The following is a 72,089-nucleotide window of genomic DNA, read 5'->3' on the forward strand; positions in this document are numbered from 1 at the left end:
CACAATGGCCATAGTTGGGCCAATCCGAAGCCAGGAGCCAGGAGCTTCTTCCATGTCTCCCACACGAGTACGGAGGGGGGGCACACATTTGGGCCATCTTCCACTGCTTTCCTAGGCCATAGCAGAGAGCTGGATCAGAAGTGGAGCAGCTGGGATTCAAACCGACGCCCATATGGGATGCCAGCACTGCAGGCGGTGGTTTTAGCAGCTATGCCGCAGCGCCGGCCCCTGTGCAGTAAATCTCATGTCCAGTCTTCTTTAGGGATAATTTCTCGCAGTTTCTTTTGCTCCTTTAAATGGCCTGTACTTTCCTGTTTCTTTGTTTGCAATTTGTTGCTGTTGCTGAAAACTACATATTTGAATATCATGAAGTGTTAAGGCTATAAATTAAGCTATCCTTCTTTGAGTTTGTTGTTTATTTAATTTTTTTACAGGCTGAGTAATACATTTGTTTAGTGACGTTCCCAAAACTAGTTTTACGAAGACTGCATTCCTTGTGTGTAGTCACTGAAGTCTATGTTCTTCGGTTTGTGCTCAGTTAGTATTTTGATAGAGATTTCCTTGAATGTCAAGAGCTAAAACAAACAAAAATGCCCACCTCCTCGTCTTTGCTGAATTCCTCTGTTTTCTAGTCCTTCTTCAATACTTAGCCAGGCTTGCACTGAACCTTGGAATCAGCTCATGGTTAAAGCTTAGGGTCTTCTCAGGTCTTTTCCGAGCATGTGTATTGCATGAGGCATGCACATGGTTTTCTAAGTTATCCCATATACACAGCTGCTTTTGAACATCCTAATTTCTTAAAGAAATTCTGCCCAGCTTTATTCTCAGGCCTTAGGTGGTCTATTTGATGTTTTGACTGTAATATTTTACCCTAGACATCTGCATATTGCTAGTTTTTCTTTCGTTGATTCTGAGTAATGCTTGTCATTTTTCCAGTCTCAGTTCTGAGTGAAATGAAACAGAAATGAATGCCTGCGTCAGCCTTTCAGCTCCCAGGAAAGTTTGAACACACATACATGATAATTTGCACACAAGGTTTGATCTGTTCCCTTTAGAACCAGGGACCAGGGTCCCACATGAAAATGTGGGTTACCCTATTCGCGACCACCACTCCACTCATGACGGGGTGGGGCAAAAGAAGGAAAAAAATGCCATAGAGAATTCCTACCACTTCGCATTCTTTTTCTTTGTTCAGCATTTACTTGGTTACTGTAAACCATTGAACATTTCTCAGAGTTTTGGTGAGGTTGGTTCTGCCAGTTTCTGCTTGGTTCTCAATGGAAATAAGAGCTTGGAACTCTGTTCCACCATTGTGCTGATGCCCTGCCTCTGTCCCGTTTTATTGCCTTTTTGTTTACTTTACAATTAATTGTACTTATCATGACTCTGAGATTATATTCTAGATTTATTGGTTGACTTGTTAATCGTCTGTTTCCCTCACGAGAATGTTGGTAAGAGTACAGGGACTATATCTGTCTTGTTTACACTTGTGTCCCCCTAGAAATGTTAGGCTGTGTGTATATTTGTGTGTGTGTGTATGTCTGTGTGTAAGTCAATAGATACTACTGAATTAGTGAATGTTATTCCAGTAGTTCCCAATAGTGGTCTGCAGTCTTGTACAAGTGCCTAACAAACTTTTTGCCAATAGGAATATAAAAGGATGCTGTAGTGGGTGCAGGGGCCCAAGCTCTTGGGCTATCTTCTACTGCTTTCCCAGGCCACAGCAGAGAGCTGGATTTGAAGAGGAGCAGCCGAGACTAGAACCGGCGCCCATATGGGATGCTGGTGCCACAGGTGGAGGATTAACCTACTGTGCCATGGAGCCAGCCCCGACTCCTGTTGTTGATTTAACAAATTGACACTCGTTTATGGCGTCAGTAATCACCCAAAGCTCTTGTCATGAGCTGCCAAGGCTGTGGAAGCCTCTTGAGTTCACAAACTCCAATCTTTTTTAGACAAGGCCATAATCAAAGTGGACGTTCTCTCCTCCCTTCAGAAAAAGGCACCTCCTTCTTTATGGCCCCTTCTTTTCACCGGGATCTCACTCACAGAGATCTTTCATTTAGGTCTGGTGTTTGTTTTTTTTTTTTTTTTTTTTTTTGCCACAGTGTCTTGGCTTTCCATGCCTGCGAAACTTTCATGAACTTTTTAGCCAGATCTGAATGTCTTAAGGGCTGATTCTGAGGCCAAAGTGCTATTTAGGGCACTTGTCATTCTATGAGTCTGCTTTGTTTCCTGCTTCCCATGTGGGACTGTTCTCTCCTTTTTAATTCTATCAATTATTATTAGCAGATACTGGTCTTATTTATGTGATCCTTTTGACACTTAATCCTATCTTTATGATCTTGTCATGAGCTACTTTAGTCATTAAGTTATGAACTTAAACTGATCACTTTAACTAGTAATATGGCATTGGTACCTGCCAACTTAATGGGATTTGGAGTCCCATGGCAGGTTTTTTGCTTTACCCTTAGGGGTAAGTCCAAGGGCCGACTGCACCATTTCCAATCTAGCTCCCTGCTAATGTGCCTGGGGAAGCAGTGCTTGGGCCCCTGCACCCACGGGGGAGACCTAGAAGAAGCTTCTGGTTCCTGGCTTCAGTCTGGCCCAGCCCAGGCCATTATGGCCATTTGGGGAGAGAACCAGAGGATGAAAGACCTCTGTTTCTGTTTCTCCCTCTCTCATTCTGTAACTCTGCCTCTCAAATAAATGAATAAATCTTAAAAAAAAAAGAAAAAGAAAAAAATCTAGGATTTGCTTCAAAGTAATATGGAATGAGACAGATGTTGGGAATATAAATGTAATACTGGCCATGAGTCAATAATTGTTAAGTTGGGTGATGGGTACTTGGGGATTCACTAGTTCTTCCTTCTACTTTCATATGTGTTAGCAATTTTTCATAATAAAAGTTAAAAAAAAGTTGCATTATTTTTTCACTGAGACCATGTGTAATTCTTTTTTTTTTTTTTCGGGGGTGGGGAGATTGATGGTGATAGGAGGCAATAATTTGTGCTTATTGAATTTTCATTTAGGAACATTTTTAAAAAAATTATTGAAAGAGAGAAGGTATGGGAACATGTAAAATTACTCCTATCTGCTGGTTCATTCCCCAAATGCCCACAGTGTCTGGGGATGAGCCAGACCAGAGCCAAACCAAAGCCAGGAGCCAGGAAGTCAATCCAGATATCTCTCATGAGTGGCAGGAATTCAACTACTTTAGTCATTCACTACCTGCTGCTCCCAGGGTCTGTATTAGGAGGAAGCCTGAAATCAGGAGCCAGAGGGGGGAGAAAAAGAGCTAGGACTCTGAGGAAGGTACTTGGATATGGGATATGGGATTGGGGCATCTTTACCAGTGTCTTAACTGCTAGGCCAAACAATTGCCCTGGGAGTTGTTTGTGTCTTTCCTTAGCAGAATTTTAGTGTCTTTCCTTAGCAGAATTTCATCCTTCCCTAGCAAGGTTTTGAAATGTTGTTTAGTCTATGAAGCCTTGAAGTCTAGGAATGGAGTTTTGCCACTCACTCGTTTTGACTGAGATGGTCTTTTTCCCCTATTAGAGAAATTCCAACTTAGCACTTCCTCCTGGAAGCCTTCCCAATCTCCTCCTCTGAGCTCCTAAAGTTTTTCTTTGCCTGTTTTTTTTCTCCTCCACTAGACTGGGATGGGGTCTGATCCTATGAGGCCACAAAGATTTCCTGACAACATCCTGGGTTTCAGACACTGTTCTGAACTGTAAATATGAGGTGAATTAGATATGGGAATACTCCTGAGCATTGCTGTAGAAACTGAGATAATGAATTTAAAGTCCCAAGCACAGTGCCTGACATAGTGGAATGGCTCCATGTTGTTAGCTACCACTACTATCATCATTTACATGTCAGTTTATAAAGACTGATAAACCATATAATTGTCAATCACCTTCTATTCCTCAGTGACACTTTCAATTTCTCTTTATTGCAAATAAATTAGTAAGGTTTATACTTGTTCATATAGGCCCCTTGAGGGTTTTTTTTTCCCCACCTGTAGATCGAAGGTTCAGACCTACTGAATCAGAATCTCTGATGGTGGGTGGGCAGCTTCCAGTAATCTGTTTTAACATGTCTTATAGGTGATTCTGACACACACACACACACACACACACACACACCCCAACACTCCAGGCTTCAAAAAATTCATGGAGAACTCAAGATTCTGTTTTATTTCCATTTTTGCCTGGAACCTTTTAAAGCTTTCTTGTGTAAGAGGGAACTTGAAAAAGTTTGTGGAAAATGGAAAAAAATACTAATTTGACAAATATATGAGATTTTAGTAGGGGAAGCTGGGTGTGGGATTTATGGAAACTCTTTGTACTACTTTGCAATTTTTGTCTTGCAAATTTAAGACTTTTCTGAAAGAAAAAAGCTTATTTAAAAACAAACACATATATATGCACATATACACATATACAAATAAACACATATACACACAAAAATAGAGATTTTGGTGTAAAAATTTTTGAAATCCATGTAGGCGATGGGTTTTCAAAAGGTTCATGGAAATGAGTCTAATTAATTATGCATGCATATTAATTTTTTTGCATCAGAATAAATTTTTTTTTTTTTTTTTTTTTTGACAGGCAGAGTGGACAGTGAGAGAGAGAGAGACAGAGAGAAAGGTCTTCCTTTTGCCGTTGGTTCACCCTCCAATGGCCGCCGCTGCAGCCGGCGCACCGCGCTGATCCTGGCAGGAGCCAGGAGCCAGGTGCTTTTCCTGGTCTCCCATGGGGTGCAGGGCCCAAGCACCTGGGCCATCCTCCACTGCACTCCCTGGCCATAGCAGAGAGCTGGCCTGGAAGAGGGGCAACCGGGACAGAATCCGGCGCCCCAACCGGGACTAGAACCCGGTGTGCCGGCGCCGCAAGGTGGAGGATTAGCCTATTGAGCCACGGCGCCGGATTTTTTTTTAACTTCATTGTTCTATGAACTTTTGAAGTACCCTGCTTCATAGAAATGAGATTGCTGAACCAATAGGGTATGTGTGTTCTAACATTTTCACACACGACGAACAACCCTTCAAAGAAAGGCACAAAGCATTTAGACACTAAAGTCCCACTCTGACTATGGTTACTAAGGCTGCTGTTAATAGCCATCTCCGCACCCCAACCCCCAGCAGCCCCTTTTAGCAGACGCTGCCCATCTGCCCGTCTTGATTGCATCAGCCTCCTGTAGCTCCGCCCCGGTGTGTGCGGAGACGCCAGCGCAGCTGGGTCTGTCAGGAGGAGTGAGACGCACAGTGGACAGGGCTTCAATTTGCAGGCTTGAAGGAGGGAGGCTGAAAGAGTGAAAAAGGCTTTATCGATGTCGGAAGTGGGTGGGACAATGGCCGACAAGGGCGTAGCGAGCTTTGGGGCTTGCAGTTTTTCTTGGTTCTGTTTCTTAGAACCACGAGTTTGCGTGCACCTCTTAAGAGTAAGGCATCCAGCAGGCCACTTTAAAAGCATCGGAAAGAGGAGAGGGAAAGCCCCACAGCCGGCCCCGCTGGGTCAGGGGCGCGCCAATTGGCCAGCGGCGAGGGCGCATGCGAACCAGTGACTATGACGTAACCTTGCAGAGTCCTTCTGGAAGGAGGCTATGGGGAGGGGAGGAGCTGGGGGTGAGAGAAACGGGGTGGAATGAGTGGGGGCCTGACCGCGGCTGGAACGCTTGCTCGGGGATGGAGGGCCCCAGAAGGAAAAGGGGGGAGGAGTCTTAGACGCTTGGAGAACCAGACTGGAGCTGGGCCGGGGAGAGTGAAAGACGCTGTTTAGGCAGCGGTTAAAGCCACCCAAGGGCAGGTAGTCGGGCCGCCGCCAGGGGGTGACTGTGCCTGTACTCGGCCACACAGACTGCCCCATATACTTTTGAAGCTGTTTATTTTTGTATCTGCTTCCTGTTCTGCTGTAACGTCCCAAAACTTTGAATCACCAAGCACCTAGTGGAGGACCTGGTACCAAAAGGCACATAATTAAGATAGTTGACTGACTGAAGGAAAAGACATATATATCTCAGAGAGGGAGTTGCAACTGACAAAGAAAATTTGAAACTTTGATTTCATAGGGAAGAAATTTTAAATGTCCACCCGCAGATCCTGCACCCATGCAGTTTTTACGTTGTTGCGATCGGAGTGTACACATAACCCTGTATCCTTAGTTACAGCATAATAATTTTTCCCTGTTGCTATAGAATCTCCACAGCCGTCATCCCTCGGTAATGGTTGTAGAATGTTCTATCAGACAGCTGTGCCACGATTCACTTAACCCTTCCTCTCTTGATGGACATTAAGACTACCTCCCAGTGTCTGACCATCAAAAACCACCCTGCAGAGGCTAATGTTGTGCTTAGAGCTTTTACTGTTTGCAAGTGGGGGCGGATGCATATTGATTTAGAAGCTGCATTACGCGGAAAAATGGCATGAACATCTTGGAGGCTCCTGTTGACCCGCTTTCCTGAAAGGGGATCATAACCATTGACACGAGAGGCGAAATCCGAAATCAACCCTAGTGTACTCCGGGTCTTGCCTGTCTCCAGGCTGGTTTTAATTTCCCTGTCCTTCAGCAGTGCTCAAGTTTATTATTAGTTCTGACCTTTGGGGCAAGGCAAACACACACCAAAGGTTCAGGGACAACTTTAGCAACTGCAACAGCTGACATTGTGAGCTGCTGCAGCTCAGGTTTCAAGCTTGAGCAACTGGGTTGGATGAACTTGCCTCACTGAGACAGGGAATCTGAGAAGAGGAACAGGTTTGGGAGGGAGCAGATGAGATCAGTTTTAAATATGTTTAGTTCGAAGTGCCTTTGGGACATCTAAGGGGAGGTATCCAGGAGACAGGCATACATATGGATAAACAACAGTCTTTGGCCTTTTCTGAACTCCCAGAGCTCCCTATCTCTGGATCTCTCATGGCTCAGGTTGCTTTTTACCTTGCACTACCCTGAGAGCTCCTTGAGGCCAGGATAAGGGGCTGATTCATTTCTGTAGCTCTTCTCCCACTGCCCAGTACAGTGCTTTACCCCTAGAAAGCCTTAAAAGTCTGCCCTATCTGAAGCAATTTCATTGCATTCTTAATTTGGATGATTCCTGCAACAGGGGTTCTGATCTGGGAGAAGAAGTTGAGAGTTCTGGGAAGGCTTCCTGTAAGAAGTGGCATAATGTTACCGTTAATAAACACGACTGTTTCTTGAATACTTACCACGCGCCAGTCACCCCGCTTCACACATGCATCAGAGATTCCACCTCTTGCCTGCCATCCTTACGTTCTCTACTGGGAGAATTGGCTGTACTATGGCTCCTGCCAAATGGTCAAGCAAAATGAGTAAGTATGTATTACTTCCCCCCCAGCACTTGATCCAAGGCCCGCCCCACAACCTGTGAGTTGTGTGGCCCAGCCTAAGACGATGAAGTGGGCCAATCAGATTGCTCTCTTGGGAATGTGAAATAAGGGATCCAGAGGGGGAGTTGCCAGTTAGTTGTGGGGAGCTGAGCTGACAGGTCCAGTACACCAGGATGCTGGTTGATGGGGGGCATTATGGACCAAGTGCCTGTTGAAATTCTAGGGGAGCAGTCAAAGGTGATTGGCTGAGTGAGGAGCATGGGGCAGATAGACATGTAGTATAGATGAGTTATAGTAATGGCAAAGCTCTAGGGCAGAAGTCCATGCCTCATCCAGAAACTTCCTGCAGCTCCAGGCATAATGAGCTCTGTCTGTTACTTCACTTCCTGTCCTTGGATTTCTGATTCGTGATCTAGCTTCACTGGGTTTCTGTGCGTTGCATCCAAAAGAGCCCTAACCAAAACAGCCCTTTACATAGATTTAATTTAATTTGCACTTCAGCCCTCTGAGGTGAGTGTACTTTTCCTCATTTTACAAGTGAAGAAGCTGAGGCTTAGTGACATTAACTTGACTTAGGTAACATAGCCAGTGATGGAGTTGATCTGTCTGATTTTCTTGATCTCTTTTGAAAGCATTAATATATTGTTATTTCAAAAATTACCACAAGCTTGTTATTTAGAAGATATAAAAGAAAATCAATGCAGATTCTGCCTTTCATTTACCAATCTCCAGCTACACTGGCCTCTTGTTTCCAGAACCTACCAAGGTTGTTCTTACTTTGCGTCCTCTGCACTGAGTGTTCCTTCTCTTTGGAATGTTTTCTCCCTTTATTTTCCGGACTGATTCCTTCTTATCGTTTATGTCTCACCGCAATTGTTAACCTCCTCAGGCCTCTGCCCAACCATGCAATGCGAGCTAGCCCCTCAATTCTTTACCCCACTGCTCACTCATGTCACCCTGTGTGCTTTCTGTCATGGACTTTATCACTGTCTGAAATTGTGTTGTGTATTTATGTAATTGTGTGCTGTCTGGCTCCCCTTCACGAATAAGAGTAGAAATCTCATGTCTATCCTCAGGACCTAAAACCATGCTGGTGTGTAATAGCACTTCAGTCAGTATTCATTGAATGAATGTATAAACGAAAAAACAAATCCTTACCCAGTCCTTTTCTCTCCCAGTACCAATCCCCAGAGACAATAACTGTTAATCGTTTCTAGTACATCTTCACAGACATTTTCTATGCTTATCTAAACGAGCATATTTCTCTCTATGTAAAGGTAAGTATAAATATACTTTTTTACGCTAATGGGGCTTCTTCAATTTGCCTTTTTCACATAACACATAGCAGTTCGTCATTCACATCTTTCTGTATCATTAGATTTGCTTCATTGAAAACAAAACAAAACAAATTCATGATACTGCATTGCATGGGTCTGCCAGAATTTACTTGGTCAAGCACATCTTAGTGGCTATTATTTTCCTCAAGTTTTGTTATAAGAAGTAATGTTGAAAAAATGTTAATATTTCCACAAATGGTGCCCACACCCATTTGTTGTCATTTGACTTTGCCTGTGGTCTATACAAAGAGAAATGTTGTTTGAACTGATGTGGGCAGGATTATCAATAATTTCCTTTATGGCTTCTAGGTTTCATTTGATGCTTTACAAAAAGACCTTCTCCATTCCAAAATTCTATATTAAAAATGCTTCACTTGTGTTCTCTGCTCGTACATTCACAGTTTCGGTTTTACAGTAACAGCTTTGATCTGCATTTATTTTGGGGTTTATTTGGGGGATGGTCTGGGGCAGGGGCCTGGTCTAGAACCATCTATTAGATACATTCTTGACCTGTTGATCTGAAATTTCACCTTTATTGCAGATGCAGTTCTCATGTTGTGCTTGTTTTTATTTCTGTATTTTCTGTTCTGTCCATTGATCTGCATGTCTATGCTTGCAGCAGTGCCACCCCATTTCAATCAATGTGATTTCATAGTATATTTTCATATCTGATGGGACAAATCATCTTGTGTCTTCTTTTCCAGAAAACTTCTGCTTATTCTCACATATTTAATCTTTCAGGTGAACACTAGCAGTATTTTGTTATGGTAAAGAGGATATAAAATAGCATATTGGTATTTTGATAGCAATTATATTGAAATTTGTAAGCTAGAGAAAATTGTCATTTTTTTTTTTGACAGGCAGAGTGGACAGTGAGAGAGAGAGACAGAGAGAAAGATCTTCCTTTGCCGTTGGTTCACCCTCCAATGGCCGCCGCAGCCGGCGCACCACGCTGATCCGATGGCAGGAGCCAGGTACTTCTCCTGGTCTCCCATGGGGTGCAGGGCCCAAGCACTTGGGCCATCCTCCACTGCACTCCTGGGCCACAGCAGAGAGCTGGCCTGGAAGAGGGGCAACCGGGACAGAATCCGGCGCCCCGACCGGGACTAGAACCTGGTGTGCCGGCGCCGCAAGGCGGAGGATTAGCCTAGTGAGTCTTCCTGTTGCAGAGTAAAATATAGATTTCTATTTATCCAAATCTTTTATGTTACCAAGTAGAATTATTTTGTTTTCTTTCTATATGTTCGGTTTTTTTTTTTTTTTTTTTTTGACAGGCGTAGTTTAGACAGTGAGAGAGAAAGAGACAGAGAAAGGTCTTCCTTCCGTTGGTTCACCCCCCCAAATGGCCACCATAGCCAGTGCGCTGCACCAATCCGAAGCCAGGAGCCAGGCGCCTCCTCCTGGTCTCCCATGCGGGTGCAGGGCCCAAGCACTTGGGCCATCCTCCACTGTACTCCCTGGCCACAGCAGAGAGCTGGACTGGAAGAGGGGCAACCGGGACAGAATCTGGCACTTCGACCAGGACCAGAACCCGGTGTGCCGGCGCCGCAGGCAGAGGACTAGCCTGGTGAGCTGCGGCACCGGCCTCTTTCTATATGTTCTATATTCCCTGTTATCATTATTCCTATTTTTGGTTGCTATTGTGAAGGAGATTATTTTCCCCTTATCTTTTTGAGCTGGTTGTGGGAAAGCAATTACCAGTACTTCACTGAATCCTATTATGGTTTCTGATAGGTTTTCCTATAGATTTCCTCAGTTTTTCAATTTATGCAGCTATGTCATCAACAAATAGAAATTATTTTGCTGCTAGCTATCCAAAGTTTATGCCTCACTTCATTCTCTTGTCTAATTGTATTATATAATGCCTTCAGAATGGTAATAGTGGTGATAATGGGGATTTTCACCTTTTCCCTGACTTTAATAGAAATTCTCACATTTCATTATGTAGCATGATAATGGCTTTTGCTTATAGGCACCTAGTGTAAAATTATGTCAAGGAAGTATCCATTCCTAGATGACTAAATCAGGAATGTGTGTAAATTTTTGTTAAATTCACCTTCTGGGCATCTATTTAGATGATCATGTGGGTTTTCTCACTGGACCTATTAATATAGTAAATTATGTATATTTCCTAATATTGGATAATTATTGCACTCTTAGGATGGACCCCATGGTTTTTACTCTTTCAATTTACTGCTAGATTTTGTTTGTTAGTATTTTATTTGACATCAGTATTTAAAAGTGAGATTGGTCTGTGGTTTCCTTATATGTGAGCTTTGCTGGGAGTCCATGAATTCCCAAAATTATTTTATGGAGTCCCTGACCATTCAAGGACTAAACATGTGCTAAAATGTGGGGACTTCAAAAAATTCATGGAAATGGAATAAAAAGATGATTTGTGTGCCAAACAGTTTTGAAATCCATATAGATGAGGAGTTATCAAAAAAGTCATTAATGCAAGCTATGAAAAACTGCATGAGTTTTACAATTTTCTTACACAAAAGGAAATTTATCTTTTAATTCCAGTTTCCACGAACTTTTTGAAAGTATCCTCATATTAGGGAGGATGCCAGTGAATGTCAGCCATCCAGCCCTCACTCCTTCCATGTTTATTTACATTTACTGTGTTTGATGAAATTTGAGAGATTTGATATACTTTATGTACTTCTTGAGTGTCTGCAGGAATAAATACCATTAATTATAAATGTGGAGAGGTTAGCACAGGGTATTTAATATAAACTGACCATTTAAACAAAGTGCAAGGAAATTTACTAGGAAACAAAAACTATGTCCATTCCATGATTTTATATTTGTTCTTTAATAGTCAATTTTATGGGACTGTTGTGGCATAGTGGGTTAAGCTGCTGCCTGTGACACTGGCATCCCATATGGGTACAGGTTCATGTTCCAGCTGCTCTACTTTTGGTCCAGATCCTTGTTAATGGCCTAGAAAAGTGGCAGAAGATGGCCCAAGTACGTTGGAGACCCAGATGAAGCTCCCAGCTCCTGGCTTCAGCCTGGCCCAGCTTGGCTGTTGAGACCATTTGGGTAGTGAACCAGCTGATTGAAGATCTCTGTCTCTCTTTAACTCTTACTTTTAAATAAATCAATAAATCTTTAAAAAATCAACTATGGCCGGTGCCGCAGCTCACTAGGCTAATCCTCCGCCTGCGGTGCTGGCACACTGGGTTCTAGTCCCGGTCGGGGCACTGGATTCTGTCCCAGTTGCCCCTCTTCCAGGCCAGCTCTCTGCTGTGGCCCGGGAGTGCAGTGGAGGATGGCCCAAGTCCTTGGGAGACCAGGAGAAGCACCTGGCTCCTGCCTTCGGATCAGTGCGGTGCGCCAGTCGCAGCGCATCTGCTGCAGTGGCCATTGGAGGGTGAACCAACGGCAAAGGAAGACCTTTCTGTCTCTCTCTCTCTCACTGTCCACTCTGCCTGTCAAAAAAAAAAAAACTTTAAAAAAAATCAACTATGAGGAGACCTATACCCTAGTGCTGAAGACCCTAGTTAATATGCCTGTGTCCCATATTGGAGTGCTTGGGTTGTATACCCAACTCCAGTTCCTGATTCTGGCTTTCTGCTAATGCAGACCCTGGGAAGCAGCAGTGATGGCTCAAATAATTGGTTTCCTGCCACCCATGTGAGAGAACTAGACTGAGTTTCCAGTTCTTGGTTGCAGCTCAACCTGGCTCAGTCCTGGCAGTTTCAAGCATTTGGGGACTGAACCAGCAACTGAGAGCTCGTTTTCTGTCTAGCTCGCTCGCTCTCACTCTCTCTCTCTCTACCTTTCAAACAAGTTTACAAAATAATGAAAATAAATTATATTTATAAAGGTAGCTGTTACTTTTTTTAAGATTTATTTATTTATTTGAAAGTCAGAGTTACACAGAGAGAGAAGGAGAGGCAGAGAGAGAGAGAGGTCTTCCATCCGCTGGTTCACTCCCCAGATGGCCACAACAGCTGGAGTTGCGCCGATCTGAAGCCAGGAGCCAGGAGCTTCTTCCAGGTCTCCCATGCCAGTGCAGGGACCCAAGGACTTGGGCCATCTTCTTTTTTTTTTTTTAACAGGTGGTGTTAATTTTAATGACATCCCTTACTTAACACGGTATGTAGCCAAGGTAATTTATCAAAGGTAATTCAACGTGGAAAGTGTTCCTTGGGGACGGGCACCAGTGCCATGGGTGAAGCCACCATTTGGATGTCCCCGCCTCTCTGCTTCTAGCCCAGCTCCCTGCTAAGGCCTGAGAAGGCGTCGACGACGAGGGCCCAAGTGCTTGGGGTCCCTGTCGCTCACACGGGAGCTCCTGCCTCCTGACTTTGGCCCAGCGCCAGCTCTGTGCAGGCATCTGAGGACAGAGCCAGCATATGGAAGATTCTTTCTGTCATTTTTCCTTGCAAAGAAATAAAAGTTTTAAAAAATAAAAATCACTCAGGAGATGGCTTCTGCCCCCATCTCCGGTACTACATCTTGGGGGTCTGTTTGGTATTGTGCACCTACAGCAGGTGTCTGTGCGGACCGACAGTGTGAGGGGCTGGCCGCCCCCACCAACCCCCACCCGGGGCTCTGGCCGCCCCCACCACTGCCGCCTGGGGCTCTGGCTGCCCATCTGGAAGGCATAGCTTGGGGAAGCCAATCTCGGGCTGGGAGTACAACGCTACTTCAATGGAGGGAGATTTCCTGGGGAAGGCAGAGGGTTTCCAACTCCAGCTGAACGGTGCCAGGTTGAGAACCCCCTCCAAGTGCACCTAGGAACTTGAATTTGTGTGCATTTTAAATACTGCCCAGTAAAGGGGCCGGAGCCATGGGGGGTAGGCTGTCTCTGTCTGTGGCACCAGCCTCTCGTGTGGGCGCCAGTTCCTTTATTCGAGTCCTGGCTGCTCCTCTTCCGATCCAGCTCTCTGCTGTGGCCTGGGAAAGCAGTGGATGGGCCATCTTCTATTGCTATCCCAGGCCATAGCAGAGAGATGGGTCAGATGAGAAGTAGCCAGGATTTGAACCGGCACCCATATGGGATGCCGGCACTGCAGGCGGTGGCTTTACCTGCTATGCCACAGCGCTGGCCCCAGTAGCTATTACTTTGTATTAAGCAATTAATACAGTATTAAAGGCTCATAATAAAAATATCCTTCATCGTACCATTCTATGTGTATTATCCCTTCCTCCAATGTCAACAACTACAGTGCCCTTTATATTATGTGTGAGGTATACTGATTAAAATATGAGCCAATCCTGAAACATAATTAGCTTTATTAGTTTGTATGTTTATTTGTTTTGCCACTTATCTAGACTATTTTAGTGAAATCTATTTTCCTCCCAGTGGGATGCCTCTGTTGTCACTCCTCAGAGGCTTGGTCGTGCACACAGTCATCTTGGAATGACTGAGGTTTTTAACAGGGTTCTCCTTGACTGTCTCTTTCACTGATTTCTGTTAAACTGCCTACCTCTGTTGGTATGACCATGGTTATTCTTCACTAATTGCAGAATCATTGCTCTGTTGTTTGCAAATATGCCCTGTGGAATACATTTCTTGACAGTCTGATTCAATTAAATTCAGGCAGAATAGTTTTTGAGGCCAGAGTTTGAAGTTTGTTCTGACACCAGGAGGGGTCTTCTTATCTCTTTTCCTGTTAAAGTAGGTGGCCTGTCATTTAGCTTGTTGTTTGCATAGACCTACCAGCTGTCTCCTGACTGCCTACCAAGAAAATCTCTATTGTTTATGAGAATGCCTTTAGGCTTTCCAATAAAGTCACTTCCTTTGCAGAGAGCTAGAAATTGCCTTTTCCCATGGGCAAAATCTCTGAGCCACTGTTCCAGGCACTGAGCTGGGATGGTAGCCTTTGTTCTTTGCAGATTGCTTCTTCTGGTTTGGAGCCTGCATCGTATGAGCATGCTGCAATGAGGCAGTGGGATCCCAGTATTTTTGTGTGCTGTGCCTGGGGTTAGAGCTGGGGTCCTATGAGTTGGGGTCGGTAGAAGAAGGGACCCATCTGGAATTTAGCTCCTGCAACTCAGTGTTAAAGGGGTTGAGGGCCAGCGCCGTGGCTCACTAGGCTAATCTTCCGCCTTGCGGCGCTGGCACACCGGGTTCTAGTCCCGGTCAGGGCGCCGGATTCTGTCCCGGTTGCCCCTCTTCCAGGCCAGCTCTCTGCTGTGCCCAGGGAGTGCAGTGAAGGATGGCCCGAGTACTTGGGCCCTGCACCCCATGGGAGACCAGGAGAAGTACCTGGCTCCTGCCATCGGATCAGCGCGGTGCGGCGGCCATTGGAGGGTGAACCAACGGCAAAGGAAGACCTTTCTCTCTGTCTCTCTCTCTCACTGTCCACTCTGCCTGTCAAAAAAATAAATAAAAAATAAAAAGGGGTTGAGAAATGCTGGTGTCCTTTCCCTCCTGTAAGAGAATATATGCCTTGATTGGGAGCTAAGAGCAGAGGGAGAACTGTTTGGCCACATGCAACTAGAGTGGAGACTTTTGCTAAACTGAATTGCAAGGATGAGAGAAGGAACAGGTTATGGTTCAAATGCCACAGATTCTGCTTGAGACTTGGTAGCTTTTCTTGAATAAACATTTTTAAAAATTTGATGTATGCTCTTGGAATATTTCTATAGTCTTTACATGGTTGTCTTATTAAATATTTTTCAACAATTTGGGTTAGTTGACTGGAGAATGGGTTCGTGGAGCGCTTCATATTGCCACCCCAGAACTTGTAGTATGGCAGTCATTTTCAAAATCATGTAGGAAAATAAAGGAGCACAAACTAAATATATATTTATATTGCCTCATATATATGAGGTTTCTTCAAAAAGTTCATAGAAAAGTGGAATTAAAGGGTAGGTGTTTGACTTAGCGGTTCAGTCACCGGTTAGGATGCCCCGTCAATGTCTGAATGATTCCAGCTTCCTCCTAATTCAGACCTTGGGTGGCAGCAGTGAGGGCTCAAGTCTGTCACCTGCCTGGGAGACCAGGACAGAGTTCCCAGCTCCTGGCTTCAGCCCTCCTGCCCATTGCAGGCATTTGGGGAGTGAACCAGCAGATGGGAGTTGTTTCTTTGTCTTGCAGTATTCATTTCTCTGTCTCTTAAATAAATTTGTAGTTTTAAAAAGATTTATTCATTTACTTATTTATTTGAAGGAGAGAGCGAGAGAGAGAGGAATTTTCTTTTTGGTGTTTCACTCCCCAAATGCATGCCACAGCTGGGGCTGGATCATTCAGAAGCCAGGAGCCTGGAACTCTGTCCGGGCCTGCCATGTGGGTGGCAGGGGCTCAAGCACTGGACATTCGTCTGATGCCTTCTAAGATGCATTAGCAGGAAGCTGGATTAGAAATGCAACACTGGGACCCAATTGGCACTTCAGTACGGAATGTTGCTATTGAAATGACACCACTGGGGCTGGCGCTGTGGTGCAGAGGGTTAAAGTAGAAGATGGCCCATGTCCTTGGGCCCCTGCACCCATGTGGGAGATCCCGAAGAAGCTCCTGGCTTCGGATCAGCTCAGCTCTGGCCGTTGCGGTCACTTGGGGAGTGAACCAACGGAGTGAACCCCTCTCTCTCTCTCTCTCTCTCTCTCTCTGGCTCTACCCCCTCAGTAACTCTGCCTTTTTTTTTTTTTTAAAGATTTATTTATTTATTTGAAAGTCAGAGTTACACAGTGAAAGGAGAGGCGGGGCGGGGGAGAAAGAGAGAGAGAAAGTCTTCCATCCACTGGTTCACTCCTCAATTGGCCGCAACGGCCGGAGCTGCACTGATCCAAAGCCAGGAGCCAAGAGTTTCTTCTGGGTTTCCCATGTGGGTACAGGAGCCCAAGAACTTGGGCCATCTTTTACTGCTTTTCTAGTCCATAGCAGAGAGCTGGATTGGAAGTGAGTGGAGCAGTTGGGTCTTGAACCGGTGCCCATATGGGATGCCGGCACTTCAGGCCAGGGCATTAACCTGCTGCACCACAGTGCCGGCCCCAACTCTGTCTTTCAAATAAATAAAATAAATCTTTTTTTTTTTTAAAGAAATGACACCATAACTCTGGCCCTTCTGAAATAAGTTTTTAAAAATTGAATTAAAAGGCCGGCGCCGCGGCTCACTAGCCTAATCCTCCGCCTAGCGGCGCCGACACACCGGGTTCTAGTCCCGGTCGGGGCGCTGGATTCTGTCCCGGTTGCCCCTCTTCCAGGCCAGCCCTCTGCTGTGGCCAGGGAGTGCAGTGGAGGATGGCCCAGGTGCTTGGGCCCTGCACCCCATGGGAGACCAGGAAAAGCACCTGGCTCCTGGCTCCTGCCATCGGATCAGCGCGGTGCGCCGGCCGCAGCGCGCCAGCCGCGGCGGCCATTGGAGGGTGAACCAACGGCAAAGGAAGACCTTTCTCTCTGTCTCTCTCTCTCACTGTCCACTCTGCCTGTCAAAAAAAAAAAAAAAAAATTGAATTAAAAGATAAGTTTATTTTGCTGCAAAAATGTTGAAATCCATGCATTGTCTTTTCATAATATACATTTTCCATGAACATGTTGTGTGGTATCTACATCTATGTATTTTACACATAGCAGATATTATAAAGCAGGGTTAAATATTTCATAAAAATGTAAATTGTTTCTGCAGTTGTATATTTATCTGTTTACTTACCATTACCAGTGGTATTTGAGTTGCCATCTAGTGTCCTTTCATTTCATTCTGAGAAGGTTCCTATAGTATTTCTTGTGGTGCATCCATGGTACCAACAAAGTCAGTTTTTGTTATTTTGTAATGTCTTAATTTCTCCTTCATATTTGGAAGATTTCTCCTGCACTCTTGGTTGATATACAAATGTTGATTAGCAGTTTTTAAAATATTTTTAAAAGATTTATTTATTTATTTGAAAGGCAGAATTACAGAGAGACAGAAGGAGAGACAGAGAGGTCTTCCACTTGCTGGTTCACTCCTCAGATGGCCACAACAGCCAAGATTGAGCCAGGCCGAAGCCAGGAGCAAGGAGTTTCATCTGGGTCTTCTGCATGAATTCAGGAGCCCAAGCACTTGGGCCATCCTCGGCTGCTTTCCCAGGCCATAGCAGAGAGCTGGATCAGAAGTGGAGCAGTTGGGACTCGAACCTTGCCCAGATGTGATGCTGGTGCTGCAGGCCACAGCTTTAACCTGCTGAGCCACAGCACTGGCCGCAGCAGTTTTTGCTTTTAGCAGTTTGAATATATCATGTTATTTCCTCTGACTTCCATAGTTTATGATGTGAAATCTGCTGTTAGGATTCCTTGTTGATGATGAGTTTCTTCACTCCTGATTACGATGTGAATTTGGTTAAGTTCCTTGGATGTATAAATTAATGTTTTTCATCAAATCTTGGAAAAATTTCAGCCATTATTTCTTCAAATATCCTTTCTGCTCCGTTCCCCTTCTCTTACGTAAATCTCATATATTGCTGGTAAGAATGCAAAATGCTGGCATACTTGATGGTGTCCCACATTTTTCTGAGATCTGTTCATTTTGATTTATCCTTTTTTTCCTGCTCCTTAGATTAGATCATCTCAATTGAACTATCTTCTAGTTAACTTTCTTTTTTATGCCAGCTGAATTCTGCTGTTGAGCCTGTTTATTGAATTAAAACATTTGGTTCTTGTACTTTCAACTCCAGAATTTCTATTTTTTATTTCAATTTCTTTATTGCTATTATTTATCTGATAAGACAATTTTCTCTTTATTTTAATTCTTTAGATAAATTTTCCTTAAGTTCTTTTTTTTTTTAAATTATTCTTCATTTTATTTAAAAGGCAGAGAGACAGAGACGTTGTCCATCTACTGGTGCACACTGCAAATGCTTGCAAGAAGCTAGAGCTGGACCAGGACGAAATTAGGATCCGTGAACTCCATCTGAATCTCCTACAAGGTTGACAGGAACCAAAGAACTTGTGTCATCTTCTGCTACTTTTCCAGGGTACACATTAGCTGGAAGGCGGATTGGAAGTGGAGCCGGGACTCAAACCAGGCACTCCAGTATGGGACGGGGGCCTCCCAAGTGGCGTGTTAACAACTGTGCCCAATCCATCCCTCCTTTTTGTCTTTGAACATACTTAAGCTGACTTAAAGTCTCTGTCAAGTAAGTTTAAATCTAAGCATCCTCGGGGACACTTTATGTTGACCTAATTTTTTCCTTTGAGGAAACAATACTTTCCTGTTGCTTTAGATGTCACATAATTTTTCACATGTGGACATTTTAGATAATACAATGTGAGAGTTCAAGAAATCAGATTCTCACCCTACCACCAGGAGTATCATTATTATTATTGCTTGTTGTTGCTGCTGATGATATTGTTGTCTGTTTAATTACTACTGAACAAATTTTGTAAAGTGGTTTCTTGTTACGTATGGCCAGTGACATCTCTGCTCAGCTGGCTTAGTTCAACTAATGATTGGGCAGAGATTTTTCTTAAATGCCTTGCATGAATGAACCTCTGAGACTTGGCTTAGGGCTTTTCGTGTTAGGCACATCTTTGACACTGCAACAAGCACTTCACAAGAGTGCCTTAACTTTCACTTCCCGCTTGGATAGGACTTCGAGGTAGATCAGAGGTGACAGATTAGAGCATTCTCAGGTCTTTCTTGGACATTCACACACAGACTTGCACATGCACATGGGCTCCTAGGTTCCCAGGCTCTTATTGAACAGCTTTTCAAAGCTGCCTGTAGACATCTCATTTCCCACATTTTTCTTGTAAGTTTTTGCTTGTAAGCTTGTTTACACCAACTTGGATGCCCACCTCAGGGAGCTGTGATGTTTAATAATTTCCACTGATTGTTTTCTACAAACATCCCGAGGAAAAGCCTGCACACGCAAGAAAGGTCCGAATAAAGTGAAATACAGACAAATCTCGTGATTGGATTTACCAGGGAACTTTCAGGCAGGCCAAGTAGTGACAATCCTCTTGGCCTGGGGATTTGGGGAATATGCAAATCTAATCTGCCCCATACCTCGGCTACTAAGTTGCTGGCTTTCATGGCTACTATGATTGTATTGATTTTCAAAGCTACTGTAGAGCTGGATAGAAGGTAATGGGAATAGCACACGTTAAAATGTCACAGAGCTCAATATTCTTACCAAAATGCTACTATTTTATGGAATAAATTCTCCTCACATTGTTGCCATGCCTTTAAAATTTCTCAGAGTTATGAAAAAGTTGATTTTGACAACTTTTGCCAATGTTTTTGTTGCTTTCATGGCAAACAGATTTTTGGAGACACTTATGTATCATTCCATTGTTCATTTCTTGCTTTCTTTTCATTCATATCTGTATGATATATTTTGCTTATTATTAATTTCTTTTTAAAAAGATTTATTTATTTGAAATGCAGAGTGGCAGAGAGAGGGAGAGATAAAGAGATTTTCCATATGCTGGTTCACTTACCTCCTACCCCCATATGGCTGCAACAGCTGGAGCCGGACCAGGCTGAATCCAGGAGCCAGAACTACATTCAGGTTCCCTGTGTGGGTGGCAGGAACCCAAGCACATGGACCATCCTCTGATGCTTTCCCAGGCACAGCATCAGGGAGCTGGATCAGAAGGAGAGCAGCCGGGATTCGAATGGGCACTCTTATGTGGGATGCGGTCGTCCCAAGCAGCAGCTTAACCCCAATGCACCACAACCCCTGCTTACTTTCACACTTCACATCTATCATTATATTTGTACTCAGTTTCTTATAATCAATAGTTTTGTGGGCATTACTTTTACCCATTATATCAATTTCTGTAATTTGTATATTTATACCATTTTTGGTTGGTTTTTGAAGTAGACTTTATTTTTTAATGGACTTTATTTTTTAGAGCAGTTTTAGGTTCATAGCAAATCTGAGTAGAAGATAGAGAGATTTCCCATAAGCTTCTGGTTTCAACACATACAAAGCCTTCCACCTTATCAACATCACTCTTCAAAGTGGTATCTTTTTTTTTTTTTTTTATTTTTGACAGGCAGAGTGGACAGTGAGAGAGAGAGACAGAGAGAAAGGTCTTCCTTTTCCGTTGGTTCACCCTCCAATGGCCGCCGTGGCCGGCGCGCTGCGGCCGGCGCACCGCGCTGATCCGATGGCAGGAGCCAGGAGCTTCTCCTGGCCTCCCATGGGGTGCAGGGCCCAAACACCTGGGCCATCCTCCACTGCACTCCCTGGCCACAGCAGAGAGCTGGCCTGGAAGAGGGGCAACCGGGACAGAATCCGGCGCCCCAACCGGGACTAGAACCCGGTGTGTCGGCGCCGCTAGGCGGAGGATTAGCCTAGTGAGCCGCGGTATCTTTGTTACAATTAATGAATCAACATCAGCGTTTCATTATCATCCAAAGTCCATAGCTTGTGTTAGGGTTCATTGGTGTACATTTTAAGGATCTTGACAAATGTATAGTGACCTGTATCCACTATTATAGTGTTACACAGAATAGCTTCACTGCTCGGAAAATGCTCTGTGCTCTGCCTATTTATTCCTTCCTTACTGAAAATCCTGGCAACTATGATCGTTGTACTGCATTTGTACTTCTGCCTTTTTTTTATAATGTCATATAGTCAGAATAGTAGGTATATAAACTTTTCAGATTGGCTTCTTTCACTTAGTGACATATATTTCATGGCTTGGAAGCTTATTTCTTTTTAGTGTTGTGTAGTACTCCATTCTCCGGATTCACTGTAGTTTATCTACCCACCGAGGGCATCTTGCTTCCAACTTTTGCAAATTATGAATAAAGCTGCTATCTGTAGGTTGTTGTATGGATATAAGATTTCAGCTCATTTGGATAAGTACTAAGGATTGAAACTTTTAGACCATATGGTAGAAATGTGTTTAGTTTTATAAGAAACTGCCAAACTGCTTTCCAAAGTGGCTGTAGCATTTTGCATCCTATCCAGCAATGGATTAGAGTTCTGTTGCTCCACATCCTCAAGAGTACGTTGTCAGCATTCTGGATTTTGACTATTTGAATACGTGTGTAGTTGTATGCCACTGTTTTTTAATTTGTAATTCCCTAATGCTACATGATGTTGAGCATCTTTTCATATGTGTATTTGTCACTTATATATTTTTTCAAAGATTTATTTATTTGTTTGAAAGAGTTACAGAGAGGCAGAGGCAGAGAGAAAGAGATCTTCCATCCACTGTTTCTCTCTTCAAATGGCCGCAACAGCTGGAGCTGGGCTGACCTGAAGCCAAGAATCAGGAGCTTCTTCTCAGGCTCCTACATGGATACAAAGGCCAGAGGACTTGGACCATCTTCCACTGCTTTCCCAGGTGTAGTAGCAGGGAGCTGGATTGGAAGTGGAGCAGCTGGGACTCTAACCGGTGTCCTTAGGGGATGCTAGCACTTCAGGCAGTGACTTCACTGCTGTGCCACAGCACTGGCCCCATCCTATATATTTTTGGTAAGGCATCTCTTCAGATGTTTTGTTCATTTAAAAAATTGCTTTATTTTCTTGTAGTTGATATTTAAGAGTTCTTTATTCTGGGAAGCAGTCCTTTATCAGATAAAATTTTCGCAAATATTTTCTCCTAGTCTGTGGATTATCTTTTAATTCTTTGGACAGAGTCTTTCACAGAGCAGAATTTTTAAATTTTAATAAGGTTCAGCTTATCAATTATTACTTTCATGTATCATGCCTTTAATGTTGTATTAAAAAGTCATTGCCATAACCAAGGTCACTGGGTTTTCTCCTGTGTTGTCTTATAGGAGTTTTATAGTTTTGCATTTTACATTTAGGTTTATGATTCTTTTCAAAAAGATTATTTGAGGGGCAGACATGGAGAGAGAGAGAAAGCAAGCTCATCTGCTGATTTTCTCAGCAAATGCAGGCAATGGCTGAAGCTGGGCTGAACGTGAAGCTAGGAGCCAGGAACTCAATCCGGGTCTCCTGTATGTGTGACCAGAACCTAGTCACATGAGCCATCACCACTGCCTCCCAGCATCTGCAATGGTAGAAAGCTGGAGACAAAAGCAAGAGGCAGGTTGTTGGTTCAACAACCAAGGTACTCCAATATGGGATGCGTGCTAGGATGAATGCCTACCTTTATTATCCCTTTTGAGTTTAATTTTTGAGGAAGGTGGATTGTATGTATCTGGATTAATTTTTTTGCATATGAATGTTCAGTTGTTCCAGAACCATTTGTTGAAAAGCCTATCTTTGATCTCTTGTATTGCCTTTGCTTCTTTGTATTCAGACTTTCAGTTAAAATAATTGTTGATATACCATTTATGATTTTTTTTAGATTTTATTTATTTATTTGAGAGGTAGAGTTATAGACAGAGAGAGAGCTTCCATCTGCTGGTTCACTCCCCAAATGGCCGCAACAGCTGGAGCTGGGCCTATCTGAAGCCATGAGCCAGGAGCTGCTTCCGGGTTTCCCATGCAGGTGCAGGGGCCAAAGCACCTGGACCGTCTTCTACTGCTTTCCCAGAGTTGGATGGGAAGAGGAGCAGCCAGGACTCAAACTGGTGCTCATATGGGATGCCAGCACAGCAAGTGGAGGCTTTACCTGCTACGCCACAGCACTGTCCCCTTATGATTTTTTTCTTTGCTCGTCCTGATTTTTTTTTCTGTTTTCATTTACTTGCCTTCATAATTATTATTTTAATTTTAATTTTGATGTATTTATAGTTTACTAAAGTATATGAAAAGTAGTTGCTCTAGTTTCACATTATACACACATAATTTATTAAATAGCATAAAAGGTTATTTACTGAAAAGAAGTCGGTGACATATTTCCATTTAGGTTCATTTACTGTCCCCTTGTGTAACTATCTTAAATATTTCCTTTGTATAGTGAGAAACGAAGAAGACAATGATATATTTTCCTTCAATCATCAAATATAACTTGAAAACCTAAAGAAGAGAAGCATAGTCTGTTATATTTACCCACAGTTTTACTCTTTCTGTTGTTTTTCATTGTCAGTGTTCCAGAATTCTTTCTTTTTTTAAAAAAAAGATTTATTTTATTTATTTGAAAGACAGAGTGCCAGAGAGAGGTAGAGACAGGGAGAGAGGTCTTCCATCTGATAGTTTACTCCCCAGATGGCCGCAACGGCTGGAGCTGTGCCGATCCAGGAGCCAGGAGCCTCCTCTGGGTCTCCCACGTGGGTGCAGGGGCCCAAGGACTTGGGCCATCTTCTATTGCTTTCCCAGGCCATAGCAGAGAGCTGGATCAGAAGAGGAGCAGCCGGGACTTGAACCAGCACCCATATGGGATGCTGGTGCTTCAGGCCAGGGCTTTAACTTGCCACACCACAGCACTGGGCCCCAGAATTTCTTCTTTTATCACTTTTTTTCTGGAAAAGTGTTTTTTTTTTTTTAACCTGTTATTTTATGGTAGGCTTGGCAGTGCAAAAAAATCTTTATTTGCTTTTATTTTATAATATCTTGATTTCCCTTTTATTCCTAAAGGATATTTTTTCACTGAATATAGGATTCTGGGTTGACAGAACCTTTTTTCTCTCAGCACTTGAAAAATATTGTGCCACATACTTTTGGCCTCCATGGTTTCTGGCAAGAAGTCCACTGTCATTTGTGGGGTTGCCCTATAACTAATGTGTAATTTCTATGTAGTTGTCTTGAAGATTTTTTCCTTTAGTCTTCATAAGTTATATTATGATGTGACCTCTTGTGGATTTCTTTGGATTTGTCTTGTTTGGGGTTCAATCAGTTTCTTGAATCTGTAGCTTTATGCCCCTTTCTCCATTTTGGAGAAAAGTTCAGCTATTATTTACTCAAATATTTTTTTCACCTGTATGTTCTTTCTCTTCTTCTGGGAGTCCAGTGACATGAACTTAGATATATTTTTGTTGTCCTAAATGTCCCTGAAACAGTTCATTTGCTTTCCATTTATTTTCTAAGTGTTTCTTAGATTGGGTAATTTCCTTTGATTTTTTTAATTCAAATTAGCTTATTATTTCCTGTTATCTTCATTCTGCTACTTCCTATTCCAGTGAGGTTTTTAGTAATTGTATTTTTCAGTTTTAAAATTTCCAGTTACTTATTTACATCTTTTTCTTTACTGAGATTTTGTAGATATAATTTGTTTCAGATGTGTTTGTAATCACTTGTTGAAGTATTTTATGATGAGTGATTTAAAATTCTTATTAGATAATTGCAGCATATGATTCATTTTGATGTGGGCTTACATTTATTTGTTTCCTCACTAAGGATGACTATTTTTTCTCATTTCTTGGTATGCTTTAAGACTGTTACCTGAATGTTTTGGCTATATGCTAGTACTATGCAACTCTGAATCTTATGTAAATGTTCTGTTTTAGGAGGACTCTATTGACATGTTATCAGGTGGGAAGGGTTGGGATTTCTTGTTCCTGTCAGACCAGGCTGGAAGTCTAGGCTTCCTCCTTTGCATCTGATAACATCATCCTGGTGGGAACAGGAAGCTTTTAAATCTACATTTGTTGGCAGTTTTTAGACTTTTTTTTAGAGATTTATTTATTTTTTGAGAGGCAGAGTTACAGACAGAGAGAAGGAGAGACAGAGAGAGAGGTCTTCCATCTGCCGGTTCACTCCCCAAATGGCCTCAATGGCCAAAGCAGGGACCGTCCAAAGCCAGGAGCCAGGAGCTTCTTGTGGGTCTCCCACATGGGTGCTGGGGCCCAAGCACTTGGGCCATCTTCTGGTGTTTTCCCAGGCCATTAGCAGGGAGTTGAATTGGAAGTGCAGCAGCCAGAACATGAGCCAATGTCCACTTGGAATGCCAGTGGCATTGTAGATGATGGCTTCACCTGCTACACCACAGAACTGGCCCCAGTTTCTAGCTTCTTGGTGCACAGTCCAAGAGATAGGGAAGACAAAAATTAAGGTCAGGGAAGTCACTGCTATGCTATTCCTTGAAACCTGAGATCCCTACATTGTCTACCATCTTTTCTCCAATCTACAGTTTTATGTTTGTTTTATGTATGATGTTCAGTGTTATTTTTAAGTTGAAACTTACTTATTTATTTTCACTTTATTTGAAAGGCAGGAGGACAGAGAGACAGAGAAATAGAGAACGTCCATGCATTGGTTCACTCAGCTAATGCCTGCAACATCCAGGGCTGGGCAAGGCCAAAGCCAAGAGTCCAGAATTGAACATATGTCTTCCATATAGATCGCAGGGATCCAAGTACTTGAGCCGTCACCTGCTGCCTCCCAGAGTGCACAGTGGCAGGAATCTGGATAGGAAGTAGAGGAGCTGGGGCTCGAAGTGGGCACCCCAATATGGGATGCCTGTGTCCCAACCAGTGACTTAATTACTGTGTCAAATGCCGGACTCCATAGTTATTGTTGTTTAAAGTTGTTAGTTGAATGAATAAAGATAAATGAGTCCACTCCATCTGGTCTGGAAACAGACCATGTTTTATTTGTGTTGTTTGTACTTTTAAAAAATGTATTAAAGTATATAATACATTGTTTTTAGTATGTTCACAGATTGTCCAACTATTATCACCATCTAAATGTTTTTGTCTTCTTCCACTTAGCATAGAGTTTTCTAAATTCACCCACGTTATAGAATGAATTAATGTATCAATCTTTTTAATATTTGAATAATATTTCATTGTATGGATAGATTATATTTTGTTTATCCATCCACCAGTTGAAGAACAATTGGAATTGGATCTACTTTTTGGCTAGTGGTTTTATGAACATTTACAAGCAAGTATTTGTTTTAATGCCTGTTTCAATTCTTTTTGTTTTATATCTAGAAGTGGAATTGCTTGGCGATGTGGTAAGTTCATGTTTAACTTTTTTTTTTTTTTTTTGGGGGGCAATTGCCAGACCTTTTCAAAGTAGCTCCACTGTTTTACATACTTAGCAGCAATGTATGAGGGCTGCAATTTCTCTACATTCTCAGCCATACTAGCTCAGGTTTGTCCTTTTTTTGAAGATTTTTAAAAAATTTACTTATAAGTCAGAATTACAGAGAGAGAGAGAGAGAGAGAGAGAGAGAGACTCCCATTTGCTGGTTCACTCTCCAAAAGTCCACCAAAGTCAGGAACTCAATGCAGGTCTCCCATACAGGTGGCAGGAACCCAACTACTTGAACCCTCATCATTGCCTCCCCAGGTCCAGAACTAAAGCTGGGAATTGAACCCAAGTACCCTAGCGTGGGATGCAGTTGTTCCAAATACCTGCAGCCCCCTTCCCCCAACTGCCCCATTTTAGATTTCTGATTTCTGGAGCTCTAAGAGAATAATTTTCTGTTGTTTTAAGCTATGAGGTTTGTGGTAATTTGTTATAACAGAAATGGAAAAGTAATACAGGGCATATGGAAAGTAAATTCTTTGAGCCCTTTCCTGAATACAAACACATTTTCTCTGCTTTCTCACTTACTTGATACATTGAATTCTAGTTTGGAAATTATGTTTCCTTCAGAATCATGGAGAAATTATTGCTCTATTATCTTCTTGCTTTCAGTGCTGCTTTAGAGAATTGAATGGCATTCTAATTTGGAATGTTGCAACTTTGTGACTTGAAGCTTTTTAGCATTTTCTCTTTAACCTTCTTGTTTACAAATGTCATCATGATATGACCTGAGTATTCTAAAATTCATTATTTTGGAATCTTGGTCTGTAAGTCTGGAGACTCATGTCCTCCAATTCTGAGAAATTCTCTTGTATTCTTCTTCTTCTTCTTCTTTTTTTTTTTTGACAGGCAGAGTTAGACAGTGAGAGAGAGAGACAGAGAGAAAGGTCTTCCTTCTGTTGGTTCATCCCCCAAATGGCCGCTACGGCCGGCACTACGCCTATCTGATGGCAGGAGCCAGGTACTTATCCTGGTCTCCCATGGGGTGCAGGGCCCAAGCACTTGGGCCATCCTCCACTGCACTACCTGGCCACAGCAGAGAGCTGGCCTGGAAGAGGGGCAACTGGGACAGAATCCGGCGCCCTGACCGGGACTAGAACCCGGTGTGCCTACGTTGCAGGCGGAGGATTAGCCTAGTGAGCCGTGGCGCCGGCCCTCTTGTATTCTTCTTTGGTATTTTTTTCTCCATTCTTTTGTTTTTCTTTTTTTTTTGGAGGTTTATTAATTGATGCATCTTCTAAGTAAACCATCTTATTTTCCTTACTATTTCCACTTACTATTTTTGTTCAACTTTATGCATTTTTTGTGTTGAACATTTCATTTTAATAATTCTACTTTTAGTTTCCCATAGCTCTTTTGTTTGTTGTCTTTTAAAAGTATATCTGGATCTTATTTCATAGGTTCAATAGCTTTTCTTATTCTATTCACATTTATTAAAATTTTAGCAACTTTTCTTCTTCTCCCTGAAATTACTGTTTACTGTTAGTTCATTTTTTATATTTGTGTTAATTTGTCTCTCATTTCAAGAGAACCTTAAACATGCCATTGTTATAGGCAGATATACTGAGAAAGGGCCTGAGAGGCCTGTCTTGGTGACAGTGTGTTGTCAACTATTGTTTTTTTCCAAGGGCTGATATGTTGGTAAGATAGCTTTTGCACTAAATGAACACTCAAACCTTTGTATCTGGAAATCTTGCTGTGAGGTTTTGAATCTCATCAGGTTAAAATCTTCCACATTCCTACTGGGGAGATTTAAACCAGTGTGCAGAATTGTGGAAGGAGGAAAAGGAAGGGGGCTGTGATTCTACTGCTCCAGATGCTGACTTTGGCTTTATCCCTTTGCTTGCAGCTGTGTGTTTCACCCTAATGTCCACTTTACTTGATGTCCCCATAGCTTCTCGGCTTCCATTTTTTTTCTGATAATAAACCTCAGGAATTTTGTAGTGTGGGGGAATAGTAGTTATGAATTTTCAAGGTGGGGGTGGGATTTGACTGTGTACTTGCTAATGTTGTCAGTCCTACACCTCCCACCTTCCAAAATGTTTGTTCTTTGAAGCCCCCAAACTGTTTTTGTTTTATGGGGGCAAAATAGCTTGTTTCTTGGAAGCGTTCAAATTGTTGCTTCCTCTCCTCTGCCAAGTTCATTATTGCTCATCCATCTGCTTTTCATCTTCCCCAAATCTGCTAAATATGTTACCTACTATTATCTCTCCTCTTACTCTTTGTCCCCATGGGCTTTGACAGTTTTATTTCTTTACTGCCAATTACTAAAGTGTAGGCTTGTGTTAAAGGTGCCTGTGTATTGATATTTAGCCATGTTAGAGATCACTTAAATGTAATATAAATGTAGAATCATGACTGATGCAAAGTATTCTGTAGAATCTACCTGGTTTGTGGTCAAACCAATGAATAACCATTTGCAAAGTTTAGTTGACTTAGATAATTTAATGGAATTTATTTTAATGTTCAAACTGCTACCACTTGATTATTAGAAGCCATCTCTAGGCTACTGTCTTTGACTTATTAAAATCATAGTTCAATTTTTTAAAAAATGTTGATTTATTTATTTGAAAGTCAGAGTTACAGAGAGGCATAGGCAGAGAGAGAGAGAAAGGTCTTCCATCCACTGGTTCACTCCCCAATTGGCTGCAACAGCCAGAGCTGCACCAATCCAAAGCCAGGAGCCAGGAGCTTCTTCCGGGTCTCCCAAGTGGGTTCAGAGGTCCAAGGACTTGGGCCATCTTCTACTGCTTTCCCAGGCCACAGCAGAGAGCTGGATTGGAAGTGGAGCAGCTGTGACTTGAACCGTGCTCCCATATAGGATGCTGGCACTGCAGGTGGCAGCTTTACCTGCTGTGCCACAGTGCCAGTCCCCTTTCATTGTACTTTAATGCTCTTTTATTTACATCCTTCCACTAACTCAAATGCATTGTGCTACATATTGTCATTTCAAACAATGTGCTTACATTACAGTGCTGCTCTGAGCTTCAGAAACATCCATTTCTCTTCTGAAAAAATAAGCTTTAAACTGTGCAAGTTCAGGCGATCATTTATGACCACATTATCTGAACACAGAACTGGCTGTTTGGAAAGAAATTTTAACCTTCAAGGAACCTCAGGGATTTCTGAGGGCATAGGGCACCCAGTAGCAAAATAGAGCCCCTATGTGCTTAATGGGAGTTAATGAAAAGGATCAGCTAAGCAAACACTGGTTTGTGAGGTTTTGACTGAAATTCTCCAATTTTTCATTCCCGTATGCAAAAACATCCTTAGCCTTTCCCCATCAACCTGCTGCTGCTGCTGCTGCTGCTTCTTGTTTCCTGGTGCTGCTTATTTTTTTTTGACAGGCAGAGTGGACAGTGAGAGAGACAGAGACAGAGGGAAAGGTCTTCCTTTTCCATTGGTTCATCCTCCAATGGCCGCCGTGGCCGGCGCACCTACGCTGATCTGAAGGCAGGAGCCAGGTGCTTCTCCTGGTCTCCCATGGGGTGCAGGACCCAAGCACTTGGGCCATCCTCCACTGCACTCCCTGGCCACAGCAGAGAGCTGGCCTGGAAGAGGAGCAATCGGGACAGAATCTGGTGCCCCGACCGGGACTAGAACCTGGTGTGCCGGCGCCACTAGGTGGAGGATTAGCCTATTGAGCCACGGCGCCGGCCTGGTGCTGCTTATTTATTTGTCACTGGAAAGTCGAGCACTGAATTGAAATTTTTCATAAGACCTTCACTTCTTTGTTAGCTTGCATAGCTTCTATGTTGTCTTATTTAGAACTATCAAAGCCAGACAGAAACCTCAGAAAATAACATTATCAAGAATTGTGATGGGCTCATTTTCAGGGAAATACAAACCAAAGCAACAGGACATGTCACCTTAGACCTGTTATAATGACTACTGTCAAAAATTCAAATGATAATAATGAAAGGACTAAGAGTCAAAGGGAGCACATAAACAAGTCTAGTATCTGCTAACACCAACCGATAGAATAAATAAAGGGGAGAGTGATCCAACATGGGAAGTGAGATACTCAGCAGACTCATAGAATGGCGGATGTCCTAAATAGCACTCTGGCCTCAGAATCAGCCCTAAAGGCACTCGGATCTGGCTGAAAAGCCCATGAGAGTATTTCAGGCATGGAAAGCCAAGACACTCTGGCAAAAAGATCTCTGTGAGTGAGATCCCAGTGGAAAGAACAGGTCTTCAAAGAGGGAGGTGCCTTTCTCTGAAGGGAGGAGAGAACCTCCACTTTGACTATGACCGTGTCTAAACAAGATAAGAGTCGGAGAACTCAAGGGGCTTCCATAGCCTTGGAAACTCATAACTGGTGCATGGGGAGATTACTGATGCCATAAACAGGAGTGTCAATTGGTAAAGTCAACAGCAGGAGTCACTGTGCACTTACTCCTCATGTAGGATCTCTGTCCTTAACGTGCTGTACACTGGGGCTTGATGCTATAACGAGTACTCAAACAGTATATTTCACTTTGTGTTTCTATGGGGGTGCAAACGACTGAAATCTTTACTTAATGTACACTAAACTGATCTTCTGTAAAAAAAAAAAAAAAAAAAAGAAAGAAATTATCAATTCCCAACTTGACTCTCACTGGGATTAAACATGACAATAGGTCTGATCTGATTTCATCATCATTTTAAAAAAATCATCTATTATTTTTCACTTTATGTTTCTGTGTGGGAGCAAACTGTTGAAATACTTACTTAAGGTATACTAAGCTGATCTTCTGTATATTAAGATAATCGAAAATGAATCTTGATGTGAATGGAAGGGGAGAGGGAGTGGGAAGGGGGAGGGTTGTGGGTGGGAGGGACGGTATGGGGGGGGAAGCCATTGTAACACATGAGTCGTACTTTGGAAATTTATATTCATTAAATAAAAGATAAAAAAAAATTCAAATGATAAATGCTGGTGAGGATGTGGAGAAAATAGAACTCTTGTACACTATTGGTGTGAATGTATGTTAGTGTGGGCATTTTGTAAATCAGTATGTAGATTCATCAAAAGGTTAAAAAACAGAACTATCATATGACCTAACAATCCTTGTAGTGGGCACATACACAAAGGTATTGAATATAGAATGTCAAAGAAACATCCGTGCTCCATGTTTATTCTGTTATTATTCACAGTAGTGGAGATATGCAATTAATCTAGGTGTCTACCAATAGATACAAGGATAAAGAAAATGTGATGCCTGGTGTTGTGGCACAGCAGATTGAGCCACTGCTTTGTGACACCTAAATCTTATATTGAAGTGCTGTTTTTTTTTTAAGATTTTATTTATTTATTTGAGGGGTAGAGTTACAAAGAGAAACAGAGAGAGATATCTGCCATCTGCTGGTTCACTCCCCAAATGGCTGCAATGGCTGGAGCTGAGCTGATCTGAAGCCAGGAGCCAGGAGCTTCTTCCGGGTCTCCCATGTGGGTGCAGGGGCCCAAGCACTTGGACCATCTTCCACTGCCTTCCCAGACCGTAAACAGAGAGCTGGATCAGAAGGGGAGTAGTTGGGACCTAAACCAGTGCCCATATAGGATGCTGGCGCGGCAGGTGGAGGCTTAGCCTAGTACACCACAGTGCCAGCCCCTGAAGCACTGGTTTGAGTCCCAGTCTCTCTCTCTCTTCCTCCATTTCAAATAAATAAATCTTACAATAAATAAACCTTTCAAATAAGTAAATCTGCCTTTCAAATAATCTTAAAAATCAATATATGTGTGTGGATATATATGTACATATATATATATATATATATGTCTCTCCCTTTCAATTAAATAAAAAATAAATGGATAAACAAATTGAGGTATACTCATATAATGAAATATTACTCAGTAACTGAGAAGAATAAATTTTTGATACAGCAAACTACTTGAATGAATCCCAAGGGCATTGTGCTGATTAAATGAGGTCAGTCACATAAGTTTATATGCTGTGTGATTCCATTTATGTGACAATTCTTTTTTTAAAATTTTTTCCCAAATAAACCTTTTATTTAAGGAATACAAACTTTGTGCATTTTGTAATGCAACTTTAAGAACATAGTGATTCTTCCCAATGTACTCACTCTCCCACCCACACCCCCACCCCTCTTCCTCCTCCCTCTTCTATCCCCAGTCTTATTTTGTACTAAGATCTATTTTAAATTAACTTTATACACAGAAGATTAACTCTATACTAAGTAAAGAGTTCAACAAATTGTATGAAAAAAAAAAAAACCTGTTCCTCAACAGCATGTGATAATTCTTAAAGTGGCAAAAACTACAGTGATGGGTGACTGTACTATATATGCATATATGTATATATACATATATACGGTATATATATGTATATATACTGTACTATATATGCATATATGTATATATGCATATATGTATATATACATATGTGTGTATATATATATATACAGTGATGGATGGATATACAGTGATGGATAAATGTTCAGTGGTTCATCAGGGTCAAGCAAGGAGAAGAGGGTATACCTATAACAGGTCTGTACACAGAGTTATTAAATAGACAGGTATGATATTGAGAAATGTAAGCATTACTCCTCAGTAGTAAAAGGGGAGGGTAAAAAGTTAAGGAAGAGGAGGGATTAGGACAAAGTAGTCTTTTGTCAGGGTTCTTTTTTTAAAAAATATTTTATTTATTTGAGAAGTAGAGTTACAGACAGTGAGAGGGACAGAGAGAGAAGTCTTCCATCTACTGGTTCACTCCCCAAATGGCCGCAACAGCAAGAGCTATGCCGATCTGAAGCCAGGGGCCAGAAGCTTGTTCTGGGTCTCCCAATCGGGTACAGGGGCCCAAGTGTTTGGACCATCTTCTACTGCTTTCCCAGGCCATAGCAGAGAGCTGGATCGGAAGTGGAGCAGCCAGGACTTGAACTGGCACCCATATGGGATTCAGGCACTGTCATAGTGATGATCTGTTAGATGGACACCTCATCATTATTTCATAACTCCTCATGCCTGGATGGTGGCCCCCAGGTGATGGGGAAAGATATGCCAGGTCAAATAATCCATATTCTCAAAGGATCTGCCTGTTGCAAGGCCTACTGTGATGTCTGGTGGATTTTTCAAGTCCCCCAGGCAATTCAGTTCCAAGGAAGTCAATGTGAAGAGGCATGGATACAGGGGACTTTCCTGGCCTTAAACAGTCTCTGGGATCTGTTGGTGATATAGGGCCTGCAAAGCCAGGAGAAATAGATAAATGCCAAAGAATTATATAAAGGCGCAAAAAGTGAAGAGCAAAAGGATGCTCCAATTTTTCTGACCCCTCTTTGAAGAAGCAGCTAGTTTCTTAAACTGTGATGATTTTGAGTACCAGAATTTATTATAAGCATTTATATTGATCTTAAAACTGTGTTCGTCCTCTTCACCTGCTTAGAATCAAGAAGCTAAATCTTCTAAGTTGAAGAGCTTTGACGCTGAGTTTGTGCTATACATTAAACGCATTGGAAAGTAATTGGGTAAAAAATCAGTGCTCACGGGCTTCAAAGTGTCTAAATTAATATTTGTCTCCCTTAATCAAATAACTAATAATACTTAATTGAGAAAACAAAATTTCCAATCTTAATATTACTTAAGAAACTGTCTTTTAAAGGGATTTATTGTTTTATTTCAAAGAGAGAGGGGAGGGAGAGAAAGAGAGAGTGAGCGAGCTTCCATCTGCTGGTTCACTCCCAAAATGGTCACAATGGCTTGGACTGGGCCAGGCCAAAGTCAGGAGCCTGGAACTCCATCCAGGTCTCCCACGTGGTTGCAGGGGCCTAAGCACTTTGGGCTGTCACCCACTGCTTTCCCAGGTGCATTAGCAGGGAACTGGATCAGAAATGGAGCAGCTGGGACTCAAACCAACACTCATGTGGTATGCCAGCATTGCAGGTGGCGGCTTAACATGCTGCATCACAATGCCGGCACAAACTGTTAAAGCTTTGAAATATGTGTCCTTGACATGAGAGATCTATGAGAGAAAAACTACAAAGCTATAAGCTCTACAAGTTCTGCTATGCTACATGACTACCAAAATTATGGAAGTTGAATAAACTTGTGACAATGGGACTAAAGGGTTATTAGAAATAAGCTTGTGAAATTTTGTGTTTTGAATGTACATTTTTCTTTCAGAGAAATATTTGGCCTTATTGGGACTGGAGCTGGCAGTATGTCAACAAGTTGCATAATTTTCGTATTGTGAGCATTGATTTTTTTCTTTTGAAGAAAGATACGACCTTGTGGGACTGAAGTTCATAGTACTTCAGGAGCAGATAAAAGGGAAAGTTCTGTAAGTGATAACATGCTCAGAGCTGAGGCTTTTAACAGTTCTTTTCCAAGGCTAGAGTGATTTATTTATTTATTTGAAAGTCAGAGTTACACAGAGAGAGGAGAGGCAGAGAGAGTGAGAGAGAGGTCTTCCATCCACTGGTTCACTCCCCAATTGGCCGCAACGGCCAGAGCTGTGCCGATCTGAAGTCAGGAGCCAGGAGCTTCTTCTGGGTCTCCCAAGTGGGTCAGAGGTCCAAGGACTTGGGCCATCTTCTACTGCTTTCCCAGGCCACAGTAGAGAGCTGAATCAGAAGTGGAGCAGCTGGGTCTTGAACCGGTGCCCATAGGGGATGCCGGCGCTTCAGGCCAGGGAGTTAACCCACTGTGCCACAGCACTGGCCCCTCGAATTCAATTTTAGAAACCTCATTTCAGTGAGAAATGTGTCTATTTCTCATGCATAGATATCTAGGAGTGAAATTGCTGGATGACATGGAAAATTTATGTTTTATCAAAGGATCAAATTATTTTCCAAGGAGACAGCACTATTTTACGCTTCTACCAACAATTTATGAAGACTACAGTTTCTTCAAATCCTTTTTAAACGTTAATCATTGTTTGCCTTTAAGATTTATTTTATTTTATTTGAAAGAGTTACAGAGAGCGGTAGGACAGAGAGAGAGGTCTTCTGTCTGCTGGTTCACTCCTCAGATGGCTGCAATGGCCGGAGCTGCGCCGATCCGAAGCCAGGAGCCAGGTGCTTCTTCCGGGTCTCCCATGCAGGTGCAGGGGCCCAAGGACAAGGGCCATCTTGTACTGTTTTCCCAGGCCATAGCAGAGTGGATCGGAAGAGGAGCAGCCGTCACTAGAACCAGTGCCCATATGGGATGCTGGCGCTTCAGGCCAGGGCATTAACCCGCTGTGCCACAGTGCCAGCCCCATTGTTTGCTTTTTTTTTTTTTTGACAGGGAGAGTGGATAGTGAGAGAGAGAGACAGAGAAAGGTCTTCCTTTGCCGATGGTTCATCCTCCAATGGCCGCTGCGGCCGGAGTGCTGCAGCCGGCGCACCGCGCTGATCCGAAGGCAGGAGCCAGGTGCTTCCTCCTGGTCTCCCATGGGGTGCAGGGCCCAAGCACTTGGGCCATCCTCCACTGCCTTCCCGGGCCACAGCAGAGAGCTGGCCTGGAAGAGGGGCAACCGCCCCGACCGGGACTAGAACCCGGTGTGTGCCGGCGCTGCTAGGTGGAGGATTAGCCTACTGAGCCACGGCGCCGGCCCATTGTTTGCTTTTTAAATTATAGCCATTTTAGTGTTGTCTGTGAAGTGGTATTTCATTGTGGTTTAATTTTCATTTTGTTAATTACTAATCATGTTGAGAATTTTTACATATGCTTATTAGCTATTCTTATCTTTTTTGTTGAAATGTCTATATAAATAATTTACTCATTTTTATAATTTGATTATCTTCCTATTATTTAATTGTACATATTTTTATATAATCCAGATATAAATCCTTCATATGAAATTCATTTGCAAGTTTTTTCACAAAGTGTTTAGTTTGCCTTTTTTCTCTTAATGGTGTCTTTTGAAGTACAATTGTTTATAATTTTAATGAAATTATATTTAATTGCTCCTTTTATGAATCATGTTTTGATGTCATATTTAAGAACACTTTGCTTAATCCAAGTCTTGAATGCTTTTTCCGTATGTTTTCTTCTAAAAAGTTTAGTTTTATCTCTTGGGTTTAGGTTTATGATTAATTTCGAATTTTTTTGTATGGATAAGTTTCATTCTTTTTTTTGCATGTAATTAGTTAGTGATCCTTGAACTATTTAGTGAGAAGACCACTCCCCATTCTCCCCAGTGAATTATCTTGGCATTTTTACCAAGAAGCATTACACAGATCTCAAAGCTTATTTCTGGACTCTCAATTCTATTCCATTGATCTATATGTCTACCCTTAAGCCAGCACCACATTTTCTTCACTGTAACTTCGTATTTTGAAATTGGAAAGTACAAGTCCTTTATGTTTACTCTTCTTTTTCAATATTTTTAAAAATATTTATTTATTTATTTGAAATTCAGAGTTAACAGAGAGAGGGAGAAAGACAGAAATCTTTTTTTTGACTGGCGTTGCGCCGATCCAAAGCCAGGAGCCAGGTGCTTCCTCCTGGTCTCCCATGCGGGTGCAGGGCCCAAGCACTTGGGCCATCCTCCACTGCCTTCCCAGGTCACAGCAGAGAGCTGGCCTGGAAGAGGAGCAACCAGGACAGTATCCAGCGCCCCGACTGGGACTAGAACCTGGGGTGCAGGCGCCGTAGGCGGAGGATTAACCTAGTGAGCCACGGCACCTGCCGAAAGAAATCTTATATTCACTGGTTTTCTCCCCTGATGGCTACAGCAGCCAGGGCTGAGCCAGGCCCAAATCAGGAGCCAGGAGCTTCCTCTAGGTATCTCATGTGGGTAGCAGGGCCCAGGCACTTGGGCCATCTTCGGCTGCTATTCCCAGGCCACCAGCAGGGAGCTGGATTGGAAGTGGAGCAGCTGGGACATGATCTGTGCCCCTGTGGGATGATGGCATTGCAGACAGCTATGCTAAGCCTGCTATGCCACAGCGCCCTCCTCTTCAAAATTGTTTTGAGTATTCAGGATCCTTTGTTTTTCTATATAAATTTTAGGATTAGTTTGTTAATTTTTGCAAAATGCCTTCTAGGATTTTGATAGGGATTTCATTAAATCTATAAGTCAGTTTTGGGAGGACTGTCATGATAAAAATACTGATTCCTTCAACCCATGAACTTAGACTCTCTCCCCATTTATATAAATTTTATTTAATTTCTTTTCCAGTGTTTTCTTATGTTTACTGTACAATTCTTGCAGTTCTTTTGTTAAATACATTGCAAAATAATTTATTATTTTTGATGCTATTGTGATTTAAATTGTCTTAATTTCCTTTTTTTAATTGTTTGTTACTAGTATATGGACTCACAATTGCTTTTTTTTTTTTTTTGACAGGCAGAGTGGACAGTGAGAGAGAGAAACGTCTTCCTTTTTGCCGTTGGTTCTCCCTCCAATGGCCGCTACAGCCGGGCATCCTCCACTGCACTCCCTGGCCACAGCAGAGAGCTGGCCTGGAAGAGGGGCAACCGGGATAGAATCCGGCGCCCCGACCGGGGCTAGAACCCGGTGTGCCGGCGCCGCAAGGCGGTGGAATAGCCTAGTGAGCTGCGGCGCCGGCCCACAATTACTTTTTAAATTATATTGACATCAGGGGCCAGCGCTGTGGTCCAGCAGGTTAACGATCCAGCTCTGCTATGGCCTGGGAAAGCAGTAGAAGATGGCCTAAATCCTTGGGCCCCTGGACCCATGTGGGAGATCCGGAAGAAGCTCCTGGCTCCTGGCTTCAGATCGGTGCAGCTTCGGCCATTGCCGCCATCTGGGGAGTGAACCAGCAGATGGAAGACCTCTCTCTCTCTCTCTGCCTGTAACTCTGTCTTTCAAATAAATAAAATAAATCTTTAAAAAATATTGACATCATGTAACTCATTGGTATTTTTAGAATTTTTAATACGGATTCTTTGGAAGTTTTAAAAAGATGTATTTATTTCATTGAAAGAGTTATAGAGAGAGAGGGAGAAAGAGAGAGATCTTGTGTCTGCTGGTTTACTCCTCAAATGGACACAATGGCCGGCACCAGGCTAGTTCAAAGCCAGGAGCCAAGAGCCAGGAGCTTCTTTTGGGTCTCTCTTGTGGGTGCATAGGCCCAGGTACTTGAACCATCTTCCACTACTTTCCCAGGTACATTAGCAGAGAGCTAGATTGGAAGAGGAGCAGCTGGGGCTCTAACTGGTGCCCATAAGGGATGCCGGCACCACAACAGTGGACCTACGCCTTAAGTTTTCATAAATGTTCTTCACTAAGTTGAGGCAGTTATCTTCTATTCTTAACTGAAAGTTTTTATGTTAAATCGTGAATGGGGATTGGATTGTTTCAAATGTTTTTCTGCATATTCATTAAGATAATTATGCAGTCTTTTTTTAAGAAAAGCTTTATTGAGGTATATTTGATATATAATGGAAACTGCACTTGTTCAACATACAGTTTGATGATCTTGACATATGCATACACTTCTGATTCCATCACAACAATTAAGGTAATAGACATACCTGTCATCTTCAAAAGCTTTCTGTGTCTCTTCGTGGGGCTTTTGTGTGTGTGTGTGTGTGTGTGTTTGGCATTGTAGCTGCCGCTGCAACACCAGCATCCTGTGCCTGCAGACTCCAGTCCTGGCTGCTCCACTCCAAATCCAGCCCCCTGCTAATGTCCCGTGAAAAGCAGCAAAAGATGGCCAAAGCGTTTGGGCCCCTGCAACCCATGTGCGAAACCCAGATGAAACTCCTGGTTTCTGGCTTTTGTCTGGCCTAGTGCTGGCCATTGCAGACATTTGGAGAGTGAATCAGTGGATGGAAGATCTCTTTCTCTCTGTGTGTGTGTGTGTGTGTCTGTCTGTCTTCTGTCTATGTGTCTCACCCCTCTCTCTATAACTGACTTTCTAAATAAATAAATCTTTTTTTTTTTTAAAGAAACTCTGGCAGTTTCAAGTCTTCATTGGGCATTGGGTTTCTTTCTTTTTTTTTTTGGACAGGCAGAGTGGCCAGTGAGAGAGAGCGAGAGAGACAGAAAGAGAGACAGAGAGAAAGGTCTTCCTTTGCCGTAGGTTCACCCTCCAATGGCCACTGTGGCCGGCGCACGGTGCTGATCCGATGGCAGGAGCCAGGTGCTTTTCCTGGTCTCCCATGGGGTGCAGGGCCCAAGCACCTGGGCCATCCTCCACTGCACTCCCTGGCCACAGCAGAGAGCTGGCCTGGAAGAGGGGCAACCGGGACAGAATCCGGCGCCCCGACCGGGACTAGAACCTGGTGTGCCGGCACCACAAGGCGGAGGATTAGCCTAGTGAGCCGCGGCGCCGGCCATATTGGGTTTCACTTTCTTCATATACAAGGCCTTTTGTTTACCTTTTGACAAAAAGTAGCTAGGTCCTTCTCTGTTTTCTCCTGACTGTGTGTACTGCCTTGTGTAAACAGTCTTCCAGTCTCCAGGGATGTGTGAGTTTATTATATTGCTGTCTTTCCCCCCTGCCCCAGATCTTCCTGTTAATTTTCTTTCTGGAATGTTGCTTGTCCCAAGAAGCATTTAAAACTTACTATTACAGCTTCTTTTGATTCATGTTTCCATGGTGTATTTTTCCTATCCCTTTACTTATAGCCTGCCTGTATCTTTATATTTGAAATGTGTTTCTTACATTTGGGTCATATTTTTGTGCCCATTATTATCATCTATTTTATTTTGTATTGGTGTGTTTAGACCAAGGGTTGGCCACCTATGTCCTGCAAGCCAGTTGCATGTTTCTGTACTGAGTTTTATTGGCATGCAACCATGTCTATTCATTTATGTATTGTATGTGGCTGCTCTTGAACTTCAACAGTACAGTTGAGTACTTGTGACACTAATCATATGGCTATTATACTTAAAATATTTACTACCTTTAAGAAAAAATTTTTGACCCCTTGTTTAGACCAATATTTGTTTATGATTATTGATGTATTTGGGTTTAACACTAACATTTTATTTGTCTTTGTTTTTCATTTCTTTGTTTTCCTTTTTCTGCCTTTTGTATGTAATTGGAGCCATTTTTTAAAGATTTATTTTATTATTTTATTATTTATTTGAAAGTTAAGAGTTACACGCACACACACACACACACACACAGAGAGAGAGAGAGAGAGGTCTTCCATCTGCTGGTTCACTCCCCAAATGGCTGTAATGCCTGGAGCTGAGCAGATCTGAAACCAGGAGTCAGGAAGTTCTTCCAGGTCTACCAAGGGCTTGGGCCATGACTACTGCTTTCCCAGGCCACAGCAGAGAGCTGGATCGAAAGTAGAGCAGCTGGGTCTCAAACCGGCGTCCATATCGGATGTCAGCACTGCAGGTGGCAGGTTTACCCATTATGCCATAGAGCCGGCCCTTCCATATGATTTTTTTTAAAAAAGATGTATTTATCGATGAAGGATAGAATTAAAAGGGAGAGAATGATCCTGCGGGGGAAGCAGGACACACAGCAGACTCATAGAATAGCAAACGCCCCAAACATCACTCAGGCCTCAGAACCAACCCTTGGGGCATTCGGATCTGGCTAAAAGGCCCATGAAAGACTCACAGGCATGGAAACCCATGACATGGTGGCAAAAATGACCCAAATGAAAGATCCTGGTGAACAAGACCCCAGCAGAAGGAACAGGCAATCAAGGAGAGAGGCGCCTTTCGCTGAAGGGAGGAAGGAACCTCCACTGTGATATGGCCTTGACTAAACAAGTTCAGAGTTGGTGAATTCAAGGGGCTTCCATAGCCTAGAAAGCTCATGGCAAGAGCCTCGGGTGATTGCTGACGTCATACATAAGAGTGCCAATTGTTAAATCTACAACGGGAGTCACTGGGTACAGGCTCCCCACGAAGGATCTCTGTCCTTATTGTGTTTTACTATGAAACTTAAAAACAACACTACTAGTCAAACAATACCCTATACCTTGTGTGGTTGTGTGAGGGCAGCCTGTTGAAATCCTTGCTTAGTGTATACTAAGTTGATCTTCTGTATATGAAAGTAATTGAAAATGAAACTCGATGAAGGGCGAGATGGGAGAGGGAGCGGGAGAGGGGAGGGCCGCGGGAGGGAGGGAGGTAGGGGGGGAAAGCCACAATAATACAAAAGTTGCACTTTGTAAATTCACATTTATTAAATAAAAAAAAAGATTATTTATTTGAAAGTCAGAGTTACACACAGAGAGAAGGAGAAGCAGAGAGAGAGAGAGAGAGAGAGAGAGAGAGAGAGAGAGAAAGTTTAGAGAGAGAGAGAGAGAGAGAGGTCTTCCATCTGATGGTTCACTCCCCAATTGGCTGCAAGGGCTGGAACTGCACAGATCCGAAGCCAGGAGCCAGGAGTTTTTTCCTGGTCTCCTATGTGGGTGCAGGGGCCCAAGGACATGGACCATCTTCCACTGCTTTCCCAGGCCATAGCAGAGAGCTGGATTTGAAGTGGAGCAGCTGAGATTCAAACCGGAGCCCATATGGGATGCTGGCACTGCAGGCAGCAGCTTTACCCACTACGCCACAGCACTGGTCCCCTCCATATGATTTTTAGCATCATTTTTTCTAGGTCTGCGAAGAATGTCGTTGGTATTTTGATTTGTATCATATTTAATCTGTAAATTGCTTTTGGCAGTATGGACAGTTTGATGATGTTGATTCTTCCAATCCATGAACATGGAAGATTTTTCCATTTTAAATGTTTTCTTCTATTTCTTTCTTTAGTGTTTTGTAATTTTCATCATAAAAATCTTTGATATCCTTGGTTAAATTTATTCCAAGGTGTTTAATTCTTTTTGGAGCTATTGTTAATGGGACTAATCTTAAAAGTTCTTTCTCAGTCATGGAATTGTCTGTGTATACAAAGGCTATTGATTTTTCTGTGCTGATTTTATATCCTGACACTTTACCAAACTCTTACGAGTTCCAATAGTCTATTAGTAGATTCATTTGGATCCACTATATATGTAGAATCATGTCATCTGCAAACAGGGATAGTTTTATTTCCTCCTTTCCAATTTGTATGCCTTTGATCTTCTTTTCTTGCCTAATGGTTCTGGCTAAAATTTCCAGGACTATATTAGATAACAATGGTGACAATGGGCATCCTTGCCTGGTTCTATATCTTAGAAAGAATTCTTCCAGCTTTTCCCCATTCAATAGGATGCTGGCCATGGGTTTGTCATAAATTGCCTTGATTGTGTTGAGGAATGTTCCTTTATATCCATATATATACCAAAACATGAAAGCTGAAAGATGGCACACAAAATCTTCAAATGAAAAAAGGAAAATAACTTCCAATGTAGAATTACATATCCAGTGAAAAATATCACCTGGCAATGAATATTAAATGAGGACATCTTCAATGCAGGAAAACTAACAGAATTCATAGCCAGTATAATTGCTCTAAAACAAATTGCTAAAAGAATTTCTTTCAATGGAGGGGAAATTGTGGACAATCAAGAAGGAAACATAAATGTTAATTTTTGGGTAAATATAATGATTATTCTTCTCTTCCCGAGTTCCTTAAAATATATCTGATGGTTGAAAGCAAAAGTTGGGCAGATATTCCAAGATAGTGGATTAGGGAATGGCATACTGCACTAAGCTAGGGAAAAATAATCATAAAAAGGAAGTGTAGGAAGTGCACTCTCAGGGGAGAATTGGAGAGAAAACTACACTGGAAATGCTATAAAAGGAAGAAGAATGTTGGAACCTGTGTGGAAGGTGCAGCTGCACAGCACGAACACGGACACAACACACAGCCATTTAAATAATTTCTGCCTATAGGTGATCAATTTTTAAAGATTTATTTATTTATTTATTTAGAGAAAAATCTTCCATTTGTTGGTTTACTCGCCAGATGGCCGCAGTGGCCAGGGCTGGGCCAGGCTGAAGTCAGAAGCCAGGAGCTTCTTCTGGGTCTCCCACATGGGTGCAGGGGCCCAAACACTTGGGCCATCTTCCACGGCTTTTCCAGGCACATTAGCAGGGAGCTAGATCAGAAGTGGAGCAGCCAGGACTTGAACTGGCCCCCATATAGAATTCCAGTGCAGCTGGCTGGGGCTTTAACTCATGGAGCCACAATGCCAGTCCCATAGGTGATCCATTGTTTATCCCTGCTTACTTTAAATAATTTTTTTCTTTTCTTATTCTTCAGCAGTTCAATTTTAATATCATTTAGTTTAGATTTCTTTAACTCTATCCCATTTGAGGTTTGTTCATTTGCCTAAAATTTGTAGGTTTATTTTGATCAAACTTTGGATGTTGCAGCCATTGTTTCTTCACATATTTTGTTCAGTATTACACTCTTTCTCTTCTCATGGAACTCCATTGAAATTCCAAAGATATAAATATTAAATCGTTTAAAAAATTGTCCCACGTATCCCTGAAGCTCTGTTCATTATTTTCCCCAATCTATTTTCTCTTGTCATTTGCACTAATTAATTTCTACTATTCCATTTTTAAATTCATTAATTCTTTCCTTTGTCCTCTTCATTCTTCTTTTGAGCCCATTCACTGAGGTTTTTATTTTGGTTACTGTATTTTTACTATAAACTTTCCATTTAATTCTTCATAATATTGTCAATATATTTGCTAAGACTTTTAATTTTATCTTTTGTTAAGACTTACAGAATATTTGAAAGTAAAGTACTTATTTCTTGAACTCCTGCAGTTCAGTTGCCAACATGTTACTCCATCACTCTTGAATGCATTTTTGTGGCATTTCATTTATATAAAGATCTAAAAGAGCCAAATCAAATCTCAGGTGTTATAAATCAGAATAGCAATTATCTTTGGCAGATAATAACTGATACTTCTGGGATGATGCTAATGTTCTTTTTTCTTTGCTTTTTAACCTTGAAATATCTTCATAAATACACTAACTAAACAAAGGAGACATAAAATGCTCAGAAACAAAATTCAGCAGTAAATCTAACAATATGATCTTTTAAAAATCTATTACAGAAAAGTTTTTTCTTTGATTGCATAAACATAATAATATTATAATACTGTAGCGAGTTGAATATTAGAAGCATTACCATAAGATAAACAAATAATTCCTGATCATTTATAACTTATTTTCTAGTGGCACTGTTGTGACTACATTAGAACACTTAGTAAAATAATATTTTAAGGATATAAAAAGGCATGTAAATTGAGTTTTCTTAATAGAATACACTTTTTTTTCTTTTTTTTATTTGACAGGCAGAGTTAGACAGTGAGAGACAGAGAGAAAGGTCTTCCTTCTGTTGGTTCACCCCCCAAATGGCCGCTGCGGCCGGTGCACTGCGCTGATTCGAAGCCAGGAGCCAGGTGCTTCTCCTGGTCTCCCATGCGGGTGCAGGGGCCCAAGCATCTGGGCCATCCTCCACTGCCTTCCCGGGCCACAGTAGAGAGCTGGACTGGAAGAGGAGCAACCGGGACTAGAACCCGGTGCCTATATGGAATGCCAGCGCTGCAGGCAGAGGATTAACCAAGTGAGCCATGGCGCTGGTCCCAATAGAATACACTTTGTAAGCTATGGATTTCAGAAAATGTGACTGGGAAAGTACTATCATAATCATTTTAATTATTTCAAAATAAAGGTGATTTACAAAAGTTAATGAATAATTTCTCTAACCTTTTAACAGCTTAAAAAAAAATCTACAGGCCAGGTATGCAACCCAGCTCTGCCAATGGTTAGCTCTGTAACCTGGGGCAAATACCTATTCCAAGAGTCAATTTATCTCTGAAATAAATCATATAATTTGTAAAGTTACTTCCAACTCTAAAATTCTATGACTGCAAGTATTTCTATTTCCGTTGTACATGCTACTTGATTTCTTTGCATGTTAGCTGTCTGAAATGATCAGGAAAGATGTATAGTAAATAAAAAATGCCCCAGTCCTAACTGAAAAATAGAAAAGAACATACACTCATGTATATTTGCGGGATATATATTTTCAAACCAATTCAATAATCATTTCTTAGGTAAAATCAAAGTATGCCTACGGGAGGAAAGCAAATACCCAAGTTACTGTCAACATAGATTATTTACCTAAGGCGCTATGTATGTGTGTGCACGCATAACATATCAGCACAAAAGCATATGCCATCTGGCTCTCTTAAGGTACAAGACACGTCAGAACATTAGTCCACATTCATTGAGTACGGGTATCGCTGCCTGTCGTTACAATCACTGTAAGTGTGAATTCAAGATTTTCATGGGTCTCTTCCAAGAATTCTTTTGATGAGTATTTCTATTCCCTCATTTTCCTTCTACGTATAAATAATTGACCGTCATTTAATGTCTAATTTTCACCACTTGCTCATGTCAATTCTTGGAAGTATTACTGCTTATGAATCATGACATGTACTTTATATAACAAAAGCGGAAGTTAAAAGATATAGACATCACATTTTAATGGTTATTTTAAAAAAGGAAAACAATAAAAAGTCAGTTTCCAACTTAGAGGATTTTATATATTATTAAATATTCCATTTTATTTCCATGGCCTGAATTTATTATCCTATTTTATTTCCATGGCTTGAGTTTTATTTTTCACTTGAGAAAACAAGCTCCATTTCTTAACACTTATTTTATCTTTCTCCAGTAGAGACAGAAGAAACAGTTTTCCCTTTGACAAAATTGTCCAGGGGAACAAAATGCCTTTCCAAATAACAGTGCAAGTCTTCCTAACATGTCAGTGGTAATGAGTATAGAAGAGTCGTTTTTAAAATTTCATGAAAACTACTGTTAAGACAACTGTTTTGGCTACTTTGCCGACAGTCTATCTGACCTAGATACTTTTTAAAGATTTATTTATTTGAAAGAGTTACAAAGAGAGAGAGAGAGAGAGAGAGAGAGAGAATCTTCTACCTGCTGGTCTACTCCCCAAATGGTCACAACAGGTGGAGCTGGGCCAGTCCGAAGCCAGGAGCCAGGAGCTTCTTCCAGGTTTCCTATGTGGGAGCAGGGGCCCAAGTACTCGGGCCATCTTCTACTACTTTCCCAGGTGCATTAGCAGGGACCTAGATCAGAAGCAGAGCAGTCAGGATTTGAACCAGCACCCATATGGGATACTGGCACTGCAGGCAGTGGCTTTACATGCTATGCCACAGCACCAGCCCCATAGACTAGATCTGTTATTAATGTTATTTTCATCTTCTGCATCATCTTCATCCTAACTGTCTGAGACCTCCTCTCAAGCTTTGACCACCGAGCCCTGCACTTTCTACTATACCAGGGAGCCCAAGAGTCTTGTTACCAGCTCCCTCATCTGGGCCAATAGACACCGTAGAGGGTCTGTGTCACCTGGTATCCCATAGCCACTCACAAGATACCCTCAGCCATTTTTGCTTCTTGCCCTACCCAAAGTTCTCTCCCAATACTCCATGATGCCCCACCCATTTTTCTGTTTTATTTTTAAATGGACAAATAAAAATTATACATATTTAAGATTTATAACATGATGTTATAAAATATGTGTACATTAATTTGGGACATGCTCAAGTGGACTTGACCCAAATGGTAGAGATAGAAACGTGCCAGAGGATTCCAATTCAATCCCATCAAGGTGGCATGTAGCAATGCCATCTCACCAGTCCAATTTCTGTTCACAATTGATCATAATGATAGGACTGAGTCAAAGGGATCACACAAACAAGACTAGTGTCTGCAAATACTATCTGATAGAATAAAAAAGGGAGAGAACGATCCAACATGGGAAGCGGGATACACAGCAGACTCATAGAATGGCAGATGCCCTAAACAGCACTCTGGCCTCAGAATCAGCCCTTAAGGCATTTGGATCTGGCTGAAGAGCCCATGAGAGTATTTTAGGCATGGAAAGCCAAGACACTCTGGCCAAAAACAAAAAAAAACAAAAAACAAAAAACAAAAAACACACACCTAAATGAAAGATCTCTGCAAGTGAGATCCCAGTGGAAAGAACGGGTCATCAAAGAAGGAGGTACCTTTCTCTGAAGGAAGGCGAGAACTTCCACTTTGACTATGACCTTGTCTAAGTAAGATCAGAGTCAGTGAACTCAAAAGTCTTCCAGCCTTGGCAACTCATGACAAGAGCCTAGGGTGATTACTGACGCCATAAACAAGAGTGTCAATTTGTTAAGTCAACAACAGGAGTCACTGTGCGCTTACTCCTCATGTAGAATCTCTGTCCTTAATGTGTTGTACTATGTGAATTAATGCTATAACTAGCACTCAAACAGTATTTTTCACTTTGTGTTTCTGTGTGGGTGCAAACTGTTGAAATCTTTACTTAATATATGCTAAATTGACCTTCTGTATATAAAGAGAATTGAACATGAATCTTGATGTGAATGGAAAGGGAGAGGGAGCGGGAGAGGGGAGGGTTGCAGGTGGGAGGGAAGTTATGGGGGAGAAAAAGCCATTGTAATCCATAAGCTGTACCTTGGAAATTTATGTTCATTAAATAAAAGTTTTAAAAAAATAAAATATGTGTACATTGTGGAATGTCTAAACTAAATTAACATGCAACACTTCACATACTTATGATTTATTTGTAGAGATATCACTTTTTTAAAAAGATTTATTTATTTGAAAGTCAGAGTTACATAGAGAGAGGAGAGGCAGAGAAAGAGAGAGAGGTCTTCCATCCATTGGTTCACTCCCCAATTGGCCGCAATAGCTGGAGCTGCGCTGATCCAGAGCCAGGAGCCAGGAGCTTCTTCCAGGGTGAGATCACTTTTACCATCCACTCTGAACAATTTAGGTGTACAATATATTGTTATTAATTATTATACTATGTAACTATAGTTACTGTTATATTGTTACCAATATATTGTTACTCTGTAACTGTAGTTACCGTTATATTGTTATCAATATGTTGTTGCTGTGTAACTATAGTTACTATTTGTACAATAGATATCTTGAACTTGTTTCTCTGGAGGTGTTGTATCTCCCGCAAACACTTTTGTTTTTTTATTTGAAAGAGGGAGAGACAGATGACAGAGATATCTCTTCCTTGCAATGGTTCACTTCCCAAGTGCCTGCAACAACCAAAGCTGGGCCAGGCTGAAGTCTGGAACTCAGAACTCAATCCTGGTCTACTATGTGTGTTGCAGGGACCCAAGTATTTGAGCCAACACCTGCTGCCCCCACAAGGTGTGAATTATCAGGAAGCTTGAATCTGAAGCAGAGCCAGGACTTGAAGCCAGGCACTCTGATATGGGATGTAGGTGTCACAAGCAGTGTCTAAACTGCTGGACCAAACACTTGCCACTGAACGATTTGGTATGTCTGAAAGGACTTTAGAAAGTCATGCAAAAGTCATATAAAAGATAAGACGTATTGATTACAAAAAATTGAAATTCATACATATTTTTTCATAATGTGTATTTTTTCCACAAACTTTTTGGAGCCTCTTTGTATTTCCTACAAAGTAAGATATTCTATTAAATTCCAACACATCAAAATAAGGAAATTAACATTAATATATTGTTAATATTCAATCCTTAGACATCAATTAAATTTCACATACCGTCAAAATACATTTTTAAAAAGAAAGGATCCAATTTGAAATCATTTATCCTACAATTAGTTGTCATTTCCTTCTACTATTCATCCATTAGGAACCATTCCTTTGTTGTTCTTTAACTTCTGTGGCCTTGACACTTTTGAATATACAAGCTAGTTATTTTGTACAGTAGTCTTCTATTTGAATTTCTCCTTGTGATTACCTTAAGTTTTCACATCTTTGACAGGAATACTGCAAAAGGGGTGTTCTGCTTTTGTTATTGAATTGTATAAAGTGGAGCAACTTCATTTTTTTCCCATTGCTGGTGATGTTCACCTACATCACTTAGGTAAGGTGGTATTTGTTAGGATTATTGTGACATTTGTAATTAATAAGTATTTTGTTGAGGGATATTTGAAACTATGTTGTTATCTCAGGTCTCAAAAGGCATTCTCTCTCTATGTACTTACATATAGCCAATTTCTATTATTATATTTTTCTTTTTTATTTATATCTCATTGAAAAATATTTGTAAATGACATATTTCATAAAGGACTATTAAAATATGCAAAGACCTCTTTTTTAAGATTTATTTTATTTATTTGAAAGTCAGAGTTACACAGAGAGAGGAGAGGCAGAGAGAGAGAGAGAGAGAGAGGCAGAGATAGAGAGAGAGGGCTTCCATCTGCTGGTTCACTCCCAATTGGCTGCAACGGCCGGAGCTGATGCCAGGAGCCAGTAGCTTATCCAGGTCTTCCACTTGAGTGCATGGGCCCAAGGACTTGGGCCATCTTGTACTGCTTTCCCAGGCCATAGCAGAGAGCTGGATCGGAAGTGGAGTAGTCAGGTCTGAAATCGGCGCCCATATGGGATGTCGGCACTTTAGGCCAGGGCGTTAACCTGCTGTGCCACAGCGTGAGCCCCAGCAAAGAACTCTTAAAAGTTCATACTAAGAAAATTAACAACCTGATTCATAAATGATCAAAAGACCTGAACAGACACTTCACCAAGGGACACATACTGATGGCAAATAAAATATGTAAAAATTCTCGACATGATACGTTATTAGAGGTTTGCACATCACAACAGCAATGAGACACCACTGCATACCTATTAAAATGACCCAAACCTAGAAAAAGTAACCATACCAAATATCGACAAGGATTTGAAACAACAGAAATGTCATTCATTACTGGAAAGGTGCTCTCTTGCCATCTCCATACATGTAAATTAAACTCTTTCTTTAATGTCTGTCCAGTACAAGCCTTAAAATTTGGATTTGATAGCTAGGGTGTGATTGTAAATGTTATGAAAGTGGAAAAACTGTATATGGAGTGAAGAGCTATGAAAACAATCAAACAATGATATTCATCATACTACAAACTAAAAAAAATGTTTGATTATATTAAGACACTGTAAAAGCATTTGGCAAAATCAATATCCATTCCTGTTTTGTACAAAAATCTGAGAAAACAAAAAATGTAAAGGAAGTTCCTCAACCTGATAAAGGACATCTTCAAAAAACCTACAGCTAAGATCAGGAGCAAGGCAGGGTTGTTATTCTTACCACTTCTATTCAACACTGTATCGAGGTTCTATCAAGTGCAATCAGGCAAGAAAAATAAATAAAAGGCATCCAGATGAGAAAGGAGGAATTTAAAATGGCTTTACTAGCACATGATGTGATCATCTATGCATAAAATCTGATGGAATCTATAAAAGAACAACTAAAACTAACATGTAAGTTTAGGAAAGCTACAAGGTACAAAATCAGTGTTCAAAAATTAATTTTATTCCCATACAGTAACAACAATCAATCTAAAGTTAAAACACAAAAAGCACCATTTAAAATGGTGTGAAAATGTGAAATATCTGATAACAATATGAAAAATCTAACACACTGCAGATCACAAAATGTTGTTGAGATGAATTAGAAGAACCTAAAAATAGATATATTTCTTACTTATTGGTCAAAAGACTTGTCGTTAAGATAATCGATTTACAGATTTGATGGGATTACAGTCAAAATTCTAGCAGGCAATTTTTTGGTAGAGATTGACAAGTTGATTTTAAAATTTGTGTTGGGTGCTGGCATTGTGACCAAGCAGATTAGGCTGCTGCAACACGAGCATCCTATATCCTATTGCTGGCTTGAGTCCCAGCTGCTCTGCTTGAGCTCTAGTTTTCTGCTAATGTGCCTGGGAAGGGAGAAGAAGATGGCCCAAGTACACGGACCCCTGCCACCATGTGGGAGACCAGGATGGAGTTTTGGGCTCCTGGTTTCAGCCTGGTCCAGATCTGGTTGTTAGTGGCCATTTAGGGAGTGAACTAGCGGATTGAAGATCTCTGTTTGTCTGTCTCTTCCTCTCTCTCTGTCTTTCTGCTTTTTAAATCAACAAATAAATTGATAAATAATCTTTGAAAACATTTGTATGAAAAGGCAAAGGACTTAGAATAGACAAAACAACTCTGAAAGAGAGAAACTTAAAGGCCTTATAGAACCTGATATCCAGAATTATTATAAATCTACAGTAACTAAGACAATGTTGTATCACCATAAAGACAGACAAGCAGATTAATGGAAAAAAGAGAGATTCTAGAAATAAATTCAAATATATATGTATACATATATATGAGTTTTTACAAAGGCTGAAAGGTAATTCTGATGAGAAATGATAGTTTTTTCAACAAATGACTCTCAATGATTGAATATCCATAAGCAAAAGAAGTGAATTTCGATCCATATATAATAGTTTAACTCCAAATAGATCATAGCTGTAACTGCAAAACCCCAAACCATGAAATATCTTGAAGAAAACAGGAGACAGTTTATGTGACATTGGATTCAGCTAAGATTTCTTAGTTATTGCAACAAAAAATATGTATTAGACTTTATCAAAATTTACAACTTCAATAAACACTATTGTGAGAATGATCAGATAAGCTTCAGGCTGGGAGAACACGTTTGCAAAGCATGTGTCTGATAAATATCTTGTATCCAGAATATATAAAAGTGTCTCAGCAGTCCACTGTAGGAAGACAACCCAAATTTCAATTGATAAAATATTTGGACAGTTTACCAAAGTGAGATAAATAGATGTCAAATACCAAAAAAAATATTCAAAATCATTAGTCAAAGAAATGCAAATTAAGAGAACAAGGAGTTGCCACTACACGACTATTAGAATGTCTAACATTATAGAAGACAGGCAAAAGATGTGGAGGAATTGGGACTCTCATATGCTGCTTGTGAGAATGTAATATTAATCACAGAGATCTTTCATTTAGGTCATTTTTTGCCATAGTGTCTTGGCTTTCCATGCCTGAGAAACTCTCATGGGCTTTTTAGGCAGATCCGAATGCCTTAAGGGCTGATTCTAGGCCAGAGTGCTGTTTTGGGGCATCTGCCATTCTATGAGTCTGCTGTGTATCCTGCTTCCCATGTTGGATTATTCTCTCCTTTTTAATTCTATCGATTATTATTAACAGACACTGGCCTTATTTATGTGATTCCTTTGACAAATAATCCTATCTTTGTTATCAATTATGAACTTAAACTGATCACTTTAACTAGTAAGATGGTACCTTCCAACTTAATGGGATTTGGAGTCCCATGGTACGTTTCTAGCTTTACCCTTAGGGGTAAGTCTGAGTGAGTGTGCCAAACTGTACATTTCTTCCCTCTCTTATTCCCACTCTTATTGTTAAGAGGGATCAATCTTCAGTTGAATTTAAACACCTAAGAATAATTGTGTGTTAATTAAAGAATTCAACCAATGGTATTAAGTAGAAAAAGAAAATACTAAAAAGAATAAAATAGTAAGCTGTTCCTCGACAGGACAAGGGTTGATCAAGCCATTGTTTCTCATAGTGTCTGTTTCACTTCTGCAGGTTTCCTTTTAGGTGCTTTGTTAGTTGTCACAGATCAGGGAGAACATATGATATTTGTCCCTTTGGGACTGGCTCATTTCACTCAGCATGATGTTTTCCAGATTCCTCTATTTTGTTGCAAATGACTGGATTTCATTTTTTTTACCACTGTGTAGTATTCTATAGAGTACATATCCCATAATTTCTTTATCCAGTCTTCCGTTGATGGGCATTTAGGTTGATTCCATGTCTTAGCTATTTTAAATTGAGCTGCAATAAACATTGAGGTGCAGATAGGTCTTTTATTTGCCATTTTAATTTCCCTTGGGTAAATTCTGAGGAATGGGATGGCTGGGTCGTGTGGTAGGGCTATATTCAGGTTTCTGAGGAATTTCCAAACTGTCTTCCATAGTGACTTTACCAGTTTGCATTCCCACCAACAGTGGGTTAGTGTCCCTTTTTCCCCACATCCTCACCAGCATCTGTTGTTAGTTGATTTCTGTATGTAATCCGTTCTAACCAGGGAGAGGTGAAACCTCATTGCGGTTTTGATTTGCATTTCCCTGATTGCTAGTGATCCTGAACATTTTTTTCATGTGTCTGTTGGCCATTTGGATTTCCTCTTTTGAAAGGAGGTGCCTTTCTCTGAAGGGAGGAGAAAACTTCTACTTTGATTATGGCCTTATCTAAATAAGGAGTTTGTGAACTGAAGAGTCTTCCATAGCCTTGGCAGCTCATGACAAGAGCCTCGGGTGATTACTGATTGTCATAAATCAGAGTGTCAATTGTTAAATCAACAGGAGTCACTGTGCACTTACTCCCCATGTAGGATCTCTGTCCTTAATGTGTTGTACTATGTGAATTAATGCTATAACTAGAACTCAAACAGTACTTTATACTTTGTGTGTCTGTGCGGGTGCAAACTGTTGAAATCTTCACTTAGTATATACTAAGTTGATCTTCTGTATATAAAGATAATTAAAAATGAATCTTAATGAAGAATGGGATGGGAGAGGGAGTAGGAGATGGGATGGTTTGCTGGTGGGAGGTAGGTTATGGGGAAAAATGCTATAATCCAAAAGTTATACTTTCAAAATTAATATTTATTAAATAAAAGATTTTTTAAAGAAAAGAGAATGTAATATTATGCATTCACTCTGGATAATAGCTCAGCAACTTCTTCAAAAGTTAAACATACACCTACAATATGATCCAGCCATTCAACTCCCAGATATTTATCCAAAATTAATAGGAATTCATGTCCACACAAAGACTTGTCTTAATGCTCTTAGCAGCTTTATTTGTGAAAGCCCCAAACTGAAAACAATCCTAAAGTTATGAACAGATAAACAGATTAAAAAATTGTGGCATACTTTACAAAGAACTACAAAACAGCAATTTGAAGCTTCCCAACACATAAAAATCATAAATGTTTAAGGAGAGGCAAGTGATAAATACCTTGATTTTATAATTGCACATTGTATACATGTATTAAAATATAACACAAATCATAACCCCATAAATGTATACAACTATTGTGTTAATGAAAATTAAATTTTAAAGACGAAAAAATCTATAGGATAGCTATACAAAGAATGAGCTACTACTCCTTAACAAAACACAGTGACCTGGGGCCAGCCTTGTGAAGCAATGGGTTAAGTTGCTGCCTTTGATGCTGGCATTCCATAGCTGACTGCCCAGCTACTCCACTTCCAATCCACCTCCTTGCCAATGTGCCTGGAAAGGCAGCAAAGACGACCTAAGTATTTGGGCTCCTGCCACCCACATGGGAAACTTGGATGGAGTTCTGGGCTCCTGGCTTCAGCCTGGTCCAGATTTGGCTGCTGCAGCTATTGAAGGAGTGATGCAGTGGTTGGATGATCTCAGTCTGTCTCTGTCTATGTCTCTCTCTCTCTCTTAAAAGATTTATTTATTTATTTGAAAGGCAGAGTTACAGAGATGCAGAGGCAGAGAGAGAGAGAAAAGTCTTCTATCTACTTTGTTGCACCTTACACCAATCAGGCACACAGAAGATGTGGGACCTCTTCAGACTTTGGAGGCAAGTTACACCACATTTGGGCAAATTATGTTCTCCCATTTGCTGGAGTGCCCATAAAACTGCTAGTTTAGAGTGGGGCCTGGGGCAAAGGCAGGCTCTCTAGCAGATCGATCAAACCATCTTGTCTCATGAGTCATTAGACAAAATAGGATCATAAGTAATTGTGTAATTAGGCATGCAGTATGGATCTGCTGGAAAACACCATGAGAAAAGCACAGACTCCTAGTTTTTTTTTTTTAATTTTATTTTCGTTATACAAGTTTCATGTATTTATATATACAGATTTAGGAACATAGTTAAGCACACCTTCTGCTAGCTAGTCACCAGTTGAAAAGCAGCTTTGGACTTGCTATTTGGTTTTGGATGAGACTGAACTCCTGCACGTGGTATATAAAGTGACTATGCACTCCCGCCACAATTTTCATCATGAACTGGTATAATCTGTTCCATGGAATATGTGCTGTGTTATTCCTGTTAAGCGGAATGTTAAGTATGACAGTAGACCAAAACAGGAGGCACAAAGAAAGTATCGGAGGAACTAGATCATCTCTGATATTACTGACTCTTCCTGTTTCAACACCTGTCTCTGAAACTCACCTGATGGCCTCCTAGGCAGTTCGCTTGCATAAGCAAGTAAGAGAGGAGGAAACAGCACACTTCTGCTTCATATACAAACCTGAAACCACAACAGAAGTCGACGGCTAGCTACTGCATTACAGCTTCATTCAAGGATGGTCCTGAAAGGCTTCAGTGAAACCCTCCCAGTGGGCAGAGTTCCAGGAAGAACATTTAGTTGTTCACTTTGTTAGGGAGAAGAAATGTCCTTTCATATTAATTAATTAATTATTCATATTATTCAGAATAATATTATTCATATTAATTCATGTCCAGTGGCTGGAGGAATGGATTGATAATCTGGGGCTAGGAAAGATCATAGGAAAATTGGTGAAAAAGAATTCTGGAGTTGAGATATATGGGTACAATTCTAGGAATGGCTACAGAATGGAGTGGTGTAAATGCTCCCCAGGAGAAAACTAATGTGATATGGCTGTTTATTCTTTAAGCTTTTTGTCCTGAACCATGTGCTAGCTATTACAATGTTCCTTTCCTAAGTATCTGCTAGGATGACGTTTTTTTGAAAAAAAAAAAAAAAAGATTTATTTTATTTATTTGAAAGAGTTACAGAGAGGCAGAGGCAGAGAGAGAAAGAGAGGTCTTCCTTCCGCTGGTTCATTCCCCAGAGGGCTGCAACAACCGGAGCTGTGCCAGTCCGAAGCCAGGAGCCAGGAGCTTCTTCCAGGTCTCTCAAGTGGGTGCAGGGGCCCAAGGACTTGGGCCATCTTCTACTGCTTTCCCAGGACATAGCAGAGAGCTGGATTAGAATAGGAACAGCTGGGACTAGAACCGGCGCCCATATGGGATGCTGGCGCTTCAGGCCAGGGCTTTAACCCACTGCGCCACAGTGCTGGCCCCTAGGGAGACCTTTTCTGCCAGGTTTATACTGTTTTACACTCGTTCTCAACCTGTGGATGTAATGGCTTCCTCTTACTAGTCCCAGTGTCCTTCTGGTTCCTCTGAACTCTGCTTATGCTTTATAAAGAGCTCAAGATCCATGGTTTATTTATAAGTGCATTGCTTAGTGTCCAAGTGTTTAGAGATTTTCCTGATAACTTCTGTTATTGATTTCTAATTTGTTTCCACTGTGGTTGGAAAACATATTCTGGGCCGGCGCCGTGGCTCACTGGGCTAATCCTCCGCCTTGCGGCACCGGCACACCGGGTTCTAGTCCCGGTCAGGGCGCCGGATTCTGTCCCGGTTGCCCCTCTTCCAGGCCAGCTCTCTGCTGTGGCCAGGGAGGGCAGTGGAGGATGGCCCAAGTACTTAGGCCCTGCACCTGCATGGGAGACCAGGAGGAAGCACCTGGCTCCTGGCTTCGGATCAACGTGATGCGCCGGCCGCAGCGCGCCGGCAGCAGAGCGCCGGCAGCAGCGGCCATTGAAGGGTGAACCAACGGCAAAGGAAGACTTTTCTCTCTGTCTCTCTCTCTCACTGTCCACTCTGCCTGTCAAAAATAAAAAAAAAAGGAAAACATATTCTGAATGATTTCAATTATTCCAAATTTGTTTAGATTCGTTACATTACCCAAAATATGATCTGTGAGTACTCAAAAAGAATGTGTAGTTTATGGTTGATGAGTAGAGTGCTGATGATTAAATATTATGTGGTGATATTGTGAAATTATTATACCTAATTATTTCCTAGGTGTCCTATCTATTGTTGAACAAGGCATATTGGAGTCTTCAACTATAAGTGTGCATCTGTCTGTTTCTCTTCAATCTCATTTGTTTTTGCTTCATATATTTTTCCCAAGTCAGAAATATTTATTTTGTTAAATAGAAATATTATTTTGTTCCAGAAGTTTTGTCTTCTTAGCTGTTTTTAAAAGATTTTTTATTTGAAAGGCAGAGTAACAGAGAGATTAGAAGGGACAGAGAGAGAGAGAGAGAGAGAGAGAGAATCTTTCATCTGCTAGTTCACTCTCCAAATGGGTGAAATGGCTTGGGCTTGGCCAGGCCAAAGCTGGGAGCCAGAAATTTCTTTTTTTTTTCTTTTCTTTTCTTTCTTTCTTTTTTTTTTTTTTTGACAGGCAGAGTGGACAGTGAGAGAGAGAGAGACAGAGAGAAAGGTCTTCCTTTGCCGTTGGTTCACCCTCCAATGGCCGCCAAGGCCGGTGTGCTGCGGCCGGCGCACCGTGCTGATCCGATGGCAGGAGCCAGGTACTTCTCCTGGTCTCCCATGGGGTGCAGGGCCCAAGCACTTGGGCCATCCTCCACTGCACTCCCTGGCCACAGCAGAGACCTGGCCTGGAAGAGGGGCAACCAGGACAGAATCCGGTGCCCCGACCGGTACTAGAACCCGGTGTGCCGGTGCCGCAAGGCGGAGGATTAGCCTAGTGAGCCGCGGCACCGGCTTAGGAGCCAGAAATTTCTTCCAGGTCTCCCACGTGGGTGCAAGGACCCAAGCACTTAGGCCATCATTCACTGCTTTCCTGGCTTATTAGCAGGGAGCTGAATTGGCATCCATATGGGATGCTGGTGTCAGGTGGAGGCTTAACCTACTATGCCAGAATGTTGAGACACCCTGCTTCATATATTTTACAGTCTGTTGTTTGGTGCATATGTATTTAGCATTGCTATCTCATTTTGGTATGTCGATCCTTTTATCATATTGCAATGTCCCTCTATGTGCTTGTAATTTTTTTTTTTTTACTTTGAATTCTACCTTATCTTATATTGCATTAGTCTGGGTTTTCTGGAGAACTAAAACCAACAGGCTGGGTTTTTTTTTTAACTTTTATTTAATGAATATAAATTTCCAAAGTACAGCTTACGGATTACAATGGCTTCCTCCCCCCCATAACTTCCCTCCCACCCGCAACCCTCCCCTTTCCCTCTCCCTCCCCTCTTCCATTCACATCAAGATTCATTTTCAATTCTCTTTATATACAGAAGATCAGTTTAGCATATATTAAGTAAAGATTTCAAAAGTTTGCACCCACATAGAAACACAAAGTGAAAAATACTGTTTGAGTACTAGGCTGGGTTTATATAAAGAGAGAGATGTATTTTAAAGAATTAACTGACATAATTATGCATACAGACAAGTTCAAACACACAGGAGTACAAATCCAGGCTCCTTACTAAGCCTTCTTTGATAGCACCCTGTTGGAGGTATGTTGATGCAACTCATAGCAGGAGAAGTATAGAAATCTAGGATCTTCAGCTGGTCTTTGCTGACAGTTCAGGGGATGCAATTTTTCCTCTGCTGTTTGGCTGTAGAACAGTTATTGTCTAAAATATTTTTTTTTTGGTCTTAATAGGTTGTTTATTTTCTGGTCCTTTGGCTAGAGAGAACATGATTTTCTTGGGAGTTTTTGGTGCCCATTGGTGTTTCTAAATTGCTGTTTTTCTAGTATCCAGTCTGGGATGTATGAGGCAAGAAGAAAACCCAGGGAATTTATCACTGTGTCGTTCTTTGGTCTCAAGGCCCTTACTGGTACACCTTCTTCTCTCCAACTTTCAGAGTATTTTGTTTTAAAAGACAATTCAAATTTTTTAACATTCCACAAAGGTTTTGTATGTTTTGTGATTAACATGCAATAATTTTACAGATTTATGGGATGTGGTGTGCTATTCCAAGACCTTTATAGACTATGTACTGATCAAATCGTGGTAATCAGCATTTCTGTCTCCTTATCATTTAAAAAGATTTATTTATTTGAGAGGCATAATTACAGAGAGGCGTGGTGTGGGGAGAGGTCTTCCATCTGCTGGTTCATTCCCCAGATGGCTGCAATAGCCAGAGCCGGGTCATTCTGAAGCCAGGAGCCAGGACCTTCTTCTGGGTCTCCCATGCAGGTGCAGGGGCCCAAGGACTTGGGCCATCTTCTACTGCTTTCCTGGGCCATAGCAGAGAGCTGGATCAGAATGGAGCAGTCAGGTCTTGAACTGGCACCCATATGGGATGCTGGCCCTGTAGGCGGAGGCTTAGCCCACTATGCCACAGTGCCCACCCCTACCATTTCTTTATGTTTGAAGCTTGGAGCTCTTCTCTTTTTGAGTCTTCTTATATTCATTTTGTATATATTTTTTATCATTTCTAGCTGTACTTAATGGAAAGAATGGGGAAAATGACATATACATAATCTTCTCATGCCCTCATTTATGAAAGATATTTTTTCCAGGTATATAGATTGGCATGTTTTCTTCTTAGTGACATAAAAATGCTAATCTACTGTCTTCTTGTTTGTGTTGTTTCTGAAGAGATATCTTATGTCATCCTTATCTTTTCTCCTTGGTATGCATCATGTCCTTTTACCCTGGATGTTTGTGAGATTTCTTTTTTTTTTTTATCTAGGGCCGGTGCTATGGCGTAGTAGGTCAAGCATCCGCCTGCGGCGCCAGCATCCCATATGGGCGCCGCTTGGAGTGCTGGCTGCCCCACTTCTGATCCAGCTCTCTGATATGGCCTAGGAAAGCAGTAGGAGATGGCCCAAGTCCTTGGGCCCCTGCACCCGCATGGAAGACCCAGAGAAGCTCCTGGCTCCTGGCTTCAGACTGGCCCAGCTCCAGCCATTGCAACCATTTGTGGAGACCTTTCCCTCTGTCTCTCCCTCTCTCTGTCTGTAACTCTACATCTAAAATAAATAAATAAATGTTTAAAAAAGATTTTTTGTTACTGGTTTTGACAAATTAGATTTTAATATACTTTGGTCACTTTTCTTCATGTTTCCTTTTCTTGGTAGTTATTGATCTTCTTGGATATGTGGATTTATAATTCTCATCAAGTTTAGCAGTTTGGGAGCGTTGTTTCTTCAGAATTTTTTTCTGGTATGCTCTTTCTTCTCCTTTAGTGACCTCATTTACCTATATATGAGTGTGCTTGAGGTTGTCCACAGCTTACTGATACTCCTAACTTTTTAGATTTGCTTTTTCTCTCTGTGGTTTATTTTGCATATTTTCTAATGCTTTATCTTCAAATTGCTGGCCTTTCCTTCTTCATTGTCTAATTTGTCATTAATTCTATTTAGTGTATTTTTTATTACAGAAGTTATAGCTTTCATTTCTAGAAGTTTTATTTGGGTCTTTTGAAAATATCTTCTATATCTTTACTAACTTTTTGAACATATGGGTATAATAATAGTTATAGTTATAGTTAGTTGTAATGTCCTTTCCTCCTAATTCTTACATCTGTGTCAGTTCTGGGTTTATTTTGATTGATTTTTGTCCTCTTTATGGTTTATATTTTCTTGCTTCTTTTCATTCCCAAAAACCTTTTATTAGATGCAAGAAACTGTGAATTCTATCTTGTTGGTTGCTTGATATTTTTCTATTTTTGCAAATTTTCTTGAACTTTGTTCTGAGATGTAGTTAAGTTGCTTGGAAAATGCTTGATCCTTATAGGTTTGCTTTTATGCTTTTCAGGCAGGTCCAGAAGAGTTTTCACTAAAGCTAATTTTCTCCCAAAACTGACAAGCAAGACTTTATTAAGTACTTTATCTAATGCTCTTTGGATTATGAGTTTTTATAGACTAGCTGATCAGAATTGGCACTATTTCTGAAAGCTGTGTATGAGTGACAAGCATTAACCCCTCTAATCCTTTCAGCTGATTTTTCCTTGGCCTTGAAGAGTTCTGTCACATGCATGTGCTAATCAGTACTTTTTTTTAAAAAAATTATTCATTTATTTGAAAGTCAGAGTTACAGAGAAAAAGGGAGAGACAGAGATAAAGGTCTTCCATCTGCTGGGTTACTCCCCAGATGGCTTTATCCGGATCTCCCCCGTGGGTGCAGGGGCCCACGCATTTGGGTCATCTTCCACTGCTTTCTCAGGCACATTAGCAGGGAGCTGGATCAGAAGTGGAGCAACTGGGTGGCGCTGCGGCTCACTTGGCTAATCCTCCGCCTGCGGCGCTGGTACCCCAGGCTCTAGTTCCAGTTGAGGCGCCAGATTCTGTCCTGGTTGCTCCTCTTCCAGGCCAGCTCTCTGCTATGGCCCGCGAGTGCAGTGGAGGATGGCCCAAGTGCTTGGGCCCTGCACCTGCATGGGAGACCAGGAGAAGCACCTGGCTCCTGGCTTCGGATTGGTGCAGCATGCTGGCTGTAGTGGCCATTTGGGGGGTGAACCAACGGAAGGAAGACCTTTCTCTCTGTCTCTCTCTCTCACTGTCTAACTCTGCCTGCCAAAAAAAAAAAAAAAAAAAAAAAAAAAGAAGAAGAAGTGGAGCAACCAGTACTTGAATCAGTGCCCACATGGGATGCCATCATCGCAGGCAGCAGCTTTACCTGCTGCTCCACAATGTAGCACTTGATCAGTACTTTACTGAGTTTTTAAGGAGGATCCTCTGAGGATCTCTGGGGTTCCCTCAAGACAATAATATGGGCTAATCATAGGGTTCAACTTATTTGTTTTCCATATCTCAAGGGTCTGTGCTGCCATTTCCTCTTTTACATGAATACCTCATTATCTAGTTCAGACACTGAAACACTATGGTGAGCTTCTCATACTCTCTTCAAGCTCTGACACTCCATACTGGACCACTATTTCTAACGATATTGTTCTCAACTTGCTCAGGTCTGAAATTGATACAGTTACAGAGAGAGAGAGAGAGAGAGAGAGAGAGAGAGAGAGAAAGAGAGAGAGAAAGAGTTTTTCCATCTGCTGGATCACTCCCCAAATGGCGCTGTAGCCAGGGCAAAGCCAGGTCGAAGCCAGGAGCCAGAAGTTTCATCCAGGTCTCCCACATGGGTTCGGGGGCCCAAGCATTTGGGTCATCTTCCACTGCTTTCTCAGGCACATTAACAGGAAGCTGAATTGGAAGTGGAGCAGCTGGGAATCAAACTGGTGCCCATAGAGGATGTCTGCATCACAGGTGGTGGTTTAACCCACTACACCACATCACCAGCCTCTCCAGCAATTTCTTTTTTTTAAGCTTTTACTTAATACGAATTTCCAAAGTACAACTTTTGAATTATAGTGGCTTCCCCCGCAACCTCCCACCCACCTGCAACCATCCCATCTTCCACTCCCTCTCCCATCTCATTCTTCATCACGATTCATTTTCAATATCTTTATATACAGAAGATCAACTTAGTATATACTAAGTAAAGATTTCATCAGACTGCACCCCACAGACACACAAAGTATAGAGTACTGTTTGGGTAGTAGTTTTACCGTTAATTCGCATAGTACAACACATTAATGACAGAGATCCTACATGGGGAGTAAGTGCACAGTGACTCCTGTTGATTTAACAATTGACACTCTTATTTATGACGTCGTTAACCACCTGGGGCTCTTGTCATGAGCTGCCAAGGCTATGGAAGCCTCTTGAGTTCACCAGGTCTGATCTTGTTTAGACAAGACCATAATCAAAGTGGAAGTTCTCTCCTCCCTTCAGAGAAAGGTGCCTCCTTCTTTGATGGCCCGTTCTTCCCCAACCAGCAATTTCTTATATACCGCAGTTCTCCACTATCAAAATCCCCCACCAAAGGGTTATATTTGTTATAATCAACAGACCTACCTTAATACATGATCAACCAAAGTCCAGAGTTGTTAAGGTTTGTTCTTGGTTTTGTACAATCAGTGGGTTTTGATAACTGTATAATGGCATATACCCATAATTGCAGTATCACACAGAAGTTTTCCTGCCCTAAGGTCATCTGGGCTTCAATTATTAATCCACTTTACTGTGCAAAATCCTGGAAACCACTAATACTTTTATTGTTTACATAGTTTCGCCTTTTCCAGGTTGTCATATAGTTGGAATCATATAGTGTTTAGACTCCTCAGATTGGATTCTCTCACTTAGTAATAAGCATTTAAGTTTTGCCCATGTCTTTCCATGGATTGAAAGTTTACTTTGTTTGAGGGATGCACCAGTGTTTACTTCTGTACTCACTTACTGAGGGATACCTAGCTTGCTATCAAGGTTTGGTAATTCTGAATAAGGTTGTTATAGCATTTGCATACAGATTTTTATGTAAGCATAAATATTCAACTCATGTAGGTACCTACCAAGGAGCACAATTGCTGACTCACATGCTGAGAGTTTGTTTAGCTTTGTAAGAAGCTGCCAACTGTCTGGAAAGGGGCTGTACCATTTTGCATTACCACCAGCAAGGAATATATGAAGTCTTCAAAAAGGTCCATAGAACATGCATATAATGAGAAAACTATGCATAGATTTAATTTTTATACCAAAAACAACTTATTTTTCAATGTCCCTTTTCCATGAACTCTGTGAAACCCTCCCTCTCTCTCTTTCTCACTCTGTGTGTGTGTGTGTGTGTGTGTGTGTACATATAATTTATTAAAGGAACTGGTTCATGTGGTGATGGAGGCTAACAAATGCCAAGATCTACAGGGCAGTTAGCAAACCAGAAAGCTGGGAGAGCTGGTACTTTATTTTCAGTCTTAGTTGGGTGGTCTGAAAATTAGGAGAGCTAATGATGTCATTCTAGTATGAAGCCCAGCAAGCTTGAGACCTGGGAGGAGCTGAGATTTCGGTTTTAGTCCAAAGTCAGGGAAAAAGCTGGTAACCCAGTTCTAAGTTTGTCGAGTAGGAAGAATTCTCAGGAGAAGGTTAGTCTAGTTATCCTGTTCAATCCTTAAACTGATTGGCTGGTACTGACTCACATTAGAAAAGGCAACGTGTTTTCCTGGAGGCTACTGATCTCATCCGAGCACTAACAGAAGTAGCTAGGATAGTATTTGACAAAGTGTCCTGGAAGCCAATGGTCCTGTAAAGTTCATACCTAAAATTAGCCATCACAGCATATGAATTATAGATATCTTAAATGCCTACTCCGAGAATTCAGACATCCTGCCGTATCTGATTTTTAATGTTTGCTATGTGTCTTCAAACTGTGTATTTTTGCCTTTTACTATGCCTTATACGTTTTTCTTGATAGCAGACATGATGAAGTGGTTCAAAGGAATTGCTTGAGGTCTTTAGCAATGTGGTGGTAAGGTATGGGTGTGGAAGGAATGTTGTGTGGTCCTGTTATTAGGTCACAATTGTTTTTAGTCATTTTTTCTTCCCCTATGTGGGATACAAAGGCTAAAGGTGCTGGGTATTCTACTTCCCTTCTAATAAAGCACCAGTAGTTTAGGTTATGGTTTAGTAGTTTCTCCATTTTTAGAGATTTTATTTATTTATTTGAGAGGTACAGTTACAATGAAGAGAGGAAGAGACGAGAGAGAGAGAGAGAGAAAGAGAGAAAGGACTTCAATGGCTGGAGCTGGGCTGATCTGAAACCAGGAGCCAGGAGCTTCTTCTGGGTCTCCCAGGTGGGTACAGGGGCCCAGGAACTTGGGCCATCTTCCACTGCTCTCTCAGGCCATAGCAGAGAGCTGGATCAGAATTGGAGCAGCTGGGACATGAACCGGTGCCTAGCACCAGCCCAGTAGTTTCCTTTGATGGACGGCCTTGTTAAGAACATGTTCGTTTTCCTCTTCCCCTGCTGGAAGCACAAAATGATTTTCTCCCAATATTCATTGTGGCTATCTGGTTGAGCTCCCGGAGGTAAAACTCACAAATGTGTAGAATTCCGCCCCCCATCCACCTTGACTTTTTAAAAAGATTTATTTATTTATTTTTTGAAAGTCAGAGTTATACAGAGAGAGAAGGAGAGGCAGAGAGAGAGACAGAGAGACAGAGAGAGAGACAGAGGTCTTTCATCCACTGATTCACTCCCCAATTGGCTGCAATGGCCAGAGCTGGACCAATCTGAAGCCAGGAGCTTCTTCCCGGTGTCCCACGTGGGTGCAGAGGCCCAAGGACTTGGGCCATCTTCTACAGCTTTCCCAGGCCATAGCAGAGAGCTGAATTGTAAGTGGAGCAGCTGAGACAAACTGGCACTCATATGGGATGGTGGCTCTGCAGGTGGCAGCTTTATCCGGTACACCACAGTGCCAGCCCCAGTATGACCTTGATTTTTTAATTTTAAGACTTGTGAACTCTGAGCCTCCAGAAACTGGTTAGTTTTCTTGGATGCATTTTAAGTTGATTTTTGTGTTGGGTGAAAGTTAGAGGTCTTGTTTCAAAAGCCTACATGCAAAATCAAGTTTTTCAAACAGTCCTTGTTGAAGAGACTCTCCTTTCTCCAGTGTATGATCTTGCTACCTTTGATGAAAATCAGTTGGCTTTAAATATGTGGATTTGTCTCTTGGTTATCTACTGTATTCCAATGATTCAAGTATCTGTTTTTATGCCAGTACCTCACTGTTTTGATTACTATCACTTTGTATCATGTTTTTTTTTTTTTTTTTTTTTGACAGGCAGAGTGGACAGTGAGAGAGAGAGAGAGACAGAGAGAAAGGTCTTCCTTTTCCGTTGGTTCACCCTCCAATGGCCGCCGCGGCCAGCGCGCTGCGGCCGGCGCACCGCGCTGATCCGAAGGCAGGAGCCAGGTGCTTCTCCTGGTCTCCCATGCGGGTGCAGGGCCCAAGCACCTGGGCCATCCTCCACTGCCCTCCCTGGCCACAGCAGAGAGCTGGCCTGGAAGAGGGGCAACCGGGACAGAATCTGGCGCCCTGACCGGGACTAGAACCCAGTGTGCCGGCGCCGCAAGGTGGAGGATTAGCCTATTGAGCCACTGCGCCGGTCTTGTATCATGTTTTAAAGTCAGGATTTTTTTTTTTGCAATGCCTATGGTTTTTGCACAGGTTTGCATTGGCTAATTGATGTTTTTATGGATCCACACAAATTTTAGAAGTATTTTTTCTAGTTCTGTGAAGAATGACACTTGGATAGGAATTTCACTGAATCTGTAAATCACTTTGGGTAGTATGGACATTTTAATTAACAATATCAGTTCTTCCAATCCATGAACATAGGTATCTTTTCATCTGTTTGCATGTTCTTTTCCATTTATCTCTTCAGTATTTTGTAATTTTAATCATTGACGTCTATGATTAAATTTATGCCTAAGTATTTTATTTTATTTATTTGTGGCTACTCTAAATGGAAATTGCTCTCTTGATTTCTTTATCATTATCAATGTTCAAACAAGCTGCTGATTCTTATATGTGGATTTTGTGTCCTGCAACTTTACTGAATTTATATATTCCAATAGTTCTTTACAACTGATGTTCTTTTCAAATGATGACTGCATAAAGAAAATATGGTATATGGATGCTGGTTTGAGTCCTGGCTGTCCTCTTCTGATCCAGCTCTCTGCTATGGCTCGGGAAAGCAGTGGAAGATGCCCCAAGTGCTTGGGCCCCTGCACCCACGTGGGAGACGCAGAGGAAGCTCCAGCCTCCTGGCTTTGGATTGGCACAGCTCCGGCTGTTGCATCATTTGGGGAATGAAGCAGTGGATAGAAAATCTTTCCCTCTCTTTCTGTAACTCTGACTTTCAAATAAATAAATCTTTAAAAAGAGAAAAATAAAATGTGGTTTATCTACATGACAGAATACTACTCAGTCATAAAAAAGCATGAAATCCTGGCTTTTGCAACAGAATGGATGTAACTGGAAACCATTATGCTTAGTGAAATAACCCAGAACCAAAAAGACAAATATATGTTTTCTCTGCTTTGTGGTAGCTAATATTTACAATGTAAGAATTTTTAGTATGCATGAGAGAAATTGACATCTTGTGATTTGACTTGTTTGTAGTGCTTGTCTATATTCCTGGTGAACAGTGGTCTTTATACTTTAAAAATTATTTTTATTTATTTGAAAGGCAGAGTTACAGAGAGAAGGGAAGAGAGATCTTTCATTATCTAGTTCACTTCTCAAATGGACACAACAAGCTGAATACAAGAGCCTGGAACTCCAGCAGGGTCTCCTGTGTGGGTGCCAGTGGCCCAAGTACTTGAACCATCGTTCACTGCTTTCCCAGGCTCATTAGCAGGGATATGGATGAGAACTGGAGTATCTGAGACTCAAACCAGTGCTTGTATGGGATGCTAGTGTTGCAGGTAGTGGCTTAATCTGCTGTATCACAACATGAGCTCCAGGATGCCCTTCATTTCTTTCCTGTTGTCTTATTGGTCTAGCTAAGACAAGTCTATGCTGAAGAGTAGTGAAAGTGGACACTTTCCTATTCTTAGAAGAAATGACCTCAAGTTTTCTCCATTCAGAATAATGTTGACTATGATTTTATTACCTATAGCTTTTATTTTATCCTTCTATACTAATTCTGAGAGCATTTTGTTTTTATCTTGAAGGATCATCATATTTTATTAAATGTCTTTTCTGCATCTAATGAGATTACTGTATGGGTTTTAAATTTTCTTTAAAAATACTCAAGAAAGCGAGAAAACTCTCCCAAATGCTTTTTCACTCTCCAAATGGCTGTAACAACCAGGTCTGGGCCAGGCTGTAGTCAGGAGCCTGGAACTCCACCCTGGTCTCCCACACAGGTGGCAGGGACCCGAATACCTGAACCGTCACCTGCTATTTCCAAGAGTCTGCATACTGGTCTGAAGTTTATTTTTTGGTTGTTATGTATTTATCTCATTTTTATATCAGAGTAAAACTGATGTCATAGAATGAATTTGGAAGAGTTCATTCTCTCTTAATACTTTGGAATAATTTGGGAATAGTTTATGTTAGTTCTTCCTTAAATGTTTGGTAAAATTCAGTAATGAAGGTACCCGGGGCAATGGCTTTTCTTTGTTGGGAGAGTTTTTGTTACTGATTCAATCTTTTTTTTTTAAGATTTATTTATTTATTTGAAAGTCAGAGTTACACAGAGAAGGAGAGACAGAGAGAGAGAGAGAGAGAGAGAGAGAGAGAGAGAGAGGTCTTCCATCTGATGGTTCATTCCCCAATTGGCAGCAATGGCCGGAGCTGTGCTGATCCGAAGCCAGGATCCAGGAGCTTCTTCCGTGTCTCCCACGCAGGTGCAGGGGCGCAAGGACTTGGGCCATCTTCTACAGCTTTCCCAGGCCATAGCAGAGAGCTGGATTGGAAGTGGAGCAGCTGGGACTCAAACTGGTGCCTACATGGGATGCCAGCACTACAGGTGGCAGCTTTACCCACTACACCACAGTGCTGGCCCCATCAATCTTCTTAGTTATTCACGATCTGTTCTGGTTTTCTATGCCTTTATGGTTTTGGAAGTTGACGTGTGCTTAGAAAGGTATTGATTTCTTCTAGGTTTTCCAGTTTGTTGGTTTATAGTTTTTCTTAATATTTTCTAGTGATCCTTTTTATTTCTGTGATATCAGTTATAATGTCTCCTTTTTTATCTCTGATTTTATTTGGACCACCTTTCTTCATTTCTTGATTACTCTAGCAAGAGGTTTGTCGATTTTGACAAAAACCTTATTGCTTTGATGCATGCTATTGTTGATCAAATTATATTCATTTAACCCCCACATTAAATATATTCTACTTCTTTTTAAAAAGATTTTATTTATTTATTTGAAAAGCAGAGTTAAAGACAGAAAGAGGGAAAGACGGAGAAAAAGATGTTATATCCACTGGTTCACTCCACAAACGGAGTTGAGCCCATCTGATCTGATCCGAAGCCAGGAGCCAGGAGCTTCTTCCGGATTTCTCCAGGTGGGTGTAGGGGCCCAAGCACCTGGGCCATCTTCTGCTGCTTTCCAAGGCCATAGCAGAGAGCTGGATAGGAAGAGGAGCAGACAGGACATGAACCGGCACCCATATGGGATGCTGGCGCCGCAGGCGGAGGCTTAGCCCACTAGGCCACCACACTGGCCCCCATGTATTCTACTCCTCGTGGAGCATAGTGTACATTCTCTAAATGCTTGACAAGATAGAATCTCCTGCAAGTACTTGTCCCATGTGTTTCTGAATCTAACAAGTTCTCCCTATTCTAATATGATATATTTCCTTCCTGAATATTGCTACCTATGAAATCTGCTTACTACCAAACTTATCTAAGTGGCTTGTTTCCAAATCAGTGTTTTAGAGGGACTTCAGGTACTTATATCTCTCTGTTCCAGAAAAGGATGTTCAAACTTTGCCACCCTAGTGGGTGGGCAGAGTGAATTGCTATCTAGGAGAATCTGGGGACAGAGCTAGAAGAAACTTACTACAAGTGAGAAAGTGGGTTTCTTTGAGATCTTATGTTTTATATAAAAATTCATTTGAGTTTTGTATTCTTCTTGTAATAGTTCAGTGTTACAAATAACATTGATGTATATAAACAACAGTATGAACATATCATTTGTAACATTTCCCAATTCATGGCCCTGTTGCCTATCCTCAGCCTGTGTACCATAAGGAACAGACACTTTATATTAGTTAAGATATAACTTTGGCTACATTTGAGAAAGGCTTAAACTAACAATCGCTTAAACAAAACAGAAATAGACTTTCTTGTCATTTAAGAGTTCCAAGGTGATATAGTAGGTAGGTTATGTGAAGTCTGCTGGGGCTCAGATTTCTTCTGTCCAATTACCCCATGATCCATAGATAGTTGACTACATTCAGAGGGGCCATAACATTTGGGATCAGTGCAGAAGCTATTGTGGTGATCCACAGGATGGATCAGCCTAGTGAATAAAAAAATGATATAGAAACTAAATAGGTTCAAGAGGTATTTAAGAGAAAAAATAGACATAATTTAATGATGGTTCCTTATGGGGGGGTTAAGTGAGGTGCATAAACTTATCAAGAATATTTCTTATTTGGCAATGGTATATGGTGATGATTGTCACGGATACAGGGAAACCTAAGAGAGGAACAGACTTGAAGGTAAAGATCATGAATTTGTTTTTGGATATGTTGAGACAATATTAAGCAGTCATTAAGAACAAAAATTCTGGCGTGAAACTGAGTGGGACTGAATTCTAGTCCCAAAACTTACTAACTGCATAAACTGCAGCTGCATTGTTACCCCTCTCTGGGCCTGTTTTCTTGTTTGCAAAATGCAAATTATTCTACTTCATTTGATTTCTCCAAGGATTAACCAACTCAATATATGTAAAATGCTTAGAATAGTGCCAGAGGCAGAGTAAATTTTCAATAACTCAGCTATGTTGTCAAGTCTGAAATATATTTAAGACTTTAGTGGAGTTATCAAGTAAATAGTTGGATATGTGGTACCTTCAGTTCTGAGGAGCCACCAGGGCTGAAGATACATTTTGTAAGTGTGCAGAAAAGAGTTAACATAGCAGGTCTGACAATTATCTTTCAAAATGCCTGATTATAAAGTTGGTCCTTGTCTGGCATCTGGTAACTCAGATTTCAGGAAGATTATCACTATTCTCAGAACTAACAAGAGTGGCTCACTGTGCTTTAAGCAGTTACAACAACCATGTGGTTAATGCTAAATACTCATTTTCCTTCTAGGAGTCTGAAATTTTGGTGCATGCTAGGCTCAGGGTGTCTGCATAACCAGTCTTCATTAAAATCTTGGGCACTGAGACTCTAAAGATATTTCATGGTAGACAAGATTTTGCATGTCTTGTTTTACCTTGTTGCTGGAGAAAGTAGGTGTGTCTTCTGTGGCTCCACTGGGAGGGGAATCTTGAGAGCTTGTACCTGGTGTCCTCTAGACTTTGCTCCATGCACTTTTTTTCCTTTGCTGATTTTGTTTGTATCCTTTTTGCTATAACAAATTTTAACCATAGGGGCTGGTGCATGGTAGGTTAAGCCTCCATCTGCGGCAATGGCATCTCCTATGGGCACTGGTTCTAGTCCCGGCTGCTCCTCTTCCAAACCAGCTCTACTATGGCCTTGGAAAGTAGTGGAAGAAGGCCCATGTGAGAGACCCTGAAGAAGCTCCTGACTCCTGGCTTCAGATCGGCCCATCTCTGGCTGTTGTGGCCATCTGGGGAGTGAACCAGCAGATGGAAGACCTTTCTCTCTGTCTCTCCCTCTCTCTGTAACTCTACCTCTCAAATAAATAAATAAATAAATAATCTTACATTTTTTTTTTACCATAAGCAAAACTATATATCCTTAGTTCTGTGCTTCCTCCTTGTGAGTTACTAAATTTGGAGATGGTCTTAGAGACCCTCCACACAGTGACACAGAGAAATAAATAGTGATTGAAGCCATCAGCAGGAATGTGATTCCCAAAAAATGGTGAGGATAAGAGGAAGACCAGAACTGAGCTTTGAGGAACCAGATTGAGGAAGATGATGCATTCTATGAAAGTAAGGAGGAACAGGAAGCAGCAGAGCCAGAGAAAAACTTGAAGATTTCAGTCTCACAGAAATCAAAAGAAGAGAAAGTTGCAAAGAGGAAGGATTGAAAAACAGTTGTCAAATTGTGCAAAAAGGATCAAGTAAGATGAAGACTTAGAAGTGTTAGATTCAACAACACAGAAGGCAATAATGATATTAAAGTGATCTGTTTTGATTGAGTGATGGATGGAAGTCCATTTGCATTGGGTAGAAGGATAATGAGGGAAGAGACAAATGTTTAATTATTTTGATGCCTTCAGGATGGCTTGTAGACTCAGAAAAGCTCGTTCAGAAAATTGCTTTTCAAAAATTACACTTTGTTATTAAAGTTTCAAATCCTTAAGCCTAATTCTCCCCTTAAACGTTTAAATTCAGCCTACAAGTTTCATTATGCTATTATAAGCCTAGTAAATGCTATTGATAGATTTTATGGAGTCTTTGATTAATATTCAGTCCTATTATAAACTTAAAACTTCTTAGCTTCATTTTACAAATGAGGAAATTAGAAGTCAGGGAGGTTAGGTTGCTAGCTCAGTCATTTAGCCCTGAGATTGTCTGATTCCTTAGCCCCACCCTCTTTCTATTAAACTACATAAACTCACCATAATGCACCTTTTATTTCACAGGT

At 41.4% G+C, this 72,089-nt stretch overlaps 2 long non-coding RNA genes across 3 annotated transcripts; both read left to right on the forward strand.

Annotated features, from left to right (window-relative positions):
* The first annotated feature begins 6,803 nt into the window (after window positions 1-6,803).
* LOC149119611 (uncharacterized) lies at window positions 6,804-60,008 on the forward strand. The gene is made up of 2 exons (XR_016228179.1): window positions 6,804-7,330; window positions 59,700-60,008. It is a non-coding gene; the product is annotated as an uncharacterized LOC149119611 (long non-coding RNA).
* On the forward strand, window positions 7,521-38,258 carry LOC149119612 (uncharacterized). Of its 2 annotated transcripts, none has more exons than XR_016228177.1 (3): window positions 7,521-7,858; window positions 18,434-18,759; window positions 21,752-22,331. It is a non-coding gene; the product is annotated as an uncharacterized LOC149119612 (long non-coding RNA). The 2 variants fall into 2 exon arrangements; XR_016228178.1 differs by lacking the exon at window positions 21,752-22,331 and adding an exon at window positions 37,746-38,258 and having other exon boundaries at window positions 7,727-7,858.
* Window positions 60,009-72,089: the final 12,081 nt, after the last annotated feature.

Source organism: Oryctolagus cuniculus, chromosome X (genome assembly GCF_051225735.1).
Source record: "Oryctolagus cuniculus isolate XC-2025 breed Fujian yellow rabbit chromosome X, ASM5122573v1, whole genome shotgun sequence".
Classification (NCBI taxonomy): Eukaryota; Metazoa; Chordata; class Mammalia; order Lagomorpha; family Leporidae; genus Oryctolagus; species Oryctolagus cuniculus.